Source organism: Lygodium microphyllum, chromosome 15 (genome assembly GCF_053477565.2).
Source record: "Lygodium microphyllum isolate KBCC chromosome 15, Lygodium_microphyllum_v1.1.10, whole genome shotgun sequence".
Lineage (NCBI taxonomy): Eukaryota > Viridiplantae > Streptophyta > Polypodiopsida > Schizaeales > Lygodiaceae > Lygodium > Lygodium microphyllum.
Window position 1 is genome coordinate 35,130,376 of NC_141149.1, and position 72,089 is coordinate 35,202,464.

A 72,089-nucleotide genomic window follows, 5' to 3' on the forward strand; every position below is an offset into this window, starting at 1 on the left:
GGTGCATCAAACTTCGATGAAGTTAACGTGGACGCTGCTTCTCGGCATTCTCAGAATGTGGCACCATTGGTACTTGGGTTTGAACCATGTCAACCTCATCACGTGTCCTGGATTACATCACGGGAACTTATTGCTTGTGGTTCTTGTTGTGGTGGTGCCAAGGGGCCATGTTGGGGACTATGTGGAATTGGACAAAGAATTACATTATTGTGTATTGTTGTGGATCCATCTATACTTAACTGTCTTGGTCGTTGGAATGGTCTGAATTAAGGAGGACAAGGATTGACCAAAGGAGGGAGGTTTGGAAACACATTTATAAGAATAGTGCCACCGACACTATGGCTTGGAATGTGGGCTAGAACACCCACACTTTGGCTTGAAAAGTACATAAAGTCATTACTACATATTGCATCTTGGCTCATTTGAGACATGAACTATTGAAACTCCTCCATGGAAGTGCTCTCTTGAGAATCCATCAAACTCCACCTTACGCATGAAAATTGATCCATTATTTACAATAAGTGAATTGACATACAGGTTTATTATTCTTTACATCATCGATCCATTATTGTTCTTTACATTTTATGCATAACTTTATTGTTCTTTACGTGACCAATATTATGGGGCCAATACGAAAAAAGACCAATATGAAGATAATTCAATGCATACATAAATCACAACAAATAACCTTGCAAGACCATAATGACTCAAGAACTTATGACGATGATCTTGCATGAATGCATGATACTTATGATGATGATTTTGCATGAATACATGATACTTGCAATGATGACACCAATGCACAAGTGATTCACAAGCATATATAATAGAAGATCGTAAATTATTTATGAACTACAAAAATGCAAATGTATAAATGGTACACAAACCCAAACCATAGAAGACCATAAACTTTCATAGGCAAAAAATAATTGCAAATACATGATTCTTATGACCTATGAACTTTCATGTAAAAGAGCCGAGAATATAAAACATTTTTGCATCCATACATGATAGTTATCATGATGATGCAATGCATACACAATGACTTATAATCAAATGCATGAGACCCAAAATTTTTCTTATCGAATCATTTCTTGAATATGACATAAAGCTTACTCAAAGCACAAAACATAAAGCATGAACCATAAAGAACGAACTTATAATGATGAGTTTGCATGGATAGATGATTGTTATAACGACAATGCAAATGCATAAATGATACACAAACCCAAACCATAAAAAACCATAAACTTTCATAGGCAAAACATAATTGCAAATATACGATTCTTATAACCTATGAACTTTCATGTAAAAGAGCTAAGAGTATAAAAGATTTTTGCATCCATACATGATAGTTATCATGATGATGCAATGCATATACAATGATTTATAATGACATGCACGAGACCCAATTTTTTAAATATCAAATCATTTCTTGAATCTGACATAAAGCTTACTCAAAGCACTAAACACAAAGCGTGAACCATCATGCAGTAATTTAAAGCATAACACAAGACTCACAGACATACCTAGAGAGAGAGAGAGAGAGAGAGAGAGAGAGAGAGAGAGAGAGAGAGAGAGAGAGAGAGAGAGAGAGAGAGAGAGCCTACTAATTGATCTTCCTTCCTTTCATGTGATTGTTCTTTCAGCAGCCTGATGCCTGCAATGGCCCTATATTCCTCGTGGTATGATCAGAAAACCTGTGATCAACACTGCCATTCAAATTATGATATGAATTGCACTTTAGAGAGACCAAGAGAAAGGGAAATGATGCATGCATAATCGTATGTCAGCATTGCTTGAGGGACACCCAATCATATGACTTGATCTAGCAAAACATATTCGTCCAGATTGCTATTGCAACCAACCATTCTCAATTAGAATGATCAATCTCCAATCCCTAATCAATGATTAGAATGATCAGCCAGTTCCATGATCAAATCTTGGATTAGAATGATCAATCTCCAATCTGTTGATCAATGAATAGAACAATGAATCTCCAATCCCTGATCAATCTCCAATCTCCAATCAAAGCCAACCAGTTCATGTAGGGGGGGGGAAACCAATCTCCAATTAGATCAAATGGCCTTCATGCATCACTAGCATGATCATGGAATCCTCAAACGAGTCCATGCATAGGGGAGACCGTTGCTTGAGGGAAGGGGAAGGAGCTCTGAAGCAAGGGAAGGGGAAGGAGCTCATGCAGGGGGGGAGAGCTCATCGAACCAAAAATATACCTCATCCACCACAAATGGAAACCATGCTTGAAGTTAAGACAAAGCTTTTAACAAAGTCACTATACTAATTAGAGAAATCCATAACATGTGCTCATGCAAGAGCCGACTATACATAGGGGGAGAGAGAGAGAGAGAGAGAGAGAGCACCTTGCAGCCAAAACAGATCTGAACCTTGGCCTTGATGAATGTGATGATGGGGCTTTCGTAGACACCAAGCAAAGAAACATAAACAATTTATCAACAAGTGGGAGTGGGAGATTGATCAACCTGCGTATGAAGAGAGGGAAAAACAGTCAGTGCAATGGGAAAACCCACTCAGGGCCCACCTGCAAACGACGATTGGCTACACATGATGGCGGACGTAGCACGGCGAGAGAGTTCCCTTGCCCTATTCAAGGCCGAAATAGGGCAGAGAAGGCATTGAAGGCTCCCCAGGGCATGCTCGTTTTGGCCATGAGGAGTGTGTAAAGGGCAAGCTGCCCTTTTTTGGTATCCAAGCTTGTGATTGGCCCATGTCCCACACACTAGGCGTTGAGGGCCTAGTATGTAACGGGCCTTAGCCTCTGCTCTCCAGTGTCACCCAAAGTTTGTGCATGCATCTTAAAATTTGGGACTTTTGCCCAAATGGAAGTCCTATGCATGTATCTTCACCCAAAGTGCCAACATTGTGCATTTGCGCAAGAAATTTGGGTCTTTTGTGATTTTCCCATTTGGCACACATCGCAAGGTGCCCTAAAGTTGTTGGTTGTTGTTAACACACATCCTGAGGCAATATTTCATCATATTTTTGGACTGTAAGTATAAAATCTCTTTAAATTCTTAGAATTTCTTCAAAATTTTGGGGTCTTTTATGTGGCACGCATCCCAAAGCAATGGATAGGTGTTGCAGCAACATTATCTTGCTATTCATCTAAGAGTGGACAAATAAATTTGTACAAATCTAGAAAATTATAGTAAAAATTAGGGATTGTCAACATTAAATTGTTGTATTTAATATTTAACACACATATTGAGGCACATGCAATAATACAACATTATATTGCTATAAATTGCATATTGGGTGTTGTTTTTTGTAGAGTGGATAGGCTTTTCAAGGGGATTGACAACTTTGACATATTTGTACTTGCATTTGTATCCCATGTTGGGATTTTGGTACTCAATTGAGTATATCTCACACCTTAGCTTGGAAGCATTTGGTTGCTAAACTTGCACATTAATTTTTAGTAATATCAAATGAGAATATTTGAGATCATAGCAGCATTTTGGAAGTCCTCACTCAAGAGGATAAGCTAGATGGCACCATCTATCCCTTATGGAGTCTTAAGACAGATGGTATCAACTATCCCCTTTGGAGTTTTATGCTTACAATATCAACTTATTGTGAAGGATCTTTGGGATTATGTCACATGAGATCTATAGAGATTTAATGAGCTTGCACCTTAGACACCTTAGTGTGGTGCTAGAGAATAGCTAGCTGCTCTCGTTGTGGCGCTTGTTGCTACCGTTGCTGCTCCTACAATAGATCATAGGAGATGGGATTCAAAGGATGCACATGGTCTATCACTGATTGCATTGTTGGTTAAGAGTGCTATTATACCTGATATACTCATAAAGCATCTTAAGATGCCTTAGAATGCATGCTTGTAGCTCATAACGAAGCCAAAATCCCTTACTTACAAAGAGAATTGACTAATGCACATATATGGATGAGAGTGAAAATATGATCGATCACCTTACATGTATGTAGGACTTACGTGAGCAGCTGTTGAATATTGATGAGGTTATTTTGGATGCATAAATGGTGAATGGTATTATAAATTCACTTACAAAGTCCTATCTTGGTTTCCACACCTCACTATTGGTGGGGGGGGTGGGGGGGATAGCAACCCCTTACTTTTATGGAATTAGAAGGCCTCTTATATTAAGAGGAATAAACTTGGAGAAATGTTGCTATGCAGTCAGGTAATGTAGCCATGCTCTCTAAATATAAAGGCAAGGGTAAAACAAAGCAATATGTAAAATATTAGCCCAAGGTTTATACGGGCTTGGACAGCCATCTAACAAGGTTGCCCAAGACATATAAAAGACAAAGAAAAAGGAAAAATGCCACTATTGTAAGAGACCATGACATTACATTGATAAATGTAGGAAAAGGTTTGCCAAGGAGGACTCCATTTTGTTGGCTGTTTAGGAGACATTTGCCACTCAGTCTTTGGATGGGGATGCTACATCCAATTTTGTAGAGGAGGACTATGCATTCTTGACATGCAGTTGACACTTCTATGGTTCACAGTGCATTTAATGCTACTGACATGCATCATAATTGTCCTTTCAATAATGGAACATTTAGGCACATCACCTCACAAAACTACTTGTTCACACCATTGCATTCAACCCCCCTTGTAGGAAAGCATGTTACATGTGCTAATAACAATAGTTATGATGTTTGTGGCATTTGGGTTAGTGCTAATCATTGCTATAGATGGCTCACATTTTATGCTTCTAAATGCCTTCTTTGTGTCTGGTATCACAAAGAATCTATTATCCATTTCAACTTTCAATAAGCATGAATTTTAGGTCACCTTTGAGGAGGACAAGTGTATTGTTAGATAGATAAAGAGCTTAACTATGCCCTTTGATTGTTAGGTACCTTGTATGAGGACTTTTTTTTATGGTGCATTTTTAAATATGCCTTTCTATGGATGAGGATACCTCGATTTATCACGGGAGATGGGATTCAAATGCATGCACCCATGCTCATAGCTGTGAACTTATAACTAGCCGAGCTATGCTCCTGACCTCATATAAGGGTCTATTTTTGTTGGACACATACGAGAGAAGTTCTCATGATGCTCTAATAGCTACCACTCTTATGCCTGCTATGTGGAATGTGGAGCTATGACATGCCCGGTTTAGCCATATGAGTTTTGACAATTTGATGACTCTTCAACATTATTAGATTGTAGATGCTTTACCTTTCATGGAGACCCTACCTCCTCATGCATGTGAAGGATGTATCTTGGGTAAAATGCATATATTTGTAGAAATTACACGGCACAATAGACAAAATCTAAGCAAGGATTAGAGAACACACAACAAATATGAGAAGAACGGAGATTGCTTTAATTTCAAATGGACTGATATACAAAGATGGCTCTATCCACCCGTGCGCTTCCACTGTGAAGCTTAGATGGCGATCCAGACAAATGATAGGCGAAGAGCTGAAGAGTAGTTGAAAGAAATTTGATTGGGTGAAAAATAGATTGACGATGGCTTGAAAGGGGTCTTCCTTTGACAGCTCGGGAAGGTAGTTTGGTTGGCATGTCATATTATGAATCTTCTCTAGTTGGCTAGGGAATAATCACTTTATTGCCTTTGGGCCGGGGATACTACTCTTGGACCCTCGTCAAGGAGGTTGCACTACAGGGGCCCCTTGTGCCTGGAGTTTCTATCAGCATAACTACTCTATCTAACCCAAAGGCTAGATTCACAAAGGTCAACTTTTTGCTATCTGGTCACATAGACCTCATCTAACATACAAGTCCAAACCCACCAATGTCTGCGCTCACAAATGGTCCCTATAATAACATAAAATCCATAAAACCCAGTAGCTAAAAAAAAAGTAAAACCATAAATACCATCGGAAACGGTAAAAAGTGCTTCATAATATTCCATCCCTTAGAACCCAGTAAAAACCAAAGCCAACTAAACAGTAGCTACTAAAGCGTAAATCGCTTCTTACTTTAAACCCACAAGTATAGCGTGATGGGCCCAAGTTACGGCAGCTCCAAAGAACAATAAAATAATAGTGTTTAGAAAAGGAATTCTCCAAGGGTCTAAGACCTCAATCCCTTTAGGAGGCCGAATAGCTCCAATTTCTACCGTGGGCGCTAAGAAGGAATGAAAAAAGGCCCAGAAAAAAGCTAAAAAAAACATAACCTCCGAAGCAATAAACGAAAGAGAGCCATAACGAAGTCCTAATTATACCACTTTGGTGTAATGTCCCTCATAGGTAAATTCACGTACAACATCGCGCCACCATATAAGCATAGTATGCATGATTGATCCCGAACCAGGACTCAAAAATATTCCACCTCCCGTAAATGAATGCATATACATAACCGCACCTGTGGTACTAGCTAAAGCTCCTATTAAACCCAATAAAGGCCATGGACTTGGATCAACCAAATGATAGGGATGTTCTCGAGAAACGCTCATGTTATTTATTTGATGAATTCCTTTTATCACCTCCCGATATCTATGGCAGTTCGTTTTGTCTGGCAAAAACGTATGCTTGGATTATGCGTCTAACGGAACAGAAGCAAACCAATTGCCCTGCTCTGCACCAGGAAGGACAAAAAGAAAAACCTTTGCTTAACTACTGACGACAGCTGCGGATCAAAAAAAAAGCCTTTTCTGTTTTTTATTTCAATGGCAAATCGTGCCGTGCATTCCGATACACTTTTATCAACTAAACAATGATGCAAAAAAAGGCAATTCGCCTTAGGATGATCATAAAAAGCAACTTCTCTATATATCCATGTATATACGGGACGACTAAAAGACATCATAATGGCTTGTCGACATGTTAAGCTCTTACGCTATTGATATTATTGGTTCATGGGAGAATTCGCTTACGTGAACTAAGAAGATTTCATATTACGCCACTCTGGCCGGCTCAATAGCAGGCAAGCCATGTAACCTATCGATTAGGTTAAAAAACTTTACCAACGGATCCGGATAGAATCCCTTTTTTAGCAAACCAAACTATTCGACCACTCGTCTCATGACCTTTTATCCAGATCGGAAAAGACGACAAAACCTAATCTAAATTAGATAGAAAGGGCCCGTTGTTTTTAGGACTTTGAACAGCAAGGTAAGAAATTTTCCAAATAAAGTAATATTATATAAACGATTAAACCTCGTAATACTGTCATTGCCATATTTTCAACTGTAAACTGGTCTTCAAAGAGACTCAGCTGCTTTCAAGTTATTATAAAGGAATTAGATAGTTAACCTTTATTCCCGGCTCTTCCGTTCACATAGTGAACGGGGCGATAAGAGCTCGCTTTTAGAGCGGATGATCTATTTTGCATTACAATTTTTACATAAATAACGAAATAAAAAGAGCTTCCTTACGCTTACCCTAAGTATACTTCGTTCCTATTATGAAAATGCATCGTGTTAAGATTCGCCATCAAAAACTAATTACAATCATATCTTGGAAGTCCCTAAACCACATGAAATTACTGTAATCTCAAAGGCATCTCCTAATTCAATCGGGAATGTTGAATCAGCAATAGAGAACTTTTGTGGTTAAAAACGCGTAAATACACGGAATGAGAACAAATCTGGAAGATCTTTCCCGACTCAAGAGTCGACATATGTTACTTATTTGACGCGAAGCGTCTTACGGGGGCGCATTATGTATAAATTTTTTGAAAAACTTGCTATGATGATCTCTACTCATTATCCCGTCAAAGTATAGAGAAATTGGATAGAATTTCACTCTTCAATCGCCACCACTCTTTTGTCAAAGGAACCTTCATAATTGAAAGAGAATTTCGAGACTTTCGCGCATTTTTGAGAGTCCAAAGTGACTTTCGTTACTTCAGCCAACACAGGAGGGGAGACTTTTCTTTTACGGAGCGGCTTTAAAAAGGGTACAAAATGGAATGTAAAATGCAAAGAACCAAACACAATAAATAGAATAAAGGTGTAAATATGACTTTTTTTCCAATGCATTTTTTAGGGCTTTCGGGTATGCCCCGTCGCATTCCCGATTATCCAGATGCTTACGGCGAATGGAATGCTTTAAGTAGTTTTGGCTTTTATGTCTTTGTATTGGGGATCTTTCGTCTTTTTGTAGTTGTTCTTAAAACTCTGAGTAGCGAAGACAAGTGTGCTTCGAGTCCTCGAGCTGGTGAATAAGATTCAACCACACTGGAATGGATGATATAAAGTCCTCCGGCTTTTCATACTTTTGGAGAACTTTCGGCTATAAAGGAAACCAGTCCTGAACAACCGCCATCACCAAATGGAACATGCCCGGATGGCTTGCCATTTGCGGTTATGCAAATCAATTTGGCGTTCGATTGTGTATCCTTATCGCATCGGGTCTTCCCCAAGTAATGATAAGCTTGGTGCTACTACGTGATTGCCAAATCTTTAGGGTCAAATTTGACATAAGAACAAACCGTCATTAATATATGATAATAAAAATAAACGAAAAAACCATGCTACTTTTTGACGTCTTTGCGGGCTTGAGTTTAGTTTTTACTATTATGGTCATATGTGCTAGAAACTCTGTCCATTCCGTTTCCCTTCTCATCCTCGTTTCTTGCAACACTTCTGGTTCACTACTTTTGTCAGGTCTTGAGTTCTTTGCTATGATCTTTTCAATAGTTTATATAGGTGCTATTGCCGTATTATTTTTATTTGTAGTGATGATGTTAGACATTAAAATAGCGGAAATTCATGAAAATATATTGCGCTATTTACCGGTAGGTGGTACTATTGGATTAATTTCTCGGTTAGAAATCTTTGTCATTCTAGATAATGATTACATCCCAGTATTATCTAGCCATTCAAATACAATCTATCCAAGATATACAGTGTATGCTGAAAAGATATAAGGCTGGACAAATTTGCAAGCATTGGGCAATTTACTTTATACCAATTATCTGGTCCCGTTTCCAGTGTCTAGTCTTATTTTGTTAGTAGCCATGATTGGAGCTATAATATCAACTATGCATAGAACTACGAAGGTTAAAAGACAGGATGTGTTCCAACAGAATGCTATAGATTTCTGAGAAACTATCCACAAAATACGCTGAAACAAGCAAATATAAGGCATTGTTGTTAAAGCTTCTATTGAAGGGGCAGGCTTTGCCTCCCCGCGGGACTGTATGCATATAAACCAAAGAATTTAATGAATAACATGAATTCTCTTTCTTGCTGTCAGAAATTAATTAATATTTTAGAAATATATAATTCTATCAAAATATATGATAAAGAATGGTCAGATGTTATTCATAATGCTTTTTGTCTTTTTCTTAACTATGAGAATATCATGGCTACTGGCCAACATTATCAAGGGATTAGAGAATGGCTTCAGTTGGCAAATGATCTAATAGTTAAGAAATTTGGCAATCGGAAATATTATAGAAGTAACTGCAGAAGATAAAAATAAAGCTAAAATCTTTGTTGATTGAAATGGTTTAGCTAGTCGGGTTCTCATGGATTCTGAATCTATTGAAAAGAGTTTACAAGTTGGTCATGTTATCAACCCGTCCCGAAATATCTTCTACGCGAATACAATTCTATTTATCAAAACACAACAGATTTATATGCAAAAATAGAGAAAATACCTATAGATATAATTCTCCTTGAGAATAATGAGTTAGGAATAGGAATTCGTCAAAACTTAACGGATATAAATACTTCACTCAGAGATTTAAGGGATTCTATTATACTTCATCTATATCGTGGATGACAGGTTTTTTCTAATTTTTGTAGTCGTGTCTGTTTGCTGTTCGTAGTGGCATATTTGCAACTTGTTTATTTTTTTATGTGATAACGGAGTTAACCCTTTGGGGTGGATAATTGACTTTATTTTACCTTTATTGTTTGTAGTTTTTTTGTATGAAATCCTTATTGGCCAGGCAAATCGGATGGTTTTGCTAACTAAAACCAATACCTTAACTTATAGACAAATATGCATTAACCCTTTAGCTTCTACATTTCTAAGAAATAAAGCCAATAATATGGCAAAACGAAACCTCTTAACTTTCATGCCTAAAGGAATTGCGGAAAGGGACAAATTACACTTTTGGTAAATGATAACCCTTTGAAACAAATAATAGTCGTACAGAGCTGAAGTAAAAGGATTCGAACCTTTGCTTGTTGGTATCAAAAACCAATGCCTTACCACTTGGCGATACTCCATAGAAAGGTAACCCAAAAAAAAAGGCAAGGCCAGAGACGAAAAAATTGAGCTTCCATCACAAATATGGGCTTAGCAGGATTCGAACCTACAATATTGCCGTTATGAGCGGCACGTTTTAACCATTCAAACTATAAGCCCATAGCGCACTATCAATTCGATCAATTTGTCACAAGCAATGGAACGAACTTAAAGTCCTTTTCATAAACCAACTTCATAACCTATTTGGCTAGCTTTAATCATTAATACATGCTTTGTTGAGTAATCTTAGATAATAATATCAATGGTTTGTCTGCCATTCCTATAGCAGTTTAGGTAGCTTAGTTGGTTAGAGCAAAAGACTGAAAATCTTTAAGTAAGTGATTCGAGTCCGCTCCTAAGCGACTATGACCACTGAAATTAGATTCAACGCTAATGATACGCTAGACACAACCAGAACTTCAAATTATGGAACCAAAGTGACAAGACAGTATCTTTAACCATACCGACTTTAAGTTACTAATATGGCAACCAATAAATGGTTAAGATATGGAGCAGAGCCTAATTGTTTCTGTCATCATATGCTTTTATGTTCAAGCCAGTGGTTTCAACCGGGAAAGTGATTATTGGTCTCTTACGTGATTTAATAGAAATACTATTTGCTTGCCTGCTTAAAGGTCGCTAATAGCTTTTATGAAACAAAAGTATTGTTTCAAATAAGCTAGCTCAACAACAACTCCGCTATACTATAGCCATAAAAGTAATAATCCAGTATCCGTTGCTGTGACCAAGCTTAATATCTTTTAAGCCTATAAGCTCATAACTAATAAATGTCAATAAAGTTACATCGAAAAGGCCAACGCTAAGGAACTTCATTTCAATGTTAACAAACAATAAGGTTAAGAACCTTTTGTACACAGCTCGAAGCTATAATGGGGTTACATCCTAAACAATGCTCTGTTTAATCAGCTGTCTAAATAAAGGCCCTAATCAACCGCTATCCTTTTATATACAGAAATAAAATATCGAAATGGCATACCCTATGTAATGCGAAATGACAAAACTTTTGGCTACGTTAGGACGGCATGTTTTCACCCGATCTATCTTTTATAGTCTAAATCATTGGTTTCTCTTATGCGTAGATCAGCTTTAAGGAATATCCGAAACGATCGTAACGGAAAGTAACGCTCTTTTTTTTACACACACAGGAGTATCCCTTATTCATATCATTTCAACTTACTCTCTTTCACTTATCGGTCTGAATCTGGGTTAGGGAGTGCTTTTAAGGCCATAACGCCTTTTTCGTATCGCTTCCATATACGTGATTTTGACATACTTTTTTGTTTCCCTTACCTAGTTATTTGAAAACTAATTTACCGAGCATGTGTAATAATAAGAGACAACAAATTCGTCAAAGCAAATACCCTTTTTTTCAAGTACGTAATAGTGGCTCCCCTTTGAGTTAGAGACCCTATTTCTACCACTTAACAGGTACCGTCTAGGTTTCACATTTTGGGAATGTTACGAGGTTTTCTTTGAGAGAAAATTTTAAGCTGCTTTGTTTCCTCTCAATTTGCCCCACGGTTACATGGAGGCAACCCATGGATAACTACAATGGGGGCAATTTTATTATAGCCTTATATGAAACTTACTATCGGAGATTCCTTATTTTATATAGTCATGCATGGATTAAGCAACTAGCCAATACTTTTTTTTTCAGTGCCAGGATCCTAATTTCGCAGATGGCAGATCGTTTAACCATATGACATAGCCACATTATGTACATACTATAAAGCTCGTAGGCTAGCTTTCAGCCAACCCATTTGCGTAATGTGGGCTTTTTAAAAACTTATTTCTAGCAGGACTATCCGGATCTCCTTGGCAAGGTTCCTTCCTTGAGCTACAAACAATGGCCACAATGATTTCATCAAAAATGCCCTTTAGCTACTAGTAAAATATCATTAAAATAACAGATAAAAAATAGGCTAATTAACGCATATATGAGATTTTTAGCTTGTATCTTCATCTTTCTGGAAGAATCCATCCAGCCACAGGTTCCCCTACGACTACCATGTTACGACTTCACCTCAGTTACTGACCCAACCATAATATGTAGCGGAAACACCTTTAAAACTAAAGTGAATTACACTTAACGGAAGCATAATGCACTTTACTAATAAGTGATCCCTGCTCAATGCTTCAGGCGGAGCCAATTCCCAGGGTGTGACGGGCGGTGTGTACGGGGCTCGGGTACATATTCACCGCGGCATGCTGATCCGCGATTACTAGCGATTCCAACTTCATGTCCTCGAGTTGCAGAGAACAATCCGAACTTAGACAATCTTTACGGATTCGCTCCACCTTACGGCCTTGCTTCCCATTGTAATTGCCATTGTAGCACGTGTGTAGCCCAGCTCATAAGGGCCATGCGGACTTGACGTTATCCCCATCTTCCTCCATAGTAAAACTACGGGCAGTTTTTCATGAGTGCAACACCCAATAAAAAGAATACCGTCGATCTCAAGCAACCATTGAGCTGTACGGCTGCTGATGAAAGACGGCATGGATCCTTTGTAAACAGCATGTCTTAGCAACATGAAACAAGGGTTTCGCTCGTTATAGGAGTTAACCAAAAACGTCTCACGACACGAGCTGACGACAGCCATGCAGCACCTGTACGAATTTTTATCTTATCCCGTTAAGAACAAGTACACTAGTTCATATGTCAAATGTGCATACGCCAAGTGTTTCTATGTCAAGAGCTGGTAAGGTTTTGCGCGTTGTATCGAATTAAACCACATGCTCCACCGCTTGTACAAGCCCCCGTCAATTCCTTTGAGTTTCAGTCTTGCGACCGTATTCCCCAGGCGGAGTGTTTAACGCGTTAGCTGAGCTTCCGATCCGCAGACCAAAAACGAACACTCATCGTTTACGGCATGGACTACCGGGGTATCTAATCCCGTTTGCTCCCCAAGCTTTCGCACCTTAGCGTCAGTAGAGACCCAAAGAGCTGCCTTCGCTACTTCGGCGTTCCTTCGTGTATCTCCAGATTCTATCCCTACGCACGAAATTTCACTCTTCTCTATCTCACTCAAGTAAATTGGTTTCGTAAGCATTCCGCCAGTTGGGCTGGCGTCTTTAACCTTCGACCTAACTTACCGCCTACGTGCCCTTTACGCCCAGTCATTCCGAATAACACTTGCCCCCCCCGTCTTACCGCGGCTGCTGGCACGGAGTTAGCCGGGGCTTCTTCTTTAAGTTTTGTCACCATCGCACACTTGACGAAAGGGTTTTACAAGCGGTATTGCCATTCCTCGCGTTTGCGACGTTCTTCACTCACCCACGCGATATTGCTGGATCAAGCTTTCGCCCATTGTCCAAGATTCCCCACTGCTGCCTCCCGGCGGAGTCTGGGCCGTATCTCAGTCCCAGTGTGGCTGGTCATCCGAAAAGATCAGCTAAGCATCGTAGGCTTGGTTGGCCTTTACCCAACCAACTACCTAATACTACGTAGGCTCATCAAACAGCGCTTTATTATCTTCTCGCATAGCTTTATTGCTTGCGTTGCTTCGGGATCTAGCCCGAACTGTTTGGCAGATTCCTGCGCGTTACGCACCCGTTTGCTACTTTTTTTTCAATTATTCCATAAAACTGGAACAGAAATGACATCCAACTTACATGTGTTAAGCATATCGCTAGCGTTCATTCTGGGCCAGGATCAAGCCCAATTTTTTAGTGAATTTCTGCCATATGAGGCAGGTTGATGATGATTTCTTAGTAAGTTATTAGCTTTTACTAACAACCGTAAGCGGAACGGCCACTGGCAAGGCGAATCATCTTACATTCCGGATACCAAAGATTGTTATTATACAAGAATTCTTGTATCGCTCATGCAGATCTTCCATCTACCGGAAACCAAAGGATTCATTGCAGGAGAGTAAAGTATGGCTGAAAATAGAAGGAATTGACGAGAAGCTAACGCTTTAGGTAAGTACGATAGTCATTACAACTGTTTTTATTGGTTTTTTAGTGGCTTTTCTCCTTATTGGTTTTTGATATAGTCTCCTGAACTAGTGCTTTCCTCGGAACCAATGCATTTAAAAAACGATGTATTTACTTTCAAATAAGATTGACTATATGAAAGACATATTTGATATGATTTTATCATTGCCAGAACCTATGCATTTACCATAGATAATATATTTACTGAAACCAGAACCCATGCATTTATCAAAAACATAGCCAATGCATTTACCGAAACCATAACCAATGTATTTGTCCCATTTAACTCTTATAAACAGTTTAATTAGAAACATCTTTTTTTATTAAGAAAGAAATATGGTACAATGCATTTACCGAAACCATAACCAATGCATTGGATCTTCTTCTTTTTCTTTAAAAACAAATGTCCTTTGGTTCTTTCTTATCCCTTTTTCACATTGTTATACATATCCATCAACAGCTTATTAGTAAGTATTATGAGATAGAGAAACAGTCCATCAACACGTTGAACATTATGAAACAGTCCATTAACTTATTTATTGGTAAGATATAGAAACAGTCCATCAACATATAGACCATCATAGCCAGGATCAATTTCAATTTTTTTTTATTTTTCGATGAAGAGGTTTAGTTTGTCGAAATAGAATCTTTGCCTGGGGAGGTGTTCATGGGTTATTTTAGCCCCTAACATTCAAACCCATGAACACCTCTATTACATTGCAGACAATTAAATCAACTAAACGGTCTTACCACGCAAACTAAAGTAATTAACATACTATTGTATTTAAATGTATATACAGTGAAAGTGCTTATCATATATGCGTTAGGTTAAATCCTTGCCAAGATAAGCCAATAATCGGAGCTTTAACATTTGCCGATAAAATAGGACAACATATATTAAGAAAAAGATACATTCCCGTTATCCAGGATATGAAATCAGAGCACTTAGAAAACGTAAAAGCGCAGACTAGCTCTCATTAATTAAATCCCATCCCTATTTTGCTTATTTCTTTTTAAACTCCGGATGCAAGATTCGAACTTACAGCCTATGGATTAACAGTCCATTGCTCTACCAATTAAGCTAATCCGGAACCCCTGTATGGAAATTTATTTTTTTTCTTTAGCCATATTAAATCATATGAGGATTAATGAGTTTAAGAATAACTAAAATGCCTAAACACTGATATTAAGTTTCAATTATATCTACAAAACAGCACAAAAAAGAAACTATGATATTTTAGGTCGATTTGCCAAATAAACTTTCTAGTCGAAACAATAGATCCTTAAGATCTGATATTGGCAAGAACTTCATAAATCCTCCTTCCCATGCAATTTTAATTGTTTGAGCATTAAAGAATGATTAAATCTTAAACGATATAAAAATATATCAAACAACTCGCACAAACGAAACTACCATTTTTAAAATAACAAACACCGTGCAAGCGGAATGTCTTGCGTTGCCCTTATATCATTTCTGCTCTTCGCTCGTCTCTAAATAGATGATAACTTCGCTATCTTTTAATTTTCTACTACCCTTAGACATTAGGCTATTTTCTTATCCAGTCGGAGCGGCTTTGGAGGCTCAAACCATTCGGACCCGTAATGGCTAAAACGAGATATTTTTGCGTTTAGTTAAAAGTTTAACCTGGTCAGGTTAAAAAACTCATTTAAGCAAAGTCAATGGTTCTTCACTATATGATATGTCACAGGCCTTTAGTTGTCTTAGCTAAACCAATTAATTAAGGCAGTAAATCATTAAGTCCATCCGAATGCAAGGAAATAGTCATTAGACTTTTGACTTTCTTCGGCAATTCTAAATGGCCCATTCCTTAATCCAGCTACCCGTAAGTTAGGTACTAAGGCAAAGTAAATTGAAAATATATTGATGGCCACCCGGCTCTCGTCTTTCAGTCCAAATAACTATCCTTATCCCAACCCTTAGCTCATGGGCCTCCTTTAGGCCAGAGAGTTGCAAATTGCTTTGGAAAGTCTCGTTTGTGGAAGGCTTTACTGTCATTAAAATAAACATTCGCATAGGACGGCTTCGCTTGCCTTCTTTTTCACAGGCAGCCTTAAAGCTCTCTGTTTGTTGGTTTTGCCGATTTTGTTTCTTTACGAAAAGAAAAATAAGCTGAAGCAACAAATGTAATGAATCTCGCAAGCAAACCCAAAAAGAAAATTCCGTGCACAAAAGTAAGCCTCGTTTGCAAATAAGCTAGTTCATACAAAGCAAACCTTTGGTCCTGAGCTTTTTGTGCTTACGCACATGATTTCATATGCTTCTAGGGGACATTATAAAAGTAAATGTCAATGCCATGAATATGAGTTTTTTAGGATTCGAATAGGGACTTGCTTTAAGCGCCACACTCAAAACGTACCAAATTGTTCAGATATGGAAGAGGCAAATGGAAGGGTTGCGAAAAAAGCTTAAATTGTACGTCAAGGTTAAGTCATATTTTATTAAAGAAAATCATATGGGCATCTAACAAGAACATATGGGATCAAAAACCATGAAAGCTTTATGCTAAACATGAACCAAAACGAATGCCCTATAAAGCCATTTGTCAAGATATAACCCTTTCTGATCGGATAGTGCGACCTGTTCACAGCGCAAAACCAACTTCAGGTCACATCTGTGCGCTCGTCTCCCATTCATCCAAACTCGGATGGCGGAATGAGCGAACTAGGTCTTCATGAAGGTGAAAGTCCTCCTCCCTTGAAGACAGGGTAACAGCATGTTCATATGTTAACTACGAGAATGGCATCCAAAGGCATAAAGCTGGGCAATCAAGAGATTCGGAACCTGGCGAAAGTAGGGAGTTTTTAATCTCAAGCAAGGGTGCGCTTAGTAATCATTAAACTTATTTCCGTTTTATGAACTCAGGTATTCCCATGCACGATGAATACTCAATTTCCATATTACAACCCCGAAGGCTAAACCAAGCTAAAACAGATAACAGGGAACCACAGCCCTAGCATATGAAGCGTCGAGACAAGAAAACAGGACAATATTTTGGCTCCTGCGTTCATAACATGGAACAGAGGCCAAGGAAAAGGGATTGTTTGTTTCTTTTCGTTTTTCGAACGCACCTCCGACGTAGAGCAGAAGCCTTACGGCCCGATGCAAAAGATATGGAGTTCTGGAATTGGGGAACCCTGTACACTCTTGGGATTGCGCCCAAAAAAGCTAATCATAGGGTGGACAGGAAAAGGAAGGGACAATACGCGAAAGCCCTAAAGTCATAATTAGGATATGCCAAAATGTTCCTGCATCCGATTGCGAAAGAAGCCCTAGCACATAAAAATAAGGTGCGCAGATAAGGAGAGACAAAGAACTGCTAATACCTTGCCTCTAGATCACAGAGAGCACCTGCTTTGTTACAAATAAAATATATGATCTAATTTGCCGACAAGTGCAAATGGAATAAAAGATGTGGCTTTGCTAGAAGCCCATATGATTTTCAAACAAAACGAGAGCAAAATCAAAACTTAATCATGCCAAGTCGATCTTGCTATGGCGCTATTAGGGCAACTTAATGATCAAAAGGGCAAAGTAAGTAACCAATGGCCATGCCAATAGACTGACAAACGCTTTATAATGGACTAAAGATTAAAAAGTAGATGATTTTGTGGCTGGACATTGGTGGCACCTTATGAGGGTGGGGCATTGAGTTGTAATTAGCAAAAAATACACTAAAACCACTACTAAAATTGGCTAAAAGAGTGGATATCACCAAGAGAAGCACCTCTCCACCAAATATGACCAAGATAGTATCAAATAGTAAGCATTACCCTCATAGAAGTGCTCAAAATCTACAGATTTTAGCTTGTTGTAAGTAGTATGTAAAACTGTCCCAAAATGAAGCAATCATTGATGCATAGGTCACTGAAACTGCCAGTAGCAAGATACATCCAACAGTGCGTGTCCAGGGGCAAGAAGGTACCAAGAACTATCAAACCAATAACTTGTTAGGCAAGAGACATCTCATAGGTCTAGAAGTCATGCATGTAATGGGACTCGGGGTAAGAGAAGAGACCAAGCACAAGCACAACTGATAGAGCAAGAAGCTCAATGCATAATCAACCAAGATGCATACAAAACTGACAAACCTGTGACAAAGATAGGTGCCTGCCCCAATAGGTGTATCAAATCAGCCCACTACAGACTAACTGTAGACATAACGCTCTCAAGAGAGCAAATGCATGTAACTGTCCCACAAGCTCAAGCTCAAGTGTAAATAAGTCTCTATGTACATCCAAATATACCAGGAGGATCCCACTGGAAGTAAAGTCAGATGCAAAGAGAGCAAGCAATGCTCTAATATATCGAATACATAGCATCAGACATGCCAAAGCCCAATGTGGTACATCCAGAGCATAAATCCCAAGCTATCTCAGACCCGCAAAGAGCATGCAACTGACAACCAAATGTAATGCCCAGTAGATCCAAAATGCTCAAATACATCTGAAGACAAAGCTCCAAGTAACTGTCAAGCATGGGCAAACCAAGTGGCATCCATATCTGACCAAATCATAAATGCAAGAAACCTAAATGTCAAGCAGTGACAATAGGCATAAACCGGTCCAAAGCATGCCAACTAAGCCAAATGCGAGTGATGATGACCAAGGCGGAGCCTATTCCAAGCTAAAAGCATTCTAGAACCAAGGAGAAGCATTTGACAACCTCCAAATACATCGGTATGATCATTCAAACCTCCAGTAAGCACCCCGTGTCCATGAACCAATGCATACATCAATATGTTGCTAAACTGCTCTCTCAGCTAGAGAAGGCAAAGGAGGAAAGAAAGATAGCGATGGCTGAGTTGGAAGTGGAAAAGGAGTTGGCGGCAACCTTCCAACTTGAAAAGACGAGGCAAATAGCTATGCAACAAAAGGAGATCTTTGATCTAAAACATGAACTAAAGGCCAAAGATGACAAGGAGAAAAGCTGGCGGCAGTGGCTTGAAGATGAAAATCAAGAGCTAGTGAAAATGCAGAGAGTATAAACTTTTAATCGTGCAATATGAGGATTTGGCAGCAAAAACAAAACTGATCGTATGAGGCATGGAAGAGTTTGTCGCAAGGGAAGAAGAAAGGAAGCAAGAAGAGGAGCAACACCACAGAGAGATGAAAACCATAAAAGAGCAGGAGAGAATGAGCAGAGAATTGGAAGAACAGGAGAGCAGAGACTCGTGGCTCTAGTACAAAGACAAGGAAAAAGTATGGAGGAGATGAAAAAGAGAGCCTAAGAGTGGGCAGGCCAAAATGAATGAAGAGTGAAGACCTTGGCGCGTCGCCTGGCTCTTGTAGAAAAAGAGAAAGTCCTAGCAGAAAGCAGAGCAGAGGCAACCCAAGTGGGCTTCAATACTCAACAACGAGCTTTCCTGAATACTATGATGGATGCCACTCACACAGAGGAAGGGGAGTCCCTTGAGGTGGTAAAGAAGAGGCTGAGCATAGCACGCAGAGCTCTACAAGTAGGGTTACACATGCCACCACAAACCGTTGCAGTTAGGTTGAGCATTGATGAGCAACGCAAGTACCTATTGTTGGCCGACCTAACCCCCAGGAGATTGATGCACTGGGATTTGTAGAGGAGGTACAACAAGAGGATCGCCAAAGGGGTGAAGCTGAACTAAAATTTGACATGGGCAGATTCGAAGAAGAAGTGATCCCACAACCCCCTTTACCCCACCTTGAAGAACAACAGCAGAAAAACCGCCCTGAGGGAAAGGAGAAAGAAAATGGTGGAAGAAGCCAGACAGAGATTGAGGGCCAAGCCTATGGCATAGCCGTCTGCACCTCTTCCACTATGCCCAAGTGACCTACCAGCCAGCTTCCATGCAGAACTCGTAGTCTGGGAAGAGACAAGAAAAAGAGAAGCAGCTCTTTAACTTCAGCTTCCTCCTCCCCAATGGCATGTGCATAGTTCTTCCCCTTAAAGTAGTGGAAGAGGTGATCGGTATTGGAAGCTGACTAGGCCAACAATGGCTGGAAGAAACAGAGAAGAATCCCACCCTCTGGGGCACCAAGGATACGGAGTATTGGCAAAATAAGTTTTTTGAAGTGCTTCAATTTGTGCTCAGATACGAGTGCCAGCCACTATGGCGTATACGCATTTGTGACGACAATGTGTTCTCCTAGATGGCTTTTTGTAATACCCTCCCCTCTGAGAGAAACAACCCCACCTTCATGGCATATCCTCGTAGGGTAGGCGTAGATTTTGATACAAACATCCATGGTCGCTACAACTTCCCCATCATATATAACCCCCTGTACTACTACCTTAGCACAAGCCCTCACTTTCACCTCAAACAACCTAGATGCTACCATGACCCGCTTCATTGTTGACTTCTCCTCCTATCCCGATCCTGCCTTCATTACCACATGCAACTACTTTAGGCTATTAAAAATCTTACTTAAGTAGGATCCCACCCCAGTAGAACATGGTCTCTCCCCACTCTTTTTTTATTCTAACACCATAGATAGCTACACAATGACCCGTCTAATGATGAGAGCCAACCTTCTACCTTCCTTCTACCTTGCTATTCTCGAGGATATGAGTGATAGCCAATTCACCTCTATTGTAACCACCCATTCCTCTCCACCACCTCTCTCCATGTCTGCTTGAACCTTAAGGGTTACATGTAGAGCTGGAAGTTTTTGAGTCACTCGATTAAATCCCCTTTCCCACCACATTCTGATGATGATAACTAGCAATTAGCTACTGCCCGAATCATGTAACTCGGCAAGCCACAAAAAAAAAGGCCAAACACAAAGACAGCAAACAAATAACAATGAAAGGAGCACATGACATATCCAAACACAAGTCATGGCACATAATTCACAGTCATTGTACCTAGGGGTCCTCAAGTTAGGCACGCCCAATGGCCTCGATTGGTTGGCTCCGTTCCTAACCCCCTAGCCCTTTTCGATTCCCCACTTCACACTTAGGGCACCTCAAGGGCAGGACAAACATAGGGAGGTAACACTCGCCTATGGTTAGGCCTGTCACCTTAAGCTACACACATCGCACCTCCCTTCGCACGAACGGGTTCCTCAAGTGTGGGACATCACCCAGGCTTGCCTGTGATTAGACCCAACTCCTCGTTCCACCAGCATGAGCACAGAGCACTGCACGGTGAGGTAGACACTCCCCTTAGGTAGAGCACTTTCTCCTTTCAGGTACAACAAGATGCTGCAAACCACCAACTTCGGAGGCCCCCATCATCCACTCGACATACCTTGGGTTTTCCATCCATTCATTACCAAAGCTTCCCAATCAACGGAGTCCACATGTGGCCCTATCATCACCCCACCAGCCACTTGCCCAGAGCCCACCCTTCCACACTAAAGAGCTCAAAGTGCCATGGGACTGGCACCCGTCTCGGAGGGGGTAATGTTAACCTCAATTCGAGATGGCAGAAATATGAAGCAAAGAGCGGAAAAATGATAGAAAAAGAGTAAAGGCGCAGAGGCGGCCCCTAAAACTAAGCTGAGGCAAAAAGTGTAATTTTAAATGGAAGGCGCCTCAAAAAAATCTAAAAAATCTTGTAAAAGAGCGCCAAGCTCCCTCCTGTGCCATTTGTAAAAGAATAGATGGTGTAGGCTTAAGGAATGAGCTTAAGGAATGAGGCAAGAAGAGGGAAATGGGAAAAATTACCTTGTCATAATGACCGGTCATGTAAAAAGGGATGGGTTCCCATGGGATTTTAGGGTTTTGTATATAAAGTTCAAAAAGTAAATGGAAGCTCATTCTTTGGTGTGTGGCTAATAATAGTCCTCTCTTCTCCTCTTCTTCTCTTCACCTTGCTTGTGTGTGTGCTCTTGAGAGAGGGAGTGTGAGAGTGTGAGGGAGTGTGTGTGGGATCAAGAGGGTAAAGCTCTTCACTATGTCCTCTTCTCTTCTTCTCTTCTTTTCTCTTCTCTTTTCTGGCACGCGTGCGGCTATGGTGGATGGAGCTTGATGGAGGAGGCTTGAGGATGCTTGAGCTAGCATCTAGGATCGTGGAGCTACCGGTGTGTGCGAGGGAGGAGGAAACTCATTTCGACATCGAGGTAAGCTTACTACACTTATAGGTTTGAAGTTGCCTCGGCTAGGTGAGAGATAGCCATTAGAGCTTGCTTGAAACACTTGAAACAATAAGCGGTCTGTGGGTCTTGGCGGTTGAGCGTGAGCTCCCTCTACACTTATCATTGCTCGTTCTTTTGCCATCCACGTTGATACCTAGTAGCGTACCTTCTCTTGTTCGGCTCAAGGAATTTTTTAATTTTCAACATATTGATAGCTAACAGTTGAGTCTGGTCTTAACTTTGCCACTTCTTGGCATCATATTGTTGGACCTCAAGACATTTGGATCTCTCGTGGCCTTTCTGCATGCAAAAAAAGCATTGTTTATTTGGGGAAAAATAATATCATCCTCTTGAAAATAGACAAGAGGGAGGAGAGATGAAGAGACCAAGAGCACACATACAAGCAATGGAGAGTTGAGCACACAAAGAGATAGAGCTGAAATTTTCTTCTTCTTCTTTCTTCTTCTTCCACACAAAAGAACTAAGTCTATAACATGATAAAATACTAGTATAAAGTACCAGAACATATATACATGCAATCACTAAGTGTGAACGTGCTAAGGAAAGAAAAGGTGGCACAATAAACATGCCATAACCAAGGGTGATTGGACTATGTGGGTGTGGTCTAGCTGTAGAATCACTCGTGTATCCTCATATCGCTCACTAAACATGCCAATGAGTAATATCTTACCACATCACCAAGGCACAAAGTGGATGCTAGCTCATATAGAGCTTGATATCTCAATATTCCCCCATGAGCTTAGCATGAGCTCATGAACTCCAAGCATAGTCCTAAAGCATTGAAGCTTCTTAGATCCTAAGGCCTTGGTGAAAATGCCAGCATCTTGGAACTTTGTGCTAACATAAACCAAGTCAATATCACCTACCAAAACCCGCTCTCAAATGAAATGGTAATGGACCTCCAAGTGTTTGGTCCATGGATTATATACTAGGTTCCTAGCGAATTAAATGCTACTAAGGTTATCACAGTAGACGATAACCTTCTTATCCACCTACGTCCTCAAATCACCCAGTAGCTTTCATAACCAAGCTATCTCGCATGTTGCAATTGCAAAACCGATGTACTCTGTCTCTTTACTAGACAAGGGAATTATCAGATGTTTCTTGCTGCTCCAAGTTATAGCAACATTGCTAAAGGAAAAACATAAAACCACTCGTAGACCCCATGTCTTAATTTTTTCTAGCCCAAACTACATTTTTGTGACCATGCAAGTCCAATGATATGCCTATACCATAGAATAAGACATAGTCCAATGTGGACTTGACATAGCGCAATGTGCATTGCACTATCTCCAAACAATGGCTTACGTGGAAGCTGCATAAACTAACTCTCCAAACCAATTGTGTAGTTTAGGTTTGACCTAACGATTGTCAAATAGATAAGGTTGTCCACAATCTTCTTATGCATAGTGACATTCTCAATCAAGTCACACTCATGTGCACTAAGCTTAGCATTAACATCCAAAGGTATGGAAATAGGCCTGCAATTAGCCATACCATACTTCTTCAACATATCAAACACATACTGTCTCTGTGACAACCATATATTCTCTAGAGTTGATTATCTCTAGGTTGAGAAAATAGTGCAACTCTTCCAAATCCTTCATCTCAAATTTAGTCTTGAGAAGACCCTTTACATTATTAATCTCTATCTCCCTATCACCCATAATGATTAAATCATCCACATATATAGTAATGACCACAATATTTGCATTACTCTCATATACATAGGATGAGTGATCAGCCTGTGCTTTGCAAAATCCAATGCTAACAAGGTATTTAGCAATCTTGTCATGCCATGCCTTGGATGCTTACTTTAGCCCATAAAAGGCCATATTAAGCCTACATATATAATCTGGATGACTCTTATCTACATAACCAAGTGGATGCTCCACATAAGCTTCCTCTTGCAACTCCCTTGCAATAAGGCATTCTTTACATCCATTTGATGCATGATCCAACCCTTCGATATATCCACTGCTATGACAATCCTTATAGTAGCCATTTTATCCATTAGAGCAAAAGTCTCATTATATTCAATACCACGAGTCTGCGCATAACCTTTTGCAACTAGTCGTGCCTTATAAAGCTCAATAGATCCATCTGACTTATGCTTGTTGACCTTGTAAATCCATTTGCATCCAATATCTTTCTTGCCTTCAGGTAAGACACCAACTCCGGTGTGTCATTATTTATAAGTGTAGCAACAAGTGGGTTCCATATCCTACACAACCTTTGCCATGTATGCATAGTGATGAGCTACATAGCTCTCATATGCCAATCGTTGCATTGGCTTTCTTACTCTACTTGGCCTATATGGACCTAGATCACTACTAGGTGTTTTAACATCCTCTTGTGCCTTTTGCGCACTAGGTGTTTTAATAGACAAAACCCCAAACTCCTCATCTAAGCTCTACTCAGAGCCATCTAAATCAACATCAACATGAGAGAAACATGATGATATATTTGTCATAATAGGTGAGTCCCCAACTTTCTCTTTACCTTTTCTTGACATCACTGATGTACTTGTGGAGTAACTATGACCTTAGTCTACCACTCCAAGGTTTATCAATAGAACCATGATTAGAAAACTCTTGTGGTCCACTCAATGTCTATGACTGCTGATCCCTAATCTGTGTAGCCACACTCTCATGCTCATCAATCCCAAGCACATTCTCCACATTACTATACCAACTACTTATTTCATCAAAAACAACATTCCTGCTAACTCTCAATTCACGTATAACAAGGTTGTAACATCTATATCCCTTTTGCTCAAGGGAATATTCCACAAATATATATATTTTTTCTTTGAGATCCAATTTACTATGCAACTCATCAGGAATATGCACATAAGAAATATATCTAAATAATTTCATATGGGACATATTTGGCTTTCTACCTATAGAATTCTCTACATGTATCATAGCATATATAGTAATAGTGGGTGTCCTGTTCATAATGTATACAACAGTAGCAATGGCTTTAGTCCAATAATGATAAGGCAAGTTTTTTTCTAACATCAATGCATGAGGCACCTCTTTGCAATATGCTTGTTTTTCTGCTCAAAAATTCCATTTTGATGTGGATTATATCTACATGTATATTGCATATGTATAGCATTTTTTTGTAAAAAGTCAAAAAACTCATTGGAGAGATATTTCTCCCCTCTATCCAATCTTAGGTATTTAATATGCAATCTTATCTCATTCTCAACCAAAGTCTTAAAACTTTTAAAGTGAGTGAACACCTCACTTTTCTCACATATAAAGTAAACATATACTTTGCAAGTATGATCATCAATGAAGAAAAGATAATACTTACAACCACTAAAAGTTGCAGTCTTTGTAGGATCCTACATATTAGAATGTAACAATTCAAGTGGCTTCTTGCATACATGATTTTCATGTGGAAATGCATACCTTGCTTACTTTCCAAATTGACACGCTTTACATATTTTATGTATCTCATCAATCTTAAACTTAAGCAAGCCATCCACAATCTCTTTTGACTACATGTCTTTTAGCTAGTACACATTCACATGACCAATTTTCTAATGCAAAATTTCAATATCAGCCACAACACATGAACCTTGTGCAGACATGGCAATATCCATTTCAAAAAGACTTACATCAAGAGTAAACATGTCAACACATTTTCCTTTTGCAATCAACTTGTAATCATTTTAAAGATATTCTACATAATAACCATCATATGTGAATTGAACCTGCAATCCTAATTTTACAATCTAACCAACAGAATCCAAGTTTTTTATAATATTTGGTATATGTACACATTAGCCAAGTACTTAGTTTTACCATCATGCATACTCAAAGGATTATTTCCAACATGAGTAATGGGGTGAGCTGTATCATCCCCTGTCTCCACATAGCATGGAGACTCTAGACTGCTTATCTCTCTAAATCACTCTCCATGAGAAGTCGTGTGCTTAGAGGCACTTGAGTCTACATACCGTACATCATTCTTTGATGAACCATCAGCAGTCATAGTATTCATAAAGTGCTACATAATAAACAATTGTTCACTTATGTCATCATTGTTTTTGCTATTGGATGCATAATTGCCTTGTTGCTTTTTTTTTAATTTCTAATTTTAGCTTTCTTTTTGAAGAAATTTTTAGAAATGTGGCCTTTTTTACCACAATGTTAGCACTCTCTTCTATCACAAAAATTCTATTGCCTATTAAAATTTGCAACTTGCCCTCTTCTATCACAAAAATTCTATTGCCTATTAAAATTTGCAACTTGCCCTCTTTGACTTTCCCTTCCTCAGGACCATTGTCCTTAATCTATTTTGCTATGCATCATAACCTTGACCACGACCACCACCTTGGTCTTTACCATGACCTCTACCTCTGCTAGGAGAGTAAAATACCTGTTCAAATTTGTTCTTGCTTTGAGAAGAAGCAGAATCCAAGCCAAGTTTCTTCTCCTCAAGTATCAGCATAGAAATCACGTTAGCAAAATTAGGGATATCATCTCTTATATTCATAGAGATGACTTGAAGCTCTTGTATTCATCTCCAAGTCCAGCTAAGTATACACACACAACATCATCATCAACAACTACTACAATGATAGATCCAAGAGCTTCCACAATGCTCTTGATCTTCAAGGCAAAATCATTAATGGACATGTTCCCTCTTTTTACTTGGTTCAACTTTGACTTGAGCTATAGCTTTCTGGCCTTTGTGTTTACTTTGAACAATCTTGCTAGATTCTTCCATACAATAGCGAGGGTTTTAGATTCTTGCAACCAACCCATCATGCTATCTATGACACTAATAGACAACTAATACATGACTTTACTTACTCAATGTCTGCTCCCAATCTTTCTTAGCCTCTACCTATTCTGCAGTAGCATTTTGTGCAAGAACTTCAGGTGCTACTACCATGTCTCCTTTAGTGTAATTCCAAACACCTTTGCCCTTCAAGAAATTTATCATTTTGAACTTTTATATAGGATAATTGTTCTCATCAAGCTTCTTGCTAGTAATCTGATTGAAGTTGAAGTTGTTAGATATTTTGACAAAATAAACAACTTGCAAAAAATTGTAATTTGCAAGTAAGCTGATACTAGGCACACCACAACTAAACATACCGGCTTTTTCACTGACTACACAACAATAAATGCAATTTGCAATTTGTATATAGATACCATATATGTCTATAACCCAACAAACACTTGAAACCTTACAGATTCGAAATATATAACCTGTGCATGTGTAAACAACCGACATAGTTGAAACTATAGTAGTGTACCCAAAAACTGTTGTCGAAACCACTTTTAGGTCCAAAACAAAGGCCGAAATGATCTCAGATGCAAAAAATCATAGCAATAGGCAAGCCTTAAAGGATGTTTTTGTAGTACATACGGTATTCTTCTTACTCACCAAGTTTCATTATAATCGAAGATTGTAGCCTACTAGCCTCAAGAGCTTCTTATGGTTATAACCTAAGGTAAATGGAGCAAGGTGGAATAACATCTTACTTGTTACTTGCTTGCTTACTTTCATGCTCCAATGCCTTCACCTTAGCCTTCAATCAAGCTCCGCGTAGCCGTGGGATGACTCTAACACCATTAAAAAAGGCAACAAGGAAGAGAGGTGAAGAGACTAAGAGCACACAGACAAAAGCAATAAAGACTTGAGCACATAGAGAGATAGGGCTAGAATATTATTATTATTCTTCTTTTTTCATCCACACAAAAGAATTAAGTCTACAACATGATAAAATACTAATATAAAGGTATCACAACATATGTACATGTGGTCACTAAGTGTAAACCCATTAAGGAAAGAAGAGATGGCACAATAAATGTGCCATAACCAAGGGCGAAACTACACGGGTGTAGTCCAGCTATAGAATCATTAGCGCATCCTCATGTCAATCACCTAACATGCAAGTGAGTAATATTTTGCCACATCACCAAGGTGTGTAGTGAATGCCAACTCATGTAGAGCTCGACATCTCAATAACTTTGCCTCCCCGATTTCTTCTGCGTTCTCTATGGCCTATGCTGGGAGCTCTCACAAAGTTCTCTTAGCCTTGGGTAAATTAGTCTATATGTCTCTGACTACTTAGACCCTTGAGGTGATTCATTGAGATACTCATGATGCAATGCAAGGGAGGATGATGACTCCTACACTCTACAAGAAAGAACTATCACACACTTGGACATGAGGTCTAGAGATATGAGTAGGCTTTTGTATGCCCCTTTATGTTGCATGTCACTACCTATCTTGACTCTAGAGGTAGAGCAAGATGTCAGCTTGAGATGAACTTTCATTAGAGATTGGTTTGAAGTTCATAAACTCATTTCTAAGGTGGATGTTCTTAATGGGAGCGAAAATGGTTTTATGGGTTACAAAGGAATATCTACTTGGTAAGGAGATGTCTCTAGCTCTTATTAAATTCAGTTTGAGACATATGACTATTGATATGATGATGGCCCAAAGTTGTTGCTCATCAACTCTTTTTATCAATTGAAAAACTAACTTATCCACTTTATCCTTGAGCTTTTCAACTCCCAATCCTCTTGTGGCTCTATTAGTAGTAATTAGCTCCTAAGCCATTGAGTACCATTGGTGGTTATCGCCTTGAGTCCAAAGGAAATTTCTAAATACCTTCAAGGTGAAAGCAAGTATTGTTGCCCCAAAGACCACCATGAAGACAAGCTTTGAGGTTAGAGTTACGGGCTTCCCCCACATCGATTAACTTTCAATAGAACATTTTGTGAGCTTTAGCACCTATTTTACTCTCAAACCATTCAAATCTTTATACTTGAGAGAGAGCTAATTCGAGAGCGTAGCTGAGGTATTTGAATATTGAATAGCGAATAGAGTGGGAGAACAAGCAGGCACCTCTCTCTCTCTCTCTCTCTCTAAACCACCTTATAATGTGCCATGTAGAATTTGTGAAATCCTTGAAATTTTGTTACTCCTAAAGTAAAGAGGAAATTTGAGGTTTAAGGCAAGGTGATAGTATGGCCATCTAGTCTTATGTGGTATTGCCCTCTTTTGGTGGTCACTACTTGCCACCAACAACAATGTGTGATTTTTTGGCTAGTGGCCATCACTCAACTAGTCATGGTGGTGTAGTGTGCCCACACCCTAGGTTGATGCAATGAGCCCATTTACAACTTGCATCAAAATCAAATAGTGCACGATCTCATGGGATTGGGTAGTACTTTTTTGTTGGGCATGAGGCCTCCTAGAGGGTTCGAGGAGCCTGTGGATGCGAGACTTGTCGATAAGAAAAGGAAGAAAATGGCAAAACAAGTGCATTTTGGTGAAGGAAAAAGAACAACGAGAACAAACAACTGGTCTCACCAATCCGAGCACACTAACTCCTGACACGGGGAGCTTTGGCCGCCATCGCCACGAAGCTGCGAACCGCCATAGCGCTGTACACATCCTCATATCAACTCAAAGTCATCGCATAATCTGTGGATATATTGCCCCTCCCCTTGGCTCTTCGTTGCTCCCACACCAATTTGATTTCACAGCATTTCAAGTGTTTCTTGGAACACTAGGCTTTCGACCTGAGGGTCCCGGCTATTTTGCGACATGGCTTCCCTTGCGACCAATGTTTCGTTCATCTGTAATCCTCGCGAGCTTTCCTCGGACCGGCATGGCCACAGCACGACCATGATATCCTCTGCGAAACTGCGCGTGACTTCCTTCCGAGTGCCAATTAAGACTAATGCTGTTGCCACTCCTATCGGGCATAGGAGTGGCAATTTAAACAATTTTGTAGGCCTTAGGCGTGAAATGGGAAGGGCAATCAGGAACACGAAGCCTGTTTTACGCAGAGATAGAAAGAACGCTCGAAGCCTGATTCGATGTGAAGCTGGCAAGGTATGAAGTAAATTGAGAAGTTAAATGGTCTGTGTACATTCAATATAACGTTTTCATGCATCATCCATTTGAATTGTAGACATCAATTGACATTTTTGACATTCTGTTTTCTTGCTTTCATTCATCTGCAGATTAACCAGTCAGACTTCACTGAAATGGCCTGGCAAGCTGTTGTTGCATCTCCGGAGGTAGCCAAAGAGAGTAAGCAGCAGATTGTGGAGACTGAACATTTAATGAAAGCTTTGCTTGAGCAGAGGAATGGTCTAGCTAGACGCATTTTTGCAAAGGCCAATGTAGATAACACTTCACTTCTTCAAGCTACTGAGAGATTCATACAACGGCAACCAAAAGTGAGTGAAGTTCTCTGAACTCGGTATTGGATTGTATACTCTGAACTTGGTACTGTCGTTACTGACCTGCTTTTAAGTAATGTCTGCCCCTCTCCCATGCTATTGTGTGACTGCATAAGGCAGTATGTGGAATTCTGGAGAAACAACAGAATTCCTTTGGATTGGAATCTTCTAACATTCAGAAAAACTCTCTTCTCCAAGTTTTATTCTTTATAACCATTGGGATATGTAGAAAAGCATGAGACATTGACTGATGGGGGACTGGTATTGTGATTCTGGGTCCTGGCCATGTTGAGAAGGCAATGTTTGGGATTAATGGTTGTAAACAACAGAATTTAACATGTTTGGTTGATTAATAAGATTGAAAAAAATTTGACAGATTCTTGGAGAAACAAGTGGGTCCATGCTAGGCCGTGATTTGGAGGCTTTGATTGATCGGGCAAGAGGGTTCAAGAAAGAATATGGTGACTCGTTCATATCTGTAGAACATCTAGTTCTTGCTTTTGCACAAGACAAGCGTTTTGGTCAGCAGCTCTTTAGGGATTTTCAAATCAGTCAGAAAGCCCTCGCTGCAGCGGTGCAAGCAATCCGGGGCACACAAAAGGTTATAGATCAAGGTACAGAGTGTACCAAAATGTGCAAATCTGTTGCAATGTGCAATAAAGTAAAGTGTAGCTTTTGCTTTGCCTTCACAGTATAGTTAGTTTGCACTGTCAGTTATCGAGTGCAGTTTTTGAAAAGATACACCATTTGTGAAAGTAATTCTTTCTTATTTTGACAATCCTTTTTGCATTCAATTGTTGCAGATCCTGAAGGCAAATATGAAGCTTTGGTGAAGTATGGGAAGGACTTAACAGAGATGGCCAGACAGGGGAAGCTAGATCCTGTAATTGGCAGAGATGATGAGATTAGGCGTTGCATTCAAATCCTTTCTAGGAGGACTAAGAACAATCCAGTTTTGATAGGGGAGCCTGGAGTAGGAAAGACAGCAATCTCTGAAGGGTGAGGCTTTCAGTTTTCTCCCTTTCTGTTACTTACATAATCTGGGGTTGTAAATAGATTGTTTGAGACCTAAAACTACAGAGCTCACGAAAGCCATTTTTAGATCTCTTTTTGTTTTAAAGAAGTTAGCAACTTACAGTGTTCAATTCTGTTTTGCTCCTCTCTGTTTCTTAAGTGAATCTATACATCCCAATGTTGCTGAGGCTTATTAAGTTACTGGTCTATGACTAACTTAGGGACTATTGGGCATAAAGGGCACCAATAATATCAACTATAGGATGCATTCACGTGTATGCTGGGTTTCTTGTTGTTTTTCTTACAGTGTGTCATGGTTCAATAACATGTAATTTATTGAACTTCTGGGCTACTCTACGGCTTTTGAGGTTCTCACTCTGATTGTGTATGAAAGAGCCTAGAAACTTCTCAATCAAGTCATCTCGGGACAGGCCACATTTGAGTAGTGTGATTGGATTTGTGAACAACTATTGCAAGGCACCTTTGATTGGTGCAAACATGGCCCCTTTGATAGGCATAACACAGGCATGAATCAACTGCAAAGAAGCCTTTACTAACTGCTGATGATGCGCAGATGGTAACAAGGCACAGCTCTCATTGTTGGCTTGAATGGTCAAATTTCATCCTTACAACTGTGCATGCTGATAGTGCATTCAGCTTCGACACTCTCTGATAACCTGTCATTTTGAAATCAAGGTCATATGGATACTAAAAGGGTATGCAAATTGGTCTTAAGTTTGTCTACTCTAGCCGATTGTGTGACAGTTGTGGTTGAGATTTGCTGTGCTTGAAGGTGAGAATACTGAAATTCGAGTAGGTTTTTGAGATTCCATCACATCCCAAAGGGGGAGTTCTCAACCACACAGCTGTGGGAAGGTTGCATATTAATTATCATTTCGATTTTTGGCCTTTGCAACAATGATGTGGTATGATGTCTATGCCACCTAATATTGTGATAACATCAGCTAGTGTCACTCCATCGATCAATTTAGAAGCTAGCTGGTTTAGCATTATCCACTTAAGCTTACTGTGCCTTTGTTGCACTCTGAGGTATGCAGGATCGAGGACTTACTTTAGTTGATGCAATGATTGATTATTATATGAGGCATATTTAGATTGACATGAGAGGTTGAATAATCTTATCTGATTGGCTGTTTGTTTCTTCACAGGCTGGCTCAACGAATAGTTCAAGGAGATGTACCACAAGCATTGATGAACAGAAAAGTAAGACCTGGAATTTTTTGCTTCTGACTAACTGTATGTATGTCTGTAACATAAAAGGCTGCTCGTTTTGAATCATTGTTTTGTGTCAATGAGGTTTGGTCATTTGCATCCTTGCCTAAGTAAGGAGAGAATATGAAAATTCAAAAAGATATCTTCTCACTTGTTTCCTATCTATGCAGCTTATATCTCTTGATATGGGTGCCCTTATTGCTGGTGCTAAGTACCGGGGAGAATTTGAAGACAGGCTGAAAGCTGTGCTGAAAGAAGTGACAGATTCAGATGGTCAAATAATCCTTTTCATTGATGAAATACATACAGTTGTGGGGGCAGGTTGGATTGCCAAAACCAATCCTATTTATAGCTCTCTTTAATTTGTATCTAGTTCTGAGAAGTTTTGGGCTTGATTTTTGTTGCTTTTGAACATACAATTGGAATGTTTTGAGAATGTGGTATGTTGCATCTAGAGCATCGGAAAGATTTGCATTGATGATTGCAGTCACCAAAATTTCCACTAAAAAAGCTGTCTTTATAACATTCTCCTATTGTATGAGTCATTTTGAAGTGTTGTAGATTTCTCTTTCTCAAACCAGACAGTATGTGTGGTAGTTGATGTGTGTTACAGCTGTGAATGGCATTTTTCTTTTCACTAAGCATAGGCCTGTGTGGAAGGAGGACATACTTATGTGTTTTATGACCCTATCAGGTGCTACCAATGGAGCAATGGATGCAGGAAACCTTCTAAAGCCAATGCTTGGTAGAGGTGAGCTGAGATGCATCGGCGCCACAACACTTGACGAGTATAGAAAGTATATTGAAAAGGATCCTGCCTTGGAACGCCGATTTCAGCAAGTCTATGTAGACCAACCATCTGTGGAAGATACAATTTCCATTCTTCGTGGATTACGTGAACGCTATGAATTACACCATGGAGTTCGAATCTCAGACAGTGCTTTAGTTGAAGCTGCACTCCTTGCAGACCGTTATATCAGTGACCGGTTTCTTCCTGACAAAGGTACTTTACATGCTTTTTATTGAAAATCATTTGGTTGGGATGACTTCAAAGGTGTCATTCTTGGCTTTAGAAGCTCCAGTTCTTGACATCATTGCCTGGTCTCAGGCTAGGTTGTAAATTGCATTGTGCCAAAGTTGTAGTAGCAGGTGATGCTTGCCAGGAATGCCCAGTGTCTGCTGATCTAGTTTGTTATTGCGTTTTCCAGCATTTAATTTGGTGGACTAGGCAGCTGCCAAATTGTTCTGTTTCATGATTAAAGGATCAATTTTCAGCAATGGTAGGAAAAGTCTGCTGATCTACTTTGTAACTGTGTTCCAGCAATTGATTTGGTGGACGAAGCAGCTGCCAAATTGAAGATGGAAATAACATCAAAGCCTACTGCCTTAGATGAGATTGACCGGGCAGTCCTGAAGCTTGAAATGGAGCGTCTCTCTCTTACAAATGATACAGATAAAGCTTCAAAGGACAGGCTTAGTAAGCTTGAAGCTGAATTGGATCTTCTGAAGCAGCGGCAAAAGGAGCTCACGGATCAGTGGGAGCATGAAAAATCAGTAATGACCCGTATCCAGTCAATCAAGGAAGAGGTAAATATATTCTGATTTCTAACATGCAACGAGTTAGATTCTATCCTGTAAAATAGACAGGAAGAAGTGATATGTTGTATCAGGTGGTAATTCTCATGTTTTGCCAATGAATTGGAGTTCAGGTGGATCGAGTGAATATTGAGATACAGCAAGCTGAACGAGATTATGACCTGAATAGAGCTGCAGAGCTTAAATATGGCAGTCTCATGTCTCTTCAAAGACAGCTGGAAGCAGCTGAGAAAGCTTTGGATGAGTATCAGAACTCAGGCAAGCCAATGTTGAGAGAGGAAGTCACAGGAAATGACATTGCTGAGATTGTGAGCAAGTGGACTGGTATTCCTGTGTCGAAGCTTCAGCAGTCGGAAAGAGAGAAATTGCTGTACTTGGATGTTGAGTTGCATAAGCGTGTGGTGGGGCAGGATCCGGCAGTTAAGGCAGTTGCAGAAGCCATCCAGCGATCACGAGCAGGACTTTCTGATCCCAACAAACCGATTGCAAGTTTTATGTTCATGGGCCCAACAGGGGTAGGAAAGACAGAGCTAGCAAAGGCTCTAGCTTCATATATGTTTAATACTGAAGAAGCACTTGTGAGGATTGATATGAGTGAGTACATGGAGAAACATGCAGTGTCTCGACTTATTGGAGCACCTCCAGGATATGTTGGTTATGAGGAAGGTGGGCAACTAACAGAGTCTGTACGAAGGCGGCCATATGCAGTTATTCTGTTTGATGAAATTGAGAAGGCACATGCAGATGTCTTCAATATATTCCTCCAAATCTTGGATGATGGTAGGGTAACTGACTCACAAGGGCGGACTGTAAGTTTTAGAAACACGGTCATTATTATGACATCAAATATTGGTTCCCAGTATATACTAAACATGGGTGGAGATGGAACTCCAGAAAGCACATATGAGGCTATGAAGGACCGGGTAATGGAAGCTGCAAGAGCAACATTTCGCCCTGAATTTATGAACCGAGTTGATGAATATATAGTCTTCCAGCCATTGGACCGTGAACAGATCAGCAGAATAGTTAAGCTACAGGTCTGTATGCTGGAAATTCTGTTCAATGTTGTAGTCTGTGTTCAGAGTACAGACATGAAGGTCCACCCCGTATGCTAACATTGTCTTGTTGGCTTTGCAGTTGGAGCGTGTCCAAGTTAGGCTGAAGGAGCGGAAGATTACTATACAAGTGAGTGATAGTGCTGTGCAACTACTTGGAAGTATGGGATATGATCCAAATTATGGTGCAAGGCCAGTCAAAAGAGTCATTCAACAATATGTTGAGAATGAGCTTGCCAAAGGCATTCTAAGGGGTGACTTTAAGGAAGAAGACAGTGTGGTTATTGATACTGAGCTTACTGCTACAAATGGCCAACTACCACAATCGAAACTGACATTCAGCAAGTTTTCAGCTGCTGACAAATCTCCCAAAGAAGAAGCTGATGTTGCTGTTGCAAAATAGAAAGAGGAAAACAGGAAATCCGAGTATGAAGTGTTGTAAACATAAAACCAGCAGTATTGTGTTTCTGGTGTAAGGAAGAAGCTGTACTGTGTTGATGTAAAACAAGGGATTTTACATATATAGGGGGTTTTCTCCCTGCCACTGATGTACAGTGCTCTACGCATGGATTTATATTTACCATGAATTTTTTGGTGAGTATTTGTAAAACAGGAAGGTTTTAGTTCAAAGGAAAATTACCAAGTTACCTTCCAAGCATGTATATGTTTAGATTTTATGGCCTTCCAAGGTAACTTCCCTTACTGCATAAGTAAAACATCTCCATGAGATCATTATATCTTCCTTGCTTCAGTTGTACTGACAATTTTGTATTTTTTGGTAACTTACATGAAATACTTTTCTGAAGCTTTGACCTGGATATGAAAGTCTAAGAGATGTACTGTGTAAAGTACTGGGTGTTTATTGTGGCTATTACCAAGAAGAGTTGAGGTCCGAGGAAGAGTAATGCTGGTTGTGAAAGCAACAAACGTGAAAGCTGGACGGTGGGGATTAAAGGGTATTAGGCGCATCACCAAATCAATGTGTGCAGAATATCGGTAGAGAACTCCAACCAAGTGAAAACATTAAACGTATTGACATTACCTTGAGCTGGGCTGATCCCCATGATGTAAAAGGAGTTGGGAGATTCACAATTCGAAAGACCTATCGATAATTTGCATCACCAATCAAGTTTTCTATTTGCTCTTCCAAACCCACTTTGGTCTGTGGAAACTCACAGACCATCGGGAAAAAGGTAAAAGTTCCGTAAAGATGCATGGGAATGATGGTGTGGCATGGTCGACTACAACCCCCCATAATCCATTGATTGATGAGGATCAGTTGTGAGGGGAATATGCGACAAGGAATGTTGCCTTTTTGAGTATTACATGCCCAGTAAAATGGAGGGAAAAGAAGAATTTCCTGTTAGACTTTTGGCTAAAAATTTGTGCAGAGTTGATTGTTGAGTGTTCCTTTAGTATTGAATAACTATGAGGAATTGCACCCCAGAAGAACTAACTACTGTTTTTGGGGCTGATATTATTGGATGATGCAGAATCCTTTGAAGAACAGGGTAGGATAGAAGATAGAGAGGAGTGGCTTAGCTCCCCCACAAAATGTAGGGTGTTTAGGTTAGTGGGAATCTAAGAAGAGATACTGATCTCTCTTCCCCATCCAACATTTTAGCATGTTAGCAAGGTTACCAGGTGTTGTCAAAGAAGCCCAAGTAACCTGATCTTTGGTTTGCAAGGTGGTGTGGAAAAAGCTGAAGAAAGCAAGCAGTGCACTGTTTTGGGGGATTCTTTTAGGATACTTGATAACATCTCCTCGATAAAAATGTTTTTATCTTTTGTATATTTCATGTTTGGAGTCCATATTTCCCCTATTGAAACCTACTTCAATTTTATCTAACGTAATTTAAATGGAAGTTTGGGTTGACATTATCTAATGTCAACCCAAATGAAACCACCTTCAATTTTATCTAATGTAATTTACATGGACGTTTGGGTTGACATTATCTAAAGTAATGTACATCAGTTTTCATTTACGTATTAAGTAACATATGTTTTGATGCTCCCCACTGTAACAAGTAGTAGTGCATCATGAATTTCATACTCATGCTTGTTCAATTTCCTCGAATTCTCTCTTACTTCAATGTTTCACTTCAATGTTTCCATCCTTGTCTCAACCAAATTAGGCTTATGTGTTTTAGGGTGAGGGGACTAGTACAGTGGCATGCCACTTCCCCTTCCTCCTGTGACCCTCACACACCAAAATTACTACCTTTCTCATCATTAGGCCCATGACCACTCTTGGTGGTCACATAGTAAAAAAAATTCAAAGGGAAAAGAAAAATTAAAGCTTTTTTGAAAAGAGACTTGTGAAAAAGAAAGGCCCTTTAAGGATGTGTCGAGTGAGGGCTCTCCATGCTTGAGAGTAGGCCTAGTGATGTGACACTAGGAGATTGTTTGTGGTGGAGAAACAATCCAACCATGTGACACCAAGTGGATAATTGAGGGGTATTGCTTTTTGATGTTAGGTGTTTGGTGTGTGCATACATGCACACAGTTGCAAGGACAAGTCCTAGCACCAAACACATAGTGCATGTGTCTCTGTTGCATTCACTTTCGCAAGCTGAGGTTGGATTTCATGAGGAGAGGGTTCATAGACCTTTGGTTGAGTGTATTCAACCTAAAATCTGTTGGAAAAGAGAGGGAGAGAGACAATGTAATGGAGCAGCAACCTGACCTTCAGGTCGTTCATCATATTCCATTATTTCATAGACTACTAACATAACATAAGTGTATACAATAGTACTAAGGTCTGTACGACCATTCACACTGGGTTTAAGACCACCGACTTATTTAATGTCCCACACTTGCTGATACAGCTGGACGCAGCTAATGTCGGTCATACATACTAATAGGAGAGTAATGGGAGCTTGATATTCTAACACTCCCCCTCAAGCTCAAATCATCTGATGAACTCCAAGTAGCTGTCTAAAACTACTAAACTTATCTTTACCCAAAGACTTAGTAAAGATATTTGCAACTTGTTCATCAGTCTTCACATGCATAAGATCTACTCTCCCTGCAAGAATCATCTCTCTGATAAAATGGTAGTGTACCTCTATGTGTTTTGTCCTGGCATGGTATACTGGATTCGTTGCCAGGAGTACACTACTGAGATTGTCACATAATAAGGTCACTGGAGCATCCACCTGAATATCCAAATCAGCCATAAGCTTGAGCAGCCATGAAATCTCACATGCTGCCAATGCAGTATCCCTGTACTCTGCCTCAGTGCTAGACAATGCAACCATTGGTTGCTTCTTGCTGCTTCAGCTGATCATGCCACTTCCAAGGCCAAAAGCATAACCACTCATAGATCTGCGATCATATGAGCATCCTGCCCAATCCGCATCTGTGTATCCAACTAGTTTCAAGGGCTTATCTCTCATATAGAACAACCCATAATCTACAATGGACTTAACATATCTCATAATCCGCCTAACAGCATCCAAATGTGGCTTCCTGGGCTTCTGCATAAACTGACTTATGAGCCCAACTGCATAACTCAAATTCGGCCTAGTGATGGTCAAGTAGATCAGACTTCCAACCATTTGCTTGTACATAGTCACATCCTGAATTTCAGCTCCAGTGCTAATGTCCAGCTTGACATTCTGATCAAGGGGTGTATCCAATGGTTTACATTCAACCATGCTAAACTTCAGCATTTCCATGGCATAATGTTTCTGCATCAGTCATAAACCATTTTCAGCCTTGATTACCTCAATATCCAAAAAGTATTTCAATTCACCTAGATCTTTCATGTCAAATTCAGATTTCAGCATCTTCATTACATGCCCAAGTCATCATCACCAGTGATTATCAAATCATCAACATATATGACCAGCACTACCAAGCCATTGTTGGTCTTCTTTGTAAATAGGCTGTGATTAGTCCTACCAACAGTAAAACCCAAGCTTTGCAAGTAGTTACTGATTCTAGCATGCCAAGCTCTCGGAGCCTGCTTCAGCCCATACAGTGCCTTTTTCAGCTTGCATACATAATGCTGAAAATCAGGGTGAACATACCCTTCTAGCTGAACCATATAGACATCCTTTGCCAAGTCACCATTAAGAAATGCATTCTTAACGTCCATTTGCTGTAATTTCCATCCTCTAGTAGCAACCAAAGCAATCACAGTGCGTATGGTTGCCATTTTGGCAACAGGGCTGAATGTTTCCTCATAATCAAGTCCATACTATTGGGCATACCCCTTAGCAACCAGCCTGGCTTTGTACTTTTCCACATTGCCATCCGACTTACATTTGATTTTGTAGACCCATTTGCAGCCAATGGTTTTTTTTCCTTCAGGTAGTGGCACAAGATCCCATGTCTTATTTTCAGCCAAGGCATTCATTTCTTCATCCATAGCTGCACACCAGTTCTCATTTTCCACTGCTTCAGATATGTACCTGGTTCTTTGATCTCCATCACTTTTGTCATGTAAGCATAATGCTTTGCAGTGTAGCCACTATATGTCAACCTGTCAACAGGGTATCTAACCCTACTTACATCCAGCTTCTAGCCATACAGCTTCTCAAACGGTGTCATCTCATGAATACCTGCAGTGGGAGTCCGATTCAAGATATACATGGCTGTCATAACAGCCTCAGCCCAATAATAGAGTGGCATCTTCTTCTCATTCATCATGGCACGAGCAACTTCCATCAAGACCATGTTCTTCCTTTCAGCTACCCCATTTTGTTGAGGAGTGTAGCTGCAGGTAAGCTGCCTACGTATACCATTTTCAGCCAGAAAGTTGTCAAACTCATTTGACACATACTCCCCACCGCTATCTGACTTCAAGCAAGAGATATAACAGTCAAATTCCTTTTCAACCTGCTTTTTAAACTGCTGAAAAAAAGAAAACACCTCATCCTTTGTCTTCAGAATGTAAACCCAAGTATAGCGACTGTAATCATCAATGAATGTAACATAATACTTCGAGCCTCCCATGGATGCATTATGGGCTGGCCCCCAAACATCAGAGTGCACTAACTGCAACGGACGTGTACTTTGCCTTACATGCCTGACAAATGGCAACCTTGACTGCTTACCAAACTGGCAAGCATCACATACATGACCAATATTTGAATATTGAAACTTGGGTAAACTTGTAACAAGCTGTTCTTTCTGCATAATTTGCAGCCTTTGCAAATTTACATGTCCCACTCTCTTGTGCCAAATTTCCGAGTCTCTGATAGTGCCAGAACCATGGGCAAACATGGCTGAATTCAGCTCTGGCAAGGTAGCATCAAGAGTAAACATTCTGCCATTCCTGTGACCACGAGCTATTAACTTGCATCCATTACCAAACTCTTCAATAAAGCAACCATGCTTGTTGAATCTAACCTGCAAGTTTTGCTCCAACAGACAGTAGGTTCTTCGTAATCGAAGGAACATGCAATGCATCATGCAAATTTTTCTTTTTGCCATCATGAACCACAAGAGGCACTTTGCCTTTATGCTCAATGCTATGCTGCGTGTCATCACCTGTACAGACATAGCCATTTTTTTCAGCCACCATATCAGTGAACCAATCACCATGAGGAGTCATATGGTTCGATGTCCCTGAATCAATATAACAAACTACATCATCAGTGGATTTTTCAGCAACTCTGTCTTTTACATATTGCATGGCAAACAATCTATCTTCTGAAGTATCATTTGCCTGACTAGATGTAGCAAAATGCCCATGTTGTTTGCCTTTCTGATTACCATGCTTCTTCCAGCAGTCCTTGGCAATATGCCCATACTTTCCGCAGTAATGACAATCCTTATCCTTGTTAGGATTGTCAGATGGACGTTGCTGTTGCCAGGAGCCTCTACCTCTAGGGCTAGATCTCCCCCTGTCTCTAAAGTTTCCACCACCTCTTGCATTCGATATCTGCTGATTGTTATTGCCATAGGATGCATTTTGCTGGCCTCCTTTGCCAAATCCATAGCCTCTACCGCGGTTTCCACGGCCACGTTGATTGGAATAGAAAACTGCATCCTTGTTTTTAAAACTGCTAGATCCTGCAGCCAAACCAAGCTTAACCTCTTCATGGATAAGCAATGCAACCAGCTCATTGAAATCAGGCATTTCAGCCTGCACAGACACAGAAGTGTCAAAAGACTTATACTCAGGCCCCAAGCCGTTCAAGGTCACAGCAACGATGTCTTCATCTTCAACCTGTGAACCAATAGATGCCAACTGATCTGCAATGGTCTTAACCTCCGTGACATGATCCTGTATAGATCTGCTCTTCCCCTCCATGTTGTTGAACTTCTGCTTCAACTGTATCTTCCTGGCACTTGTGGTTGTGCCATAATACTTGACCAAAATGTCCCATGCATCCTTAGGAGAGCTGCAGTTCATTATCTGCATTACCATGGCATCTGAGATACATAAAGAGAGCCAGTGCAAGACTCGATGAGCTCTTTCTGTCCAAGCTCGGTGTAATCGTCTCTGATTAGCCGTAGGTCGATCTGGGAGCTCAGGTTCAGCTTCCGCTCTAGTCACCAACTCCCAATAGCCTTTCCCTATTAAGAAGTTCTCAATGCAAAACTTCCATATGGCATAATTGTTACTGTCAAGCTTTTCCCCCACTATCTGGGTTATGTTGTCAGTCCTTTCTGCATTTGCCATGCTGTACCAGACACTATTTAGTCACTGCCTAACTTCCTGCAAGCCAACAAGTCACTCTGACCAACCTCAGTCCTTGACTGTTTACGATAGTTTTCTATGACTATTATCTGCAAAAAACCAGGATATTTCAGCCCTTTACAACCTCAAAAACATCCACAAACATGTGGTATAACCCATAGGTACATCAGTCAGTACATAGACTTTGCAGGTATTGTAACTCTGTGTCATGCAAGCTTATTGTAGTAAAGAGAATATGCAGTCTGAAACCTGTAATTGTTCAATAACCAGCAGTGAATTTACTATCAAAAACCACTTTAAAACATGACATACATGCTCCAAACTTTCCCAGACATTTGCTAGTATATGTAGGCAACTAGACATAGTCATACGGGCACAAAACAGTGCATATCCAGCAAGTACAAGTGACATAAATTTTCTCACAGATTGTATACAGCCAATAAACTGTCAAACCAAGATGTATTTAAGCCCAAGAGATCCTCAAGCCACTTCATACATATGCCACTGTGTGTACAGGTCAATACGTGACCAAACAAGTATTCGCAAACACTCTATCTGTAAGAGGCAATGTCATATAATGCATTCACTGTTTATGACCACAGCCAATACCCTGTGAATACATTTGTTTCCAGATTCAGATTTTAGTTTTTAAGAGCCTTCAGTGCTCATCTCAATGGTCATAGCATTCAACAATCATATCCCGTACCATACAAGTCCTTGTAGGTAACAAAAGGCATGTACTTCTTCAAGGCAATGAGTATATGATGATAGTAGTTTTCAGCTTGTCATTCATAAAATTTCAGATCTGAATATTTTATCAGTAAAATGCAACCCGAATGCATCAAACTCAGTACATATGCTTCCTGAATGAACCCTCACTTCAGTAGAGCTCAAAATGCTCATCAAATAGCTTCAAATCTTCAAGAGGACTCTAGTGTATGCTGCCTTGTTCAATGACAATTTCCAGCCATTAAAAAATTCTAGATTTGAATATTTTTGCCACCAAGACTTCAGCTCATAAGCATACCAACCAATACATATGTCTGCATAAGCATATCTACGCTCAAATCTCATGTCCGATATACATAAATGCTGTGTATTCCCTGTTTGTAACATACCTGAACTGTATTTCAGATCTGAAGCTCACTGTTCCAGCTCATACATCAGCTCTAGACCAAGCAATGGCTTATCAAGTCATCAAAGGACCTTCCAAGAAGCATTTTCAAGTTGGAGATCAACTAGGTAGTGATTGATATCTTCATTAGCAGCAGAAAATGACCATTCAAGATCAGGCGCAAACACGCTAGCAGCCCTGGGGGTTTCAGCAGCAGGTATACTCCACAAGGATAGTTGATGCTTGCTCTTGAGTGCTCAATGAAGCCTCTACAATGCTTCAAATAGGCCAGGACAACCCTCTTGTATAATGACAACCCAAAATGACAAAATGCATACCTTCACAGATACAATGACAGCCTGCACACTGTCAGCCTGCTTCTCTTCAACCACTGCCTTGAGTCTTCAGGTTGCAGGTCTTTCTCACAGCTTTATGCCTTTAAGAGCCCATCCATGATGGCTCTGATACCATATTGGAAGAGAGAGGGAGAGAGACAATGTAATGGAGCAACAACCTGACCTTCAGGTCGTTCATCATATTCCATTATTTCATAGACTACTAACATAACATAAGTGTATACAATAGTACTAAGGTCCGTAGGACCATTCACACTGGGTCTAAGACCACCGACTTATTTAATGTCCCACACTTGCTAATACAGCTGGACACAGCTAATGTCGGTCATACATACTGATAGGAGAGTAATAGGAGCTTGATATTCTAACCAAATCGGCCTTGGCATATTTCATTTAGGTTGATTTTGGCCATATTTGATTTAGATTGATTTTGGTGGAAAATATTCAAAGCCCATTGAGTTGAGATGTTAGAATTGTACCAAAAGAGCTTGGCTTCTGATGCTTGGGAAAAATCTTGGTACAAGGTTGTGATTATACAAGCACATGGCTTAAGTAGGGGGTAGCTTGTATCTTGGAAGTAGGAAGCTTGCTTGTTGCAAGTAGAGGGTTTAGGTTGGGGGCTTACATTGTTGGGGCCTTAGGCAGAGGGTTTGCTTGTTTTTGTTGCAAACAAAGGAAGAAAAGAGTTGGATTTTTTCAAGATTTGTGGCTTGTCCATGAAGCCTCTAGGCTAAAAAATGCAATCATCTACGGTTTGATGCAGATCTTGAGCAAAATGACCCCATTTTGAGCAAACGTCATCATCATATGAAAAATGACTCCATTTTGAGCAAACTTGAACATCATATGAAAAATGGCACCCCATGGGCTACCAGAAGCTCTAGAAGCATCCCCCTTATCCAAATTTTCTGTAAGGTTTAAATCTTAGCTAATTGTAACTCCATACTTTGTGGCTCTTGCATCACTTCTAGCTTCAGATTGCACGCATTTTGACAAATCCATTGTCTTGGAGGTTTTTTCTCATTGGATTATGCTCACTTTGTAGTGATTACGTTGGCCGAGTTGGATTTGTTAAGGTAGCTTATATGCATTCAATCTTCGGTGGCTATTTTATGCTTAGAAAATAGTTGAAACACTTGGGAAAGACTGCATAAAATTCATGTGCTTTGAGTGCTAAAATATCACATTTGCATCAGTTTTATGTTGGTTTGATATTTTGATAGCCATTGCTTGGCTTTGTAGGACACAGTTTGTAGCTAGTTGGTCTCTTTTGAGCTTACAATTGGACATAGCTTGCTATCTTTGATGTGTAGAGCATATTATTGACATTAGTTCTTCTTCATTAAGTTCAGAGAATGCATTCTTCAATATTGAAAAGCTTAATGAAATAAACTTTTCATATTGGAAAGAACAAATTTGTAATATATTGGTTGTTAAGAAGCAAGTGAAGCCAATCAAATGTAGTGAGATTAAGCTTAGGGACATGGATCCAAATGTATGGGAGGAAGTGGATGAGTTGGTACACTTCACTATTATATTGGCACTCTCAAGTTCATATATTTTAATCTAAAGAATATGAAAGGTACATATGGTATATGAAAAAAGGTTGGTGACTTGTATCATAAAGAAAGTGCAACCCCATAGGTTTATTGGCTTAAAAAACTCATTGATCTCTGCATGGAGGAGGGACCTTCGATGTCTAATCACTTCAACGAGTTTAACACTATTTTTAGCCAATTGACATCTTAGAAGATTGTTTTACATCATTTAGTGAAGGCCATGTTCTTGTTAGTTACTTTACCTAAGTATTCTAATCTTAAATAAAATGTAGTAAAAAGGTATGTGAAAAAATTAAGTTTAAGGCTTTGAAAAATCTTACAATACCCTTCCAGGGTAGCTTATTATATGTACAAGCTTTTTTTTGCCCTTCCTTTAATCAATTCACCATTAAACCTAAATTGAGATCTCATATCGATAGTTGTAGATAGACTTTGAAGGGCTTCTTTTACATCTACCAATGCCCCTTTCTTGTTTACCGACAAACATTTTGGATCCCTATCCTCCAAGTACATAGTCATAGTAAATTGATCCTTGGTTTCCTTAAGAGTCCAAAGGTGCCCATGCAACCTTAGTCTTGTTCCATCTTTTGTACTGGAAAGTGTTAAAATGTCAGATTTGAGACCCTTGCTAGCTTTTGCCCCCCCTACATGGTGACATGGCCTGGGAGACTAGCTCATAGGAAGCCTAGTCAAGTTAAAGCTTGAAACTTTACATTTTTGGCAAGGGTTTTTACAAAGCAAATACACTAAGGAAAAAAATAGAGATCCACTATGGGAAGAAGATATGAAATATACAATGGAAATTTCTTTAGAACAAATTGTCAGAGTTGTTGATGGTGGTAGTGGAAGCATCTTCTTCTTCTTCTTCTTCTTCTTCTTCTTTCATGAACTGGTTTTGGTGGTAATCGTTCTGCATTTGCTATGCTCTTTTCTTGTGGAAACATTCACTGGCTATATGGCCAATCTTGCCACAGTAATGACATATAATCCAATCCTTGTTGTTGGTGTTGAGTCCTCGACCACGACCTTTTGCTCCATAAGTGCCCTTGGTGTACAAGAGACTGCTGTTGGTGGTGTGTTCCTTTGCATCCTTGCTTTTAACCTTGCTTTCTCCATCAAGTAGTGAGTGCTCAATATCTTTAAGTGAGAGACCTGGAACATTACTTAGGGTGGACACAAGATTCTCATATGGATCCTTATTTACACTTGCAAGTAGTATGGCTATTGCTTCATCCTCATCAATATTCTTCTTAAGAGTTGCAAGCTGGGTTTTTAGGCTCTTGAACTTGTTAATGTGTATGGTCATGGAAGTACTATCTTTTATATCTAGTTCATAAAATTGCATGAGTAATTTTACCTTTGAATTCTTTACTTGGGTGCCAAAGATCCTGTCTAGTTCCTCCCAAGTAGTTCTAGCATCTCTGATGCCAGAGACATAATGTAGCACATCATCACTTAGTCCCTAGGCAATGATGCCTAGTGCCTTGTTATTCATCTTCTTCCATTCTTTGGTTTTTGGTGGAGCTACTGCAAGGATCTTGCTTTCTAAATCTTCTTTCCCACCATATGCATCACGTTCATCATCTTCAAAGAGATCTGAGAGGCTCCAACGAGGGGGCCGGTAGATTGACAAGAAAAGGCACTTCCCTCTCAAAGCCATGGCGTTCCGTAGCAATGATATAAACATAACCACTCTATTATGAGCATGGGGTTCATGCCATCCTTTCTCGACAACAACATTCAAGTCTCAGCGTCGTCTCCTCTTCAATTCCGCTACATGCAGGTGGTGATAGCATAGTCATTGCTCAACTGTCAGAACTCTTCAACTTGGGGGGGCACATATCTCTTCGTACTTCCAGAGAGAAAATGATCGATGTAGGATACGCTCAATTAGAGAGTATTTGGCACAAGCTTGTACTCCTCTCAGCTTTCCTCCATCGTCACAGTTCTTCTGTCGCCGTCTTCTTTCCTCCCCTTCACTCGTCTTCCGCAGGTTTGTCAATCTTCGTTAGCCTTCGTTAGAGCTTCTGAGTTCGCGTCGTCTTCTTTGTGACAACTCGCCCTCTGATACTCCTCATCACCCCCCCTCTCCTCACTTTTATATCAATCCACCACCTTGAAAAAACTTGATAAAAGCATCATCGAATTTTGTCTTTAGTAAGCATTAAAAAAAAAACATTCCTTTGTTTTTCGTCTTTGAATAACGTCAGAGATTACACTGCCTGCTGCTGTCATCACTGCGCTGAAAAGAGACTGTAGGTGGGGCCATTTGACGAAAGCACTCCTCATTATTGTAATGGAAGGTAGAAGCTTTGATTGAGCAAAGATTGCCTTCCTTCCCGTGTAATTTTCATGACAGAAAAGGAGGCGTCTAGAGTAAAGAAAAGGAAACTATGACTGCAAAAACTCTCTTGCAATTTTTCTATTTCCTTTATCGTTGGGCACTCTATTTGTTTTCTTTATTGGCCCTCCAGTATGGTTTGCAAGTCTCATTGAGTCATGTGAACTCATCCTCATCCAGTAGTATGGTTTGCAAGTCTCATTGAGTCATGTGAACTCATCCTCATCCAGTATCTCTGAATAGTCCCTTGTTTTTGCTGAATTATGCCTTTGAACAATCATGTTTGACCACCTCCTGCTTCACTGAAGCCCGTTCTTTTTTTAAACTTGTTTCCCATGCTTTGCTTTGGCAGCCTAAACCTCTTTTATAGTTTTGTTCCTTTCCATACCATTATGTCGAAGTAGCTTGTGCAATTGTGAAGTTGCATGGCTACCACCAGTGCACAAGGTTATTCTTTTATGATCCAATAATTATTCATTCTTTTCTTGGATAGAAATCTTGTCAACGTCATCGTAGATGCAATTGAAAGAATCATTCAACCTCATCCAACTTGTGTCATGCTCAAAACATATTTTCTCTTCATACGAACCTGTTTTTCATGCATGTGCATTAGCAGAAATATGCTATGTAATAGAAGTTCATACCCAATCATTCATGATTCGAGAATTTTACAATGTCAGATCCATGTAATGCAAGAAAACAAACAATGCTCCACAAAAATTATGAATGCACTAAAGAGAACGTGCCTAACCTATCTATATATGTTCCTGCATAAACAAAAAGACACACATAACGGAAAATAGATTCCAAATGACGTTGACTAATGTGATCAAATTCTTGGCAAAAAACTCCACCCTTAGATTTGTAGTGGTGGACACACAGCGTCACGACAATGTCGAAAGTATGCAGTTGTTGGGCGGTGACCGTTATTTGTAGGTAAGCAGGTGCTACTACTTCCTCATCTTTGCCATCAATATTTGTAATGGTGGCAACTCGTACATTCACAAGGGACTCTAACATTGGAGGCTCATGCATTGGATGCATGGGAGGGTAGTACTTCTTTATGCAGCCACCATTGAAGAAGCCTATGCCCTCTCTATCTAGGGTCTCAAGCTCTACATTACCAGTTTGGCTGATGGTGCAGACTCTAAAAGGCCCTAATACCCTAAACTTCATCTTTTTTTAATGGCCTTTCACTGAGTATGACAATACTAGGTCACCCTAGCTAAAGTGTCGCTGCTTGACATGCTTGTCAAACCATCTCTTATGTCGTGCCTTTTCGCAAATTAGCGCATGGGTAGCTAGAACTCGAGTCTCTAATAAGCATTCTAGCTCAACTAGGCATTCCTTCCATGCATCCTTTGCATCCCATCCCTCTTGGATGGCTACTCTCAAGCTAGGGACAAAGAATTCCACTGGTAGAACGGCTTCGATGCCATAGGTCAGCTTAAAGGGAGTTTGCCCCCACAATCATTTTATAGGCTGTTTGATAGGCCCATCAGGCTGCCAGTAGCTTGTTGTCCCAGTTATCACTACGCAAAGAAAAGACTACCTTGGTTAGGATGTTCACTAAGTTCTTGTTTGTGGATTCAACCTGGCCGTTTGCTTGAGGCTAGTAGGGTGAAGATTTCCTATGGATGATCAAGAAGGTAGACAAGAGGTGGGCAATCACTTCATTGATGAGTGCATGCTTTAGTCACTAATTAGTTCAATGGGGCAGCCAAATCATGAGATCATGGTGCACAGATCGACTGCCGTATGTGCGCATAGTGAGAGTTAGAAGGTCCCCAAGAACAAAAGAACTCTACTTTTTACACAAAAACCAATGAAGAAATCTTGCACGACATGAACAAGAGACCAATTGGGTGCAATCTCCCCCCATGCCTTGTGTGAGCGCTCCACAAAGCATGAATTTAATATATTATTCATCTTCAAGCTCAAGAAATAGCCCGATTTACAAAATAGCACGCTTTTGCTTTTGAGTTTGCTTTTGTGCCACTAAAGAATTAAAGCTATTGGGCGCCCAAGAAGTCAGGCGGTACCCAAATACAATGTCCAATACAAATATTTAAATCGTGCGCCCATGTGCATAAAAAAATAATAAATAAATATTAAGCACTTTAACAAATAAGCGTGACAAAATATAGGCGCCATGCCTAAGATACGTGCTCATAAAAAATTGATGATAATTTGAATACACGCTATCCTCCAATGCTTTCCAATGCCACTGCTGCTTGCTCTACACATCAACTGAAGCATTCACAATTGTTAGAAAAATAATACAATTAAACCGACAAAAGTGAATACCTAGCAATCTTCAACTACAAAAATAAATTGGTTAGAAATCAATCCTAACCTTAATTTATTATGAGTGCGCACTCTAAACTCATAAACGCTTATTAATTTAAATATGTATTTTGCGGAATCACTCGCTATGGAATCACCCATGTACACATAAAATTAACAAAACGCCCGAAAAGGATAGGCGTCCCCATAGACTTTTCACACAAAGAATCCACTTTGTGTATGAGCCCTGGTAATAATAAAATTTTACGAAATCTACTGCAAAACCTCACAGAATCCACCGTGGAATATGCCTCCTGGTATCATACCCCTGGGGTGGGATAGTAATTGTCCTCAATTGCTATTAGCTCAATGTGGAGCTAACAGTGTGGGAAAAGCACTTAGATCTCTAGCATGCATCCATTGGGCCTCTTCAACAGGATGATTTTTAAACTTGACCAAATATCTAGAATATCTACGGCCAATTCTAGTGGTCATAAAGTCAGTATCTATAATAGTTTCAGGCTCAAGTATTTCAGTTTCATCATCTAGCAAAAGAGGGTTTTCATAGACAGGGTGTACAAGTAATTGGCCTCTAAAAGGTCGTAATAAACTGATATGGAAAGTGTTGTGAATTTTCCAATGTTGTGGTAATTCTAGTTTAAATGCATTGTCATTGATTTTGTGTATGATCTTGAATGATCCATAAAATCTAGGTGCTAATTTAACAACGGGGTGTTTATCTACACTTTGTAATCTGCGTTTTTCAATTCGTAACCAAACATAATCATCAACTTTAAAATTCATAGCCTGTCTTTTCTTATTTACTTGTTTTGTATATGATTGGTGGGCTTTGGCAATCATATCTTTAACTTCATAAAAAATAGTAGCATGCATGTTAGTAATATCATCAGCAGTTTGAATTTTGTTTGATAATGATGCAACAGGTGTAGGCAATCGATATCCATAAATAATTTCAAATGGTGCTTTCTTTGTAGCTGTATGTGGTGTGTTATTATATGCAAACTGAAGTAAATGTAGATATATATCCCATGTATGTGTTTTTAAAATGGTGTAAGCATACAAAAGATCTAAAATAGTACTGTTAGTAGCTTCTATTTGACCGTTTGTTTCACGTTGAAATGCAGATGAAAAATTAATCTTTGTTCCTAAGTTAGCAAACAAAGTAATCCAAAAATTATTGCAGAATCTAGAATCATGATAAGAAATAATGACTTTTGGTAAACATGGTTAGTGAAAATAATTTTCAAAAATAATTGAGCAGCTTGAGATGCAGTTAAAGTTTTCTTGCGTGGAATAAAATATGCTTGTTTGCTAAACCTGTCTACAATAGTCCAAATCATATCATGATTAGCTTTACTATTAGGTAGACCAGTGATAAAATCCATTGAAATCTGTTCCCACGGTCGTGACGGAATAGATAATGGCATTAGTAAACCATATTGTTTACCATGGTGTCTTTTAACTCGTTGACAAATTAGGCATTCAGATACAAAGTTAGATACATCAGTGTCCATATGTGGCCAATAAAAATCTTCAATCAATGTACTCAAAGTAGATATAATTCCTCTATGACCTTGATATGGAGGACAATGAATTTCATGCAAAACAAATGATCGAAATGGAATTGACACACATAATCTTTTTTCATAAAACATAAATCCATTAGTGTAAGACAATGAATCAATAGGAATCCAATTATTTGCAACTAGTTTATTCCAATCAGCTTGAAAAGTAGGATCTTGATGATAAGTATCTTTCATAGGGATAAGGGAATCAAATGATATCACAGAAATATTTTGAATTGTCGGCTCAAAGCATCAGCAACATCATTCTCTTTTCCAGGTTGATATTGTATAATGGGATGAAAACTTTGAATAAAAGCGGCCCATTTAATGTGTCGGTCAGATATTTGTGGTCGACTAAGGAGATGTCTAATGCTTTGTTGGTTAGTTTTGATCATAAATTCAGATCCCATTAAATAATGTTTCCATTGACGTAAGGCTTGTACTACGGCTAACAATTCTTTATCGTAGGTAGAATATTTAAGTTCAGATGGTTTGAGTTTGCAACTAGAGTAGGCTATGGGATGAGAATCTTGCATAAGGACTGCTCCTATTCCAGATCCACTTGTGTCAATAACTACTAAGAAGAATGGTCTATTGAAGTCAGGTAGTTGTAATACAGGAGCATGAGTTAAAGCATGTTTCAGCAAATCAAAGGACTTTTGTTGATGTTGGGGGTAAAGGCGCCTCCGCCGTGCTGCCCTGTGTATTACTACACTGACAGTACCCGCCACTGCACACTGCAGGTGGCGGGCGCCCGTCACGTCACTTTGTTCTTTATTCTTTTAGTGACAATTTGAATAAAGGAAGGCCCGGTCACACATTGTGACTGTTAGAGTTCCCATTTCTTGTCTCTCTCTTTCTTGCTCTTGCTCTCCCGCCATAGCTCGCGTGCAAGCTTCGATCCTTCTCACCTTTCAACTGGTATCAGAGCTTGGCATTCTCTTGCTCGAGCTCGACTCGGTGCTTTCCGACCTTCGCATCGACTCGCTTCACGCATTGGGTCTCCATCCCGACAGCCATAGCCGACCTCTTGAGCTCCCGACTCTCCCCGGCTTCCCGAGCTCCATCCCGGCCTTCTTGAGCTTCATCAGGGCCTTGCCCTTGAGGTATTGCTTCAGCATTTGCAGGCATTTGAGTGTATTCTCAGTTTGAAACAGGGCAGGAACAAAGGGCAGCCACTCTTCTTGAGCTCCATAGCTCATATCTTCCCTCCCCTTTGCATTGGGCCTTCATGGCTTGGTATGTGCCTACCTTGGGCCATCATTGAGCCCCCCCACACTCAACATTTAGCCACGTGATTAAAACATTCAACTCTTGCTTGAGTTGAATCTTTCGTGCCTTTGTATTTACTGAAAACATGCTCTCAAAAATTGTCCAAGCTGCATGTGAAGTTTCTGCATTCTTGATATGTCCCAGCATAGTATTATCAATGACTGCAGATAGCCAGTACATCACCTTTTTGTCTTTCTCATTCCACTCTTTCCATGATTTTAACTCATCTGCAGTCAGAGGGATACCCAGCTCTAGCTCCTTTTCTTCACCTGAGACAAACTCATAAAGGCCCTTTCCAATGAGGAAGTTCCTCACACGGAACTTCCATGAAGGGTATTTTTTCTTGTCGAGCTTCTCAATAATAGGATTTCCACTATTCTCTACCATTATCACAAACAAGGATACAACACAGCAAGCTAGTCTTCTGCAATCTTTTTACAACACGTGCACAACAATGCACCAAGCAACCTTTTTCACTGATTGCTCAATAGTACACGTAATCTGCAATCTGTTTGCAGATAAAACTTATGTTTTCCTCCTGCAAACACCTCAAAAATTACACATTCGCAATCTGTAACCTGCACACCCACTTTCGGTCAATACAGCCGAAATCACAATGTACCCTGAAACTGCTGTCCGCAACCTTGCGTCTCTAAAACGGGGCTTGAAACGGCCTCAGACGCTCAAAATAACTACGGAAAATCCCTTAAGTGCCTATCTGCAAAATATACAATGGTCTTCTTACACCCCAAATCTCACAGCAATCTGAGATTTTTGCTCAATTGTGCTTCTGATGCCTCCACATGCACTATCCAAGAGAGAGAGTGGAAGAATGGGAGAGCTTCTTACCCATCGCTTGCTTGCTCAAACCTTGCTTCTTCTCCTTTAATTCAGCCTTCAAAATCAGTCTCTCTTAGTGGAGCAGCTCTGATACCATGATAAGAATCGCGCAGTGGGGGGACTTGCTTGAGCTGCTGCGCCAAACACACACTGTACACAAGAGGAAGCTCACTCAAGAACACACAAAGAGAGATGGAGGCCAAAACGTTTTCTTGCTGGTTTTTTCTTCTTCTTTCACACACTATACAATGTACACAAAGTATAGATAAAATACAACATAGAGGAAAGTGGCCTACTAAGTCAAACAGTGCATAACCGACTACACTAATCAACTGACACTATGTCTTTGCCAGCTGTAGGTAGGTATAACAAACTAAATATAATAAGTGATAAGTCAGTGGTCATGTGAGTATCATAATAACCACCAACATGCTAAGTGTAGACGTGCGGACCCATCTAGCTAGGCGGTCCATCATCAATGTCCGCACATGTTGAGCTTGCCATCTCAACATTACCCCACTTGACCCCATGTAGCATCATGTCCCCGGTCACTCATTTTCACCCACCAACGTGTATGTGTATATGTGTGTATGGTGTATGTACGTGCATGTGCATGTGTGCTTGTGCACACACGTGTGTGTCAATATAATACAACTGGATGGAAGTTAGCCAAAGTGAGTCACCATCCATCCCTTGACCCTTCACAATAAGAAAGAATATCAAACTAAAAATGTAACAACTATAATAAATGTAAGAGTGTGGAGTTAGGCATTTCACACTGGGAAGTAGCTTTCCCTATCAAATCCTAAGACAATTTTGAATACATTGCTTCAGCCTTTGCAAATCAAATCTTCCTATGTGAATCAACTTCATAAGAAACACACACACATCCACTCACTTTTTCAACACCCCTTCTTGCTGCTATGAATGTCTTGCGTGACAAGTTATTATCATAATAATAAGGGAGAGATCCAAGATGCAGAACTATTGTATGCAAAATATTCACAATCATCAAACAACTGATAGGCAGAGAAAGGGAAGATGATATCATAACAACGTCACAAGTAGTAGTGATAGATTAATAGTTGTTATATAGAATGATGAAATAAGGTAAAGAAGACTATAAACACCATAATAGAGAATTCGGAAATCTCCCAAGTCCCACTTTCAAATAAGGGGTAAATATTTGACCATGTGGCTAAATCTTAACCCATACTTCAAAGTGGAACTTGGAAAGATGGCCTATATAGTAATTAGGGTAGACTCCACTTTCAAGGGGACAAGATTTGAACGTGACAAAAAATTAACTATATTGGGAATTCCTAAACTATATGAGAATTTCCAAATTCCCTAATACAGTGTTAATAGATCCCCAAAGCTAACTGATAAGCTCAACTACGGGATTAGCGGACCACCTCAAGCACCTTGGTACCAACCATTAACTCAAGATCTATATCTAGTTCACCAAATACATATAGCCAACTGTGGTGAATTATAAGTTGTGAATAACACCTTGTTACTAGTAGAATTCTGTTGATGGCGAAAGATGCAATAAATTTCCTACTCCACTTCCCAAGCCAAAAGCATAGCCACTTGTAGATCTACGGTCATATGAGCATCCTGCCCAATCTACATCCGTGTATCCAACCAGTTTCAAGGGCTTATCGCTCACATAGAACAGCCCATAATATATAGTGGATTTAACATATATCATAATATGCCTAACAGCATCCAAATGTGACTTTCTGGGCTTCTGCATGAACTAGCTTATGAGCCCTACAGCATAGCTCAAGTCAGGCCTAGTGATGGTCAAGTAGATTAGACTTCCAACCATTTGCCTGTACATAGTCACATCCTCAATTTCAGCTCCAATGCTCATGTCTAGCTTGACATTTTGCTCAAGAGGTGTATCCAATGGTTTGCATTCAACCATGCCATACTTCTTTAGCATTTCCATGGCATAGTGTTTTTTCATCATCCATAAACCATTTTTAGCTTTGACCACCTCAATGCCTAAGAAATATTTCAAATCACCTAAGTCTTGCATATCAAATTCTAATTTCAACATTTCCATAACATGTTGTATGCCTAAGTCATCATCCCCAGTAATTATCAAATCATCAATATATATATGATCAACACTACCAATCCTTTGTTGGTCTTTTTTGTAAATAGACCGTGATCAGTCCTCCCAACAGTAAATCCCAAACTCTGCAAGTAATTATTGATCCTTGCATGCCAGGCTCTCGAAGCCTGCTTCAACCCATACAAAGCTTTTTTCAGCTTGCACATATAATGTTGAAAATTAAGGTGAACATACCCTTCGGGCTGATCCATGTAGACACATCCTCTGCCAAGTCACCATTAAGAAAGACATTATTAACATCCATCTGCTGCAATTTCTAGCCTTTAGCAGTAGCCAATGCAATCACTGTGCATATGGTTTCCATCTTGGCAGCAGGAGTGAATGTTTCCTCATAATCAAGTCTGTAATGTTGAGCATACCCCTTAGCAACCAGCCTGGCTTTGTACCTTTCAACAGTGCCATCCGACTTGAATTTAATCTTGTAGACCCATTTGCAGCCAGTGGTCTTCTTTCCTTCTAGTAGTGGCACAAGATCCCAAGTACTATTTTCAGCCAAAGCATCTATCTCCTCATCCATGGCTGTGCACCAATTTTTATCCATCACTGCTTTAGCAAATGTAGCAGGCTCTTTGACCTCTATCACCTTTGTCGTATAAGCAAAATGCTTTGCAAAGTAACCATTGTAAGTTAGCCTATCCATAGGGTACCTGACTCTCTGCAATCGTCTAAGCTATGGTGCACTACTCGATTCCCCTCTCTCATGAGACCATCAGAATTCCAAGCTCACTATCTAGACTGTCAGCTGAGTCATAGCCTAAAGTCATCCTACCAGGTGTCATCCCACCAGATGCATCCTCAATTTCTTTTTCTTTTCCTTTACTATCCACCACACCATATCTCCCCCTCACTGACATAGAGGTATCAATGTGGACGAGGAGCCAAAGCTCCTCAATCTCCCTCTCCATGGAGATGTCAATGTACCACTAGGGCCTATCACTACTATACTCTGCTGCAAATCAACTGTAGAAACATGTGTAGAATGCATATCTGACAGCACTATAGCCGGTGATGCATACCAAGATGCCATCTCATCAAAGATAACGTCTCTACTCACTAGTGTCTCCTGAGTAGAGGGATCATAGCATTTATATGCCTTCTTCTCCTATGAATAACCAATAAAGACACACTTATGAGCTTTTGGTTCTAGCTTCTTCCTCTTCTCATTAGGGATATGCACATAAGCAAGACAACCAAATACTTTCATGTGACTGACATCAGTCTTGTAGCCATACAGTTTCTCAAATGGTGTCATCTCATGAATACCTAAGGTGGGAGTCCTATTCAAGATATACACGACTGTCATAACAGCCTCATCCCATTAATAGAGTGGCATACTCTTCTCATTCATAATTTCTCGAGCAGTTTCCATTAACACCCTGTTCTTATGTTCAGCCACTCCATTCTACTGTGGATTATAGCTACAGTTAAACTGCCTGCGTATGCCATTTTCAGCCAAAAAACTATAAAAAACGTTCGACACATACTCACCACCGCTGTCTGATCTCAAGCAAGAGATATAACAATCAAACTCTTTCTCTATCTGCTTCTTAAACTGCTGAAAAGTAGCCAGCACTTCATCTTTTTCCTTCAGTATATACACCCAAGTATAGCGACTGTAATCATCGATAAATGTCACATAGTACCTGGAGCCTCCCATAGATGCATTATGGGCTGGCCCCCAAACATCAAAGTACACTAACTACAACGGACGTGTGCTCTGCCTTACATGCTTGGCAAGTGGCAACCTAGACTGTTTATTACCAAACTGGCAAGCACTATAGACATGACCAATGTCAGAATATGCAAACTTGGGTAAACCTGTAACAACCTGTTTTTTCTACATCATTTGCTGCCTCTGTAAGCTAACATGCCCCACTCTCTTATGCCAAATTTTCAAATCTCTAATAGTGCCATAACTATGGGCAAACATAGTTGAATTTAGCTCTGGCAAAGTGGCATCAAGAGTAAACATCTTGCCATTCCTATGACCACGAGAAATCAACTTGCATCCATTGCCAAATTCTTCAATAAAGCACCCATGCTTATTGAACCTAACCTGCAAGTCCTGCTCGGTCATCTCGCCCACAGACAATAAGTTCTTTGTAATTGATGGGACATGCAGTACATCATGTAAGTGCTTCTTCTTGCCATCATGAATCACAAGAGGCACTTTGCCTTTATGCTCAATGATATGATGTGTGTCATCATCTGTGCATACATAGCCATTTCTCTCAGCCACCATGTCAGTGAACCAATCACTGTGAGGGGTCATGTGATTTGATGCCCCTAAATCAATGTACCATATTGCATCGTCAATGGATTTTTCAGTAGCCCTGTCTTTCACATACTGCATGGCAAACAATCTATCTCCTAAAGCATCATCTGCCTGACTGGACAAAGCAAAGTGTCCATACTGTTTGCCCAAAAACTTCTCAGTGTCATATACATATGTCATCACAACTTGAGATCAATACATGATCATTTCATCATCCAAAAAGGTCATGTCTTCAAGAGCTAATGTCATACAATACATTTATAAATAGCCAAAGCCATGTCAATACATTTATTTCCAACTTCAACATTCAGTAATCAATAGTTTCTAATACCCTTCTTGATCCACCAGACATTAAGCAGACATATGCCAAGTTATACAAAATGACAGAGCCTTCTAATGTCATGTAATGCTTCAGTAAAAGACAATGCTTGTTGTCCATAGTAAATGACAGTTTTTAGCCTATGAAAACTTTCTAGATCTGAGTATTTTAACAAAAAAATTTTCAGCCCAAGGCACAAGAATAAGTGCATATTTCCTTCTTGCATGTATCTATGCTCCAACGATGCTAGAGTACATGTCAGAGAGCTTCAGTGTGTCAAACATGACTAAATACATGCTGTCTAGTCAATGTACAATAGTTCAAACCTCATTCTAGCTCTGCAAAACTATTCACACAACCCAATGATGAGCTCAACATAAAGCATTTGATGATTGGATGCCTTCAATACCTTCCAAAGGTGTGTGCACAAGTAGTAGAGCACTCCAATAAGCTCTTAATATCTGATTTGTAGGCAGGAAAGGAGGTTGCCTTAGCAGGCGCAATCATGTTGTTCAAGCCAACAACTTCTTCTTCTTGTTCTTGATGATGATGATGGTCATGAGTAGCACTATAGTGCTCAAATAGGCCTTGGAAAACCCCCAACAAGCTTTGATCAACTGTTGCATGAATGGAAGCCACACAAGTTTGGTACATACCTTCACAGGAGCTCAATAGCAGCTAGCTCCTTCAAGAGACATACTTTGTCTTCAAGCTTCAGGGTCTACTCCACCAATGCCATCATACAGAGAGCCCATTCATGGCTTTGATACCATGTTGAGAGTGAGAGAGGGATTGAAGCAAAATAGTATAGAGCGCTCACATCTATACTTCATTATCCATCACACATAACTAAAATGAGTACTTACAACCTAAGGTCACAACTGGACCATTCACACCAAAGACAGCTAAGCTAAATACCGACTTATTCAATGTCAACATGTGTAAAGCTGGACATGCTAAATGTCGGGTGCATTCACACCAAAGATAGGAAAGTCGAGCTTGAAGTCTAACAGCCATTAAGACATAGCTCACACCGAAAATTGGGATTCTTCATTTTTGGGAGAGGAAGCAGCCCCAGCACAGCACTTGTTGACTTAAGCACTTCTGCAAATCCTTCTTGGTATCTCTAAGCCAAGCTTCCCAGTGCATCTCCATATGCAAATGCCTTTGTCATAATATTTGTTGCAATGCAGGTCTAATGTGCTCTGATCCTGCCATAGCCGCAAGATAGACTTTACAAAATCATAGTCTAAACTCGTGGTTATCGAGTTACAAGGTGCTCAAGATTTTAGGGTGCCATTGAGTTTTCAGGATAGACCACCATGATTCTTCACCAATCAAATAGCTGACTTACTTGATTCATGTTTTTGCAAATAAAACTCATCATCTTGCTAGCTATTGATCAGTAGTACCACACACATGAAAGTGGAATATCCACACTATTGGTGTACCCATTCAATTGGATACATAATAGAGAGACAAGGGATGCAAAAGAACTTGGAGCACACAAAATGGCTGGAAAAATCCTTATTTTATAGACACATGTGTTAGAGATTATTCATCCCCCGGATTAGCATATCTCAAGTTACCATTGGTGCAATCACTTCCCTCGGACGTACTCTCGAAGGGCATTATTCATTATTCCTTTCACTCAGTGGGTATTTTCAACAGATGCAATGTAAAATGGAAAATTTGTCAAGCAGGTGATGGTGCCTCGTGGCAGCTTGAGGACTGATTGCTAATTATTTTATTCATTTATATTGTAGTCAGCAATTTTCTGATCAGGTTAGCTAGTTTTTGTTGGCCGACTGCATTCTTTCCTCTCTTATTTAGTCCACTTGGCAGCCTATTCCACACACTTGTTTCTAGGTGTGTGCTGATGGAAAAGATTTGGCTCAAGGAGATACGTCTACAACACTTGTATATCTGACCTCTTCATTTTAGCATTTATGGACTGCAAATTTCTATGTTCTTCTGTCTCTTTTCTATCTCCCTTTCTCTTGTGTTCATTTTCTTTTAGTCTCATCCATATGCTTTCGCATTCGTTGCACTTTAACATGATATCAAAGCAGCATAAAGGGTTGATTGATCATGGGTGGGACCCAATTGGGAGGATTCTTTGTGACAAAAGTTTGAGTTTTTAGTCTTTGGAGGCTATGGTGAATAGGTTCTATGTGCAAAAGGAGCGAAGTTGCTATTTTTGTAGGTCTTAGTTGTTCGTGAAGGAGGAAATGTTGCATTTTCGACCTTTTGCTATTGCAAATTTTGAGTTTTCATTGCCTCCGATGGGTGAAACTCTTTAAGAAAGAGTGGAGAAAGCCCTAGCAGGCAAGCACTAGCACCATGTGCTCAGAGTCAGAGGGGGCTACCCTTGTTTTTTGTGTAGGTCATTCTATTTACAATGTCAATCAAAATTGACGCGGAGTTTCACGCTATTATGGACCATATGGTCCCCATGTTGCTGGCTCTTCCTACAGATCAAAAGCCTGATGGGGAGAATTACCACATCTAGCATGTAATGATGCTTGCCATCTTTGAGTCTTATGATATAGCAAAGCTTGTGATTGAGGCTCTTTCCTTTCAACGACCTTTCACGTCAGGTTCACCAATGTTAGAAGGGTTTTAGTCGAAAGGTCGTATTCACTGGGAATCAGAAAGAGAAGGAAGTAGAGAATAGGAGATAGAAGAGAAGAAAAAGAATAGGCAAGAGATTCAAATGAATCCCAAGAATGCTTATCTTTACACAATATAAAGACAAAGCTCAATGATTCGAAGCACTATGTATTGATAGAACTTTAGCCCTATGTATTCCTGATGATTACAACAATCATAAGGTGATTGTTTGATGGCTAAACTCCAAGATAAATGGTTCTTGAATTATCTAGACAATGTCTACTACTATTTGGAAGCAATCTCCAAGCATTAGATCTCTTGGAGCTCCCTGTTATATCAAAAATGTGCACCAAACACTAGCTTCTTCTCTATTGCTCAAATAGAAAATTTGTTGGTTCCATTGGCTCCGAAAGAGGTGATCTTTAAGATGCCTACTCAAAATTCTCTTGGATCACTCCTTCTCTCCTCATGTCCGGAGTATTGTTTATTGCTTGAAAACTTCGGTCGCACCCGTGTGAATTTGGGAGCCCTTCTTTTTGCATGAGATCTCCCAAAGGGATTGAAAAGCAACTTGATTTTTTCATATCACCCTATCCTAGAAGTTTTTGACACCTTTTTAGGATATTTACAAGAAATAATAGCCAAAGTGTCAAAATTAGTCTAAAATTATCTAAAAATCCCATATTTTTGAACCATGCATACTACAGACACTAACACTAATGACTAATATGACATTGACTCTCTAGATTAATAAGAAAGCTAGATGATAATGCACTCCAGGGTTTTTCACATTGTGTCTATGTAGCAGCATGACACCATGCTTCGAGATCCAGGAGATAGTTGGGCACCAGCAACAATACCTTTGGAGCCTACACCTCATGGAGATGCTTCATCTTTAGATGAGATACTACTTCCCCATTGACTTCCCTACTTGTGCTACCACCAGTGGATCTTCCAAAGACTTTAGCAGATGATGTATGTAGAGGAGTGATCCAGTCTCCTCCTTGTTGGGCATGAGACACACTTTGTGATTCAAGGATTGAGGGAGTCCCTGAGGAGTGGCAACCGTAGGATGGACCGGGATGGTCTCCGAGGAACTAGGCACATGCTACAGATCTTGTTATAGTAGCTATTGTTTGATGACCTGTGCCATACAAAAAAGGAAGCCCACCTCCGTGAAGGAGGCTTTGTAGTCACAACATTGGAAGAAGGCTATGGAGCAAGAGTTGGATGCTATTGAGAGGAATGGCACTTGGGATCTTGTGCCTCAGCCTACTTATAGAAAGGTGATTGGTGTAAAATGGGTCTTCAAGACAAAATATCATAGTGATGGCACTCTAGATAAGCACAAAGCGTGGCTTGTTGCAAAGGGCTTCGCACAGCTCTCAGGGGTGGATTTCCATGACATCTTTGCACCTACTGCTTGGATGGATACCATTAGAGCTATTCTTGCCTGAGCTAGCCATTGGAGATGGCTAGTTTATTAGCTTGACATAAATTCTACCTTACTAAATGGTGATTTGAAGGAGGATATCTATGTTGAGTAACCTACTAGCTTTTCCTCATCGGATGGATAGGTGTACATGTTGAAGAATGCCCTTTATGGCCTCAAACAGGATCCATGCACTTGAAATGAGAAGATCGACTCATTTCTCTAAGGGAAGCTGGGGTATTGATGTCCCTCTTCCGATCCCCAATTGTATGTCCATACCTTAGCTAGAGGGCATGCATTGTTTGTGCTTTATGTGGATGATCTTCTTTTAATAGGTGACCATGCCTAGAAGGTCAAGGAGACTAAGATGGCACTACACGAGGTGTTTGAGATGACAATATGGGGCTTCTTCATTTCTTTCTAGGCCAGGAGATTTACTAAATTCCAGGGGGGATTTTCATCTCTCGACAATAGCATGTGTAGGAGCTTTTGCCCACCTTTGAGATGGAGGGATCTAAGTCCATTTCTACTCCTATGAATCCAAACTATAAGGCTACAATAGTGGATGCTACTCACTATAGGCACTTGATTGGGTTCTTGATTTGGTTTCTTAACACGGGTTGATTTGTCCTTTCCTATAGGCCTATTGCTCGCATTCATGAGTGCCCAAGATGTTACATTGTAAGTGTGCTATGAGGATTTTGCAATTCCTTAGGGGAACGCCCAATCTTGGTATTCATTATCCAACAAAAGTACTCAAGATTCTCGTTTGGTTCTTACAGGCTGGATAGTGGGCCAAAGATGTTTCTCGCTAGAGGTCAATGAGAGGATATTGTTTTACCTTGGGTGCATGCATTATCTTGTGGAGTAGCAAGAAGTAGCACATTGTTGCCCTTTCTTCTAGTGAGGCAGAGTATATAGTGGTGTCTTCTACCTCATGTGAGATGGTATGGCTTTGGAGGTTACTAGGAGAGCTTGGCTTTCCTTAGATAGGTCATACAACACTTCATGACAAAACTTTAAGTAGAGGAAGACCAAGATGGAGCAAGTGGAGGTCAAGAACTACATGCTCTCCTCTTCTTCATTATTCTACTCATCTTATCTTCTCTTGAGTCTTTTCTTACAAGTCTCTCTCACACACTTAATACAGCCATGGATAAAGCTTAGGTTTTTTCCTTATTTCTCAATACTCCCCCTCAAGCTCAGAATGAGCTTGCAAAGGTAACACTCCAAGTGCACTCCTGAAATACTCAAACTCATCTTTACCTAATTCTTTGGTAAAGATATCAACAACTTGGTCTTTTTTTTTACATATACCAAGTTAATCTCTCCATCAATAATCTTCTCTAAAATGAAGTGATAGTGCACTTCTATGTGTTTTGTCCTGGCCGGCATGGTAGACTGGGTTCTTTGCCAACATAATGCTACTAATGTTGTCACAATATATGATGACTCTACCATCAAATTCTATCCCCATGTCACATAAAACCAATCTCATCCATGTTAGCTCACATGCTGCCAATGCAATACCTCGATACTTAGCTTTTGTACTTGATAAAGAAACTATAGGTCTCTTTTTGCTTACCATGGCTGATCCAAATGAAAATGCATAACCACTGGTGGATCTCTTATCCATAAAATTACCTGCCCAGTCTGCACCTATATACCCAAACAAGGTAGGCTTTATTCCCTTCTCATAGAATAATCCAAATCTAGCTGTCTTCTTCACATACCTTAGAACTCTCCTCACTGCATCTAAATGTGATTTACATGTCCTTTGCATAAATTGGCTAATCAATCCAACATCATAACTCAAATTTGGTCTTGTAATGGTTAAGTAGATAAGACTACCAACCATCTTTCTAAAAATAGTCACATCTTCCACATATTGCCCATCATCAATCATTTTGATGTTCTCCTCAGTGCCCAAAAAAAATATCTCAATAGACCAAGTTGCTTTATGTCAAATTCTTTATGAAGACCATGCTTAACTTCAACAATCTCCCTCTCAAGTGTACTTGTATGTCTCTCATAGAGTGAGTAATCAACCATACTCTGCTGAAATCCCATGTAACATTCCTGATTTCTAGGCACGTATTCTTCGCATAAACCTCCTCCCAATAGGAGGTCATAAGGATAATTAAATTTAAAATAATGGGAAAAAAATTTCATTATTCCCCTTAACCCCCAGTCGACAATCGTGCTAGAGGGGAAGGGAATAGTATGTATGAGCAAGCTCCTTGTTGGAGCTTGCTGCGGGAAGGACGCCATGCACTATGGCCGTGTGGGGGCGGGAAGAATCCCCTCCCTCTGCTATAAAGCCATGAGAGGGGCCGTCGAGGGACGGGGAGACATGGATACTGCTGTTGATGAGTGAGGGAGGGAGAATCAAGAATTCTGATGTTGCATTGGTTGCTCCTGTGGAGTGAGAGGGTTGATGCTGGCCGTGAGAGGGAGAGGAGGAGTGGAGACGCTGCCACTGCCGTGAGAGGGAGAGGAGGAGTGGAGACGCTGCCACTGCCGTGCAGTAGGGAGAATCTGCCACTACCGTGAGAGGGAGAGGAGGAGTGGAGACGCTGCCACTGCCGTGTAGGAGGGAGAATCTACCACTGCCGTGAGAGGGAGAGGAGGAGTGGAGATGTCACCGGCTACCGCTCGCCCTGCCCGCCACCTAGTGCGAGGATCTTTAAGAAGCCTTAGCTAAGTGGTTTGGTATTCCCGCCTCCTCGGGATTCAAGAAAAGCCCCCTTCCCGTGGCTTTAATAAGCCCCACTATCGAAAAACTTTAAAAACCCCCTCCCCTGGGACTTAAAACCCTCCTCGTGGGTTTACCCCACCCCCACAATCCAAAGCCCCCTTCTCGTGCCCATTCTCAATACCCTTTCAAGTGGGTTAAAAGCACAGTTACTCCATGATTTAATCCCTCACTGGTGAGTTATACATTCTCTTTCTTTCCTTTTCCAATCCACTAAGACCATTCAAAACCCCTCCCAGAGTTTAAGCCCTTAGCATTTCCACAACGTCATTCTTGACGGTTGTAAGGTCCTAATCATGATATCCCTACTTCAAGGAGGAAACCTTCTAAAAACCGTTTTGGAAAGACGGTGCAAGTTGTCACAAAGGGAGCTACGCGTGCAAAAAGGAGACGGCCAAGGTCATAAATCTGCATCCAAGACAGAAAGGCCGCATTCGCAATGGCTCCTAAGAAAGCCCAAGGTGCAACCGCAGGAGGATCGTCTCCTAGCATCCATGTGGACATCTCACCACAAGTCCAGGTTTTCCTTCCTAATTTTTATTTTATGTTGTTATAATTCAATCGTGTGTGGATGATTTTTGGAGATAGGATGCATTTTTCGTCAAAAATACTTTGGTTAATTTTGAAAGAATTAGCTCACGACGGAAGAGTTCTGCCATTAGTATTTTCAATAAAACAAACAAAATAAATGGTATGCATTTCTAGCAAGTAGTTTTTTGCATTGCAATAAATTGAAATATGATTAATGTCCATTTTTACAAACCAGAAATATGATAGTACACGTCGAAGAAATAAACCATATATTGCATTATTGAACATCTTTTTTCGAAATAATTACTAAAGAAAGTTGCTAGAAACCGTAGGAAATTGCTAGGGTTGCATGAAGAAGATTTTACTCCAGGCAAGTGGCCTAAAAACTTAAATCAACGAAAGAGTGTGTAAGTTCTGCATAAGACAAATTCATTCGAAAATGAAAATAGTAAAAGGCTGCATGTTTTAGCATGAATCTTGTTTGCATGTTATAGAATGATTAATTGGAATTAGGCTATAACCTAACCTATGCTTGATCTTAAAACGAAAAATTAGGATTTGAAAATCAACTTACGCATAGACAATAAGTCATGTGGTTATGGAAATGATAGCGTAATTATCTTCAAAAATAGATAGGTTAAATTGGCATAAACCTAAACACCTAAACCTGTAGAGTACTCCTTTAAGAAAAGGGTTAATTCAATGTGACGTATCCCAAGCAATTGACTAGGGTTAGCCCGGTGAAGACATTTACCTAGTTGCATGTATTGCCAAAAACTGAAACTCCTATACCCTAAATACTTGCCCACATTTACGGAATGTAGGGACAGTAGGACATACTTGCAAGAAGTGATCTAGGGTTTTCCTAGGAATCTCTCGCTAGAAAGATGAAATTCGAAACCCTAGGACTGGCAAGTCGGCCTAATGCCATCAGGAACAGATTATTTCGTGACTCCATTCGATGGGTAAATAGTCCCATATTTGCGACACTTGTGCAACAAATTGTAGAGTCGCATGATCTTGTGATTTGATCACAAGGGAATGGCCAATTCCTTGGAGTGAGATTGGCAGATTCTTACTCAAGTTATCTTGCAAGAGGATGGATAATCATCCTAATATAGTATCTTTCTGGGGTAAAGATAATTGCTTAGAAGCAAAGGACAAGCCAATAAATTGGAATAACATATGAAATTAAGGTATTGATCAAGTCGGGTTAATAGGATACGCCCTAACCTAGGATATAGGGGATCTTTCCAAGTCAGAAGTAATCCCGGATCGAGTGCTGGATGCATTCGGAAAGAAGGAATCACTCCTTAGTAGTTGGCCAACAATAATGACCAATGGAAATGATTGTGCTTGTTACAGATTTAAGAGCACTTTTTTGCTTTGTTTGATCAAAGAATTAAAGGATAAATGGATATCTAATGCTTCAGGATGAAGGCCTGAAGGGAGAGGCAGCTTCAGTTACCCCCGACTGCCTGCCTGACCCTAACCAAGGGGGATTGTTAACCGTGCTGGGAAGGTGGACCGAACCCGCCCCGAGAGGTCTCTCCATTAAGTGCTACTTGGAGCAAGAGGACGCTTGGGTGCCAGGGAGTGCTTTGGCCGTAAATCCCTCGCCTTCCGGGCCCTGCACAAGAGGCTAACGTGACTTGGGATTGGATCTCGAGGCCCGCATACTAGTCTACAGGTGGAATCTTGGATTAGTGATCCTTGTGGATTGCTGGATAGCCTTCGGGCGGATTGTGAATAAGCCTACGGGCTGGACTTTATGTATTTCAAAGATAAATATGATAACCTGTTAAAAAGGGACTTGTTTGACATTGCTTTTCTATGTCAAGTGCTATGATTACGTGAAGGAACTAGTGCCTAATGGGCTAATCAAGGAAGCTGATTAATACATGTCCAACTAAATGTATTAGGTAATTAAATAACTAAAACAACCTGAGGAAAGCGTAGTGGATGTGGCCATAGGTCTGTCCTACGGATGGGTGGTCCTGGTTGGCCGAGAACTTTTCTCAAATCACGATGGACAGCAGGAAGATCGTTCAAAGGACACGAACAGCAAGAGCGTTGACCTAGATACTAAGTTATAAATTATCCCGATTTATGTTGTTTTAGGGAAATGGAATGGGACTATGCCTTATGGCAGGGAGGTTGAGCTTCGCATCCCTCTCGTTTCCCATTCTCTTTGAACCAAGTGCATCGTGAATTCGCTTCAAACCTGGCGTTTCTGCGTAAAGTAGTTCGCTCAGGTTTGATGCAAGTTGCCGTTAGGAAATGACCAATAGGAAAAACCCTAATTCAGGTCGGCAATCCTAAGTGGGAACGGCCGGAATACTTCCGCTACATGGCAGACGCGGAAAGCCCTAGATCGCAAACCCCGTAACATTCCATGGGAGTGCTAGGTGGAGCTTTCTAGACATCCTTTCCAATGGACTGCTAAGACATGTCCTGAAGATAACAGGTGGACATGTTATAGTTGGTATCAGAGCGAACCAGCAACAAAATTGTTTTTATGAAGTCTTAATAAGATGAAGTAAAGCAAATGTTACTGTTCCGAACATTTCCTTACTTTCAATACCATCTTGCAGAATTACGAAGCATGCAACAAGTTCTTAGTGTTCCGAGTCATGTTTATGACTGCGATGCATTTTCCAGATTATCAAAAAAGGGTTGAGATGATGAACATCCTAGAGCGTATCTATAATCCATCACCTTTGTACATGGAACAAATATGGACGGGCACCTCAGGAATCTACTATATAGCTACCCACCAGTTTGCATATCTTCAAACCAACCTAAAGAGGATCAAGTGGTTGGAAGACCTGAATGTCATGAAGCTGTTTATTTTTGTGGAGGCTCACGTAAATTCAACTTTACATATTCGAGGTCGGAGGGTTGAGCTGAACTCATGTGTATATGACAAAGTGACCCGTGTAATCCCCGCCGATAGGATTAAAGTGTTGGGGCGCCATGAGAAGAATGGGTTCCAAAGGAAAGGATACCCTGAACTTTCAATGATTTACCGATTCCTGAAGATCCATGATCCGAAACCATACTATTATACAGTTCCTATAGATAAATGTAATACAACATTATTCTCCCCAAACTAAATGTAAACAGTTGGCTTATCATCACAAGAAATGTTGTATTCCGAAAGGGCTATGCTCATATAAATACAATAAGACTTCTTTTTATCAATGTCTATTTGTGCATATGAATTGATAAAAAGTTAAGTGGTTAGATTTCTTGATTGATAGCTGAAATCGAAATGAAATATATATCGTAACGATTACCGAGTAATAACGTTAAGAAACCTTTATCCAAGCTCAACCCCAGGTATAGAATCCCTATTCGCCTCCTACATCAAGTATTGCTGTAATCCAGGAGAAGAAGTTTCTTCTCAAGCAAATTAAACCGCCCGAATTTGATGGGAGAGGTAGGTCCGTCCAAGCAGATGCTGAAATTTGGATTGAATCCATGGAGGATTACTTTGAAGCAGCCAGTACTGCACCCGCCAATCAAGCTATGCTCGCCAAGCTGAAGCTCACCGGCGAAGCCAGGCTTTGGTGGAAGCAATGGTGCAGAGATCAAGGGATCGCAGAAGGATCTGTTACTTGGGAGAAGCTGAAGATAGCCATGCAGGGAAGATACTTACCACCTGCGTATTGCACATGGAAAATGAATGAGTTCTACGAGCTAAAACAGCTGGGACTAACTCTTGATGCATACTACTCTAAATTCGTCTCACTTCTAAAGTATGCGCCACAGATGGACATGACACAGCAGGTATCAAAATTTTGTGCTCGTTTAAACCCACCAATGAATACCCGTCTCAAATCGATGTGCCCATTAGATCTTCAGGACGCACTCATTCGAGCTGCCCCTATAATTCAGGAGGTGCAGGCTAGACCAAGAGGTAACAAAACTTGGTCTTATAATGACACGAACAAAGGAGCATTCAAGCCTCAAATGAAGAGAGTTCAAGGTCAGAATCAGGGACAAAGAAAGAAAGCAAGGACTAATCATGTCAACAACTTTGTCCCTACTCAAAGCAATGGCCGAAACCTCTGTTGTTTCCACTGCAACGAGCCCGGTCATTTCAAGAGGCAATGTCCCAAACTTGGAGGAGGACATCACCAAGCACCTTTCCAAGGAACTGGCCATGGTCAGGGAGCCACTAACCGAGGCAAAGGAAGAACCGCCTATGTTGCCAATAGGCAAATGTAAGAAGAAGAAGAAGATCCGACCATGGAAGCAGAGTTTAAAAGGGCGACAGTCCATGCCACTCTTCATAAGAAAGGGCCGAATCGCCAGTTCTCGGTGATTCAGACACCGTCAGACTATCAAGGTAAAAGTTTCAAGACCTTGATTGATTGTGGCAGTATACATTCCTTTATCTCACCAACTTGTGCAAAAAGATTAGGAATAGCCACAGTAGAAGCACCTATCTTGCTTGTGGAATTGGCAAATGGTCGTGAGGTTACTTGTACCAGGCAAACTGCTAAGGTGGAATTCTTTCTGGGAGGAAAGACGACTTTGGTCAAATTCAGAGTCATGAGCCTAGGTATCCATGAGTGTCTACTCAGAATGGATTGGCTTAAACCTAATGACGCCCACATTCATTGTGGAAAGGGCCAAGTTTCCTTTCGAAACTTTGAAAGGGAATTGGTCACAACTCAAGGAGAGGCTGGAAATCCAAAAATTCAATTGGCCAAGGCATCTCAGATTATAAAGGGAGTTAGAAAGGGACTACCTATCTACTTGATTAAGCTCAATAAGTTAGATCAGAAGCAAGAGTCTAGTGAAGGACCTTCTTGGCTAAAGGAATACGTGAATGTATTTCCTGAAGAGTTGATAGAACTTCCACCTCAAAGAGAAGTGGATCATGAGATTAAGCTAGTACCAGGAGCTGCGCCAATTGCAAAGAGACCTTATAGGATGTCTATACCAAAAGCAATTGAGCTAAAGGAACAACTCAAGCAACTGCTAGATCAGGGCTACATCCGTCCTAGCAGTTCACCATGGGGAGCTCCAGTACTGTTCCTGAAAAGGAAAGATGAAACACTTCAACTATGTATTGATTACAAAGGGTTGAATCAATCAACTGTCAAGAACAAGTACCCTATTCCTAGAATAGATGAGCTTCTTGATCGTCTTCAGGGTGCAAAGATCTTCTCCAAGATTGATCTCAGGTCAGGTTACTATCAGATAAGGATCAAGGAAGAAGATATCCCAAAGACGGCCTTCAACACAAGATATGGGCACTTTGAGTTCCTAGTTATGTCATTCGGGCTTACGAATGCGCCTGCCATCTTCAACTGGTTAATGCAGGATATCTTTAGGCCATATCTTGATGACTTCGTGCTCGTCTTCTTCGACGACACTTTAGTCTATTCCAAATAGGAGGAAGATCATGAGACCCAACTTCGAATTGTCCTTGAGACAATGAGGTCACATAAGCTATATGCTAAGATGAAGAAGTGTGCATTCTTCAAACGTCAAATTGAATATCTGGGATTCATTGTATCAGCAGAAAGAATCTCAGTGGACCCAGCCAAGGTCAGAGATGTGCTAGAATGGCCAATACCAACAACTGTCAAAGAAATACGCAGCTTTATCTTCATCAAAAACTATGCTTTGATTGCAACACCTCTGACGGACTTACTGAAGAAACAAACATCCATCGCATGGTCAACTCGCGAACAAACCAGCTTTGGTAGACTGAAGCAAAGTTTGGTATCAGCACCTATCCTAAAGCTTCCAGACCTCAGTAAGGAGTTCGAGGTAGTAACTGATGCTAGCGCACTTGCCTTAGGATGTGTACTCATGCAAGAAGGTCATCATGTAGCCTACTCTTCAAGGAAACTGAAGAGTCATGAGAAGAATTATGCTACCCATGATCTGGAATTGTTAGCTGGCATCCATGCTCTAAAGCTTTGGAGACACTACCTGTTGGGTAACAAGTTTACTCTAGTGACTGATCATAAGAGTCTCAAGTGGATCCTTACCTAGAACAAGCTCAACATGAGGCAACGTCGGTGGATTGAAGTGCTGGAAGAGTATGACTTTGAAATCAAGTACCGACCAGGAAAAGAGAATGTAGTTGCCAATGCACTCAGTCGCAAGGCATTCCTTAATTCTCTAATCTTGCAAAATCCATCAACAGCTAGATCTCTAGCTACAAAGGTATCTATGCCAAAGAATCCAATACTTGAGTTAGCTAGAGAGGAAGCATGCCATGATCCAGCCTACCAAACGATGTTAAGAGAGATCTCTATCAAGGATCAGGACCAAAAGCTGCATGATAAATATCATGAATTCTCTATTAATAGTGGACTTATCTACTATAGAACGAGGCTATGTATACCGGCAAGCCAGTCACTTAAGCAGAAGATATTGTGGGAAGCTCATGATTCCCCTTTCTCAGGACATCCTGGCTATGCCAAGACTCTCAATGCAGTTAGGAAGAGCCACCATTGGGAGAGGCTTAAAGGTGACGTCCTCAAATATGTCACCGAGTGTTTATCTTGTCAATGTATCAAAGCCGAACATGTCAAAATGCCAGGAAAGTTGCAACCGCTTGACATTCCCCAAATGAAATGGGAATTCATTAGTAT

The 72,089-nt window shown here is 40.2% G+C and overlaps 1 protein-coding gene, 2 non-coding genes and 1 pseudogene across 3 annotated transcripts; 1 reads left to right on the forward strand and 3 right to left on the reverse strand.

The window, feature by feature from the left end:
- Positions 1-10,249: 10,249 nt before the first annotated feature.
- TRNAM-CAU (transfer RNA methionine (anticodon CAU)) lies at positions 10,250-10,323 on the reverse strand. Its single transcript has one exon. It is a non-coding gene; the product is annotated as a tRNA-Met (tRNA).
- A 1,875-nt stretch (positions 10,324-12,198) lies between these two features.
- LOC148024419 (18S ribosomal RNA) lies at positions 12,199-13,890 on the reverse strand (annotated as a pseudogene).
- A 1,291-nt stretch (positions 13,891-15,181) lies between these two features.
- TRNAN-GUU (transfer RNA asparagine (anticodon GUU)) lies at positions 15,182-15,254 on the reverse strand. Its single transcript has one exon. It is a non-coding gene; the product is annotated as a tRNA-Asn (tRNA).
- Positions 15,255-29,507: 14,253 nt separating this feature from the next.
- Positions 29,508-36,125, forward strand: CLPB3 (casein lytic proteinase B3). Its single transcript, XM_087694066.1, has 10 exons — positions 29,508-30,135; positions 30,267-30,485; positions 30,865-31,102; positions 31,292-31,487; positions 32,672-32,726; positions 32,906-33,056; positions 33,430-33,738; positions 34,057-34,322; positions 34,445-35,368; positions 35,469-36,125. Exons 1-10 carry the CDS (start codon positions 29,845-29,847, stop codon positions 35,787-35,789), a joined length of 2,970 nt encoding a protein of 989 aa, XP_087550192.1. The 5' UTR covers positions 29,508-29,844; the 3' UTR covers positions 35,790-36,125.
- The last annotated feature ends 35,964 nt before the right edge of the window (positions 36,126-72,089 follow it).

Excerpts from the sequence above, each read along its gene's own strand:
- CLPB3 (XM_087694066.1), top strand. The coding sequence starts at position 29,845 with ATGGCTTCCCTTGCGACCAATGTTTCGTTCATCTGTAATCCTCGCGAG. Across the intron at positions 30,136-30,266 it reads TTCGATGTGAAGCTGGCAAG|ATTAACCAGTCAGACTTCAC; the intron begins GTATGAAGTAAA and ends ATTCATCTGCAG. Across the intron at positions 31,488-32,671 it reads AAGACAGCAATCTCTGAAGG|GCTGGCTCAACGAATAGTTC; the intron begins GTGAGGCTTTCA and ends GTTTCTTCACAG.